The sequence below is a fragment of the Brassica napus genome, chromosome C1 (genome assembly GCF_020379485.1).
Source record: "Brassica napus cultivar Da-Ae chromosome C1, Da-Ae, whole genome shotgun sequence".
In the NCBI taxonomy this organism is placed as follows: domain Eukaryota; kingdom Viridiplantae; phylum Streptophyta; class Magnoliopsida; order Brassicales; family Brassicaceae; genus Brassica; species Brassica napus.
In genome coordinates this window covers 18,301,687-18,373,775 of record NC_063444.1, presented here as the reverse complement: position 1 = coordinate 18,373,775, position 72,089 = coordinate 18,301,687, and the positions used below count along the sequence as shown (strand labels likewise).

Genomic DNA, 72,089 nt, shown 5'->3' with positions numbered 1-72,089 from the left:
TCTTGTAGACGAGCAATTTCAGCATCGTCATTTCCAGTAATGATCATATCCTCCACATAGAGGAGAAATACTACATGAGCTCTTCCACTTCTCTTGAAGAATAGGCTTGGATCAGCACTTGATACAATATAACCGCAAAACTGAAGGAATTGAGCAAGCTTTCCATACCAAGCTCGTGGAGCGTGTTTTAACCCGTACAAGGCCTTCTTTAGCTTGCACACATGGTTAGGATACTCTTGTGATTCAAAACCAGGTGGTTGCTCCATAAATATTTCTTTATCAAGCTCACCATAGAGAAAAACATTCTTCACATCTAACTGCCATGATTTCCATCCAAAGCTTGCAGCTAAAGATAAGAGTGAGCGTACCGTAGTCATCTTTGCTACTGGATTGAAGGTCTCATCATAATCTTCTCCGTACTTCTGAGAGAACCCTCGTGCAACCAACCTTGCTTTGTATCTATCAATGCTCCCATCTGCTTTTCGCTTTAGTCGATACATCCATTTACAAGAAACAAGCTGAGCATCCTTGGGTTTCGGAACCAAATTCCAAGTTTCATTTTTCATGAGAGCATTAATCTCCTCCTTCATTGCGGTCATCTATTCCTCAACTCCTTTTGCTTCTTCATAAGATGATGGTTCATCTTCATCTAGAGGAGCTGCAAAGTAACAAGAGTAAGTGGTGACGAACCTTTCATCTCTGAACCGAGCGGGTTTGACAATGTTCCTTTCTGGTCGTTGATTGGCGATATAACCATGATCATGCTCCTCTTCTTCATCTTGGTCAACGCTCCCCCTTTCACTTTGAGCCTCCTTCTCAAAGCTTTCATTATCACTTGGAACTTGAATAATTTGTTCATCATTCTTAGAGGAACCTGAACCATCTTGCTCATCTAAGACTTGATGTGGTCCATAGTAGGATGAAACTTCGTCAAAGACAACATCATGAGACACTGTGTATTTATGTGTCTCTGGATCCATACACCTCCAGCCCTTTCGTTGTTCATCGTAACCGACAAAGATGCACTTCTTTGCCTTTGCTTCCAACTTTGTTCTTTGGGAGTCGAACACATGGACATAGCAGACTGATCCAAATATTCTGAGATGCTTCACCGTTGGCTTCTTCCCGTGAATCATCTCGTAAGGAGACTTCATGTTGTTTGGACTGAGTGGCATCCGGTTGATGACATAAGCTGCACATCTCATGCCTTCTGCCCATAAGGCCTTTGGCAAATTCTTATCATGTAGCCAGCTTCTGCACGTCTCGGTTAGATGTCTAATCTTTCTTTCTGCTACTCCATTTTGTTGAGGTGTATACGGGCATGTATATTCTCTCTTAATACCATTCTTTTGGCAAAAAGAGAGGAACTCCTTTGACATAAATTCTCCTCCATTATCCGTCCTTAAAATCTTTAGCTTCCGACCAAACTCTCCTTCCACGGTAACCTTGAATTCTTGAAATCTTTGAAATACTTCTGATTTTTCCTTCACAAAGTATACCCAAGTGTACCGTGAGAAATCATCTACGAACAGCAACATGTAGCGAAACCCGGAATATGAGGATGTTCTTGTTGGACCCATCAAATCACTATGGACCTTCTCCAATGGACTGCTGCACCTTGAGGTTGAATGATCAAATGGAAGTCTGTGTGACTTTCCATATTGACAACCTTCACAAATTTTTCCTCCATCTTGAATCTTCAATTTTGGAAGCCCATGAACCAAATCCTTATTCACCATGACCTTAAGCTTGGTCATATTTATATGGCCAAGTCTAGCATGCCAGATGGAAGCATTGTCATTCGTACTCATCTTCTCCACATAGGCGTGTGAGGCCGATAAAACATATAAATCTTTGACGCGTGCTCTAGTGTGAACAACATCCGCCTTTAATTCTTTAATATTTCTTAAGAACTTAACGTCTCTTGGGCCAAATTGAACATAGTTACCTGAGTCGACTGCATTCACCACCGAAAGAAGATTCTTCTTTACTCCAGGGACATGGTACACATTCTTGAGCGTAATCGGTTCTTCATCATCTCCTTTAATGACAACAGTCTCTTCCTTCTCAACTCGATGGATTGAATTATCAGCGGTAATAATGGCTTCTTTCCCGTCACGACGTTGAAGACTAGAAAATAACTTCTCATCTCCAGTAATATGATGGCTACAACCCGAGTCTACAATCCAATCATTTCTCAAGTTCATAGTTGTTGGTGTACCTGGATGTGTAGCCTCCACCGTGAAACATTTCCCCCATTCTTCGTCTTCCGTATGACTTTTTGACTCCACCATATTTGTTTCCTTCAACTTGACTCGACAATCCCTTTTGAAATGCCCAAGCTTTCCACACCGATAGCACTTGAACTTTTTCTTATCCATAGAAGATCTTTCACTTCCATCATTGTGTCTTGAACCTCCATCTTTGTTTTTCTCCTTGAAGCTTTGTTGTCTCCGAGCTACAAAGGCGCTTCCCGAGTCATCAGTGATTTTGAGTCCTGACATTTGCATGGATAATGACTCTTGTGAAGCTAGCAAATTTTCAAACTCTTCCAAGGAAGGCTGTGTAGCCCATCCTTGAACCGAAGTCACAAACGGTGTATACTCAGGTCGTAGACCTCGAATGATAGACCACTTCAACCGTGCTTCAGAAATTGACTCCTCCAGATTTAGAGTATTAATCTCGGAGCATAGGTTCTTGACCTTGATAAAAAACTCCGAGATTGAAGACTCCCTCTGCTTCGCATTCGCAAGCTCATTCTCCAATAATTGTAGCTTGGCTTCATTCTTCTTGTTGAACAATTGATCTAAAGCTTGCCAAATGGAACTAACGGAAGTTCACCTTGAGACATGCTCAAATATGCTTGAAGATATGGACCTCTTCAAAGCAAACTCCGCCTTGGCATTCTTCCGTGTCCACTCCTTTGTCGCTTCCGGGGTTGCAGCATTTCCCCTTGGTGGTGTTGTGTTGTTACCACCGACTACATCCCATAAGTCCTCACTCACCAGGTATGACTCCATGCATGACTTCCATAACCGGTAGTTAGATTGGTTTAGGATTTCCATTCCCAATCCAACAACACGACCCGTTGATTCCATACTTAGAATAGACCCGAGCTCTCTTTAAAACCCGATCTTGATGAGCACAAGATTAACTTGGCTCTGATACCATGTAAAGAGACCACCCTTGATAGTGCTTAGCACTAGCCGAAGACCGTAATACCCGAGAACCCGAAAGAAACAAGAAAATTTCCAAGTATGAAGAATAATATGGAAGAACTCTCAAAGAGATTTAGAGAACTTTGAGTAGAACATTCTTTCTTTAAGAAAACTTCCTTATACTTTACTTGTTCAAATTCTTGTGTTGTTACAAATGAAAGGATGAAGAGGTATTTATAGCCATCTAAACTACCTTACAAATATCTAGATTATTCTACTATAACCTCCTTACTTCTTAGATTTTTTTCATATTCTCTAAATTTTTCTACTACAATATCTAGATTTTTTTCTTCTTGAAGAGGTGATGATAATTCTAGAAAAATTCTAGAACTTAGAGTTTAATTTTGGATTTAGTCCAATAAGAGTTTATTGGCCCATAATTAAGCATATCCCAAAATGAAGTTTAACCTCAATAGCAGTGATCGTTCAACCTCATTATTAAAAATGAGTTCCAACCATTAAACAACAAACTATGTGAAGAATTGGATTCTACAATATAAGTAACTCCGCTGGATTGTTACTTATATATTCTATCTTCTAGGACAGTACGGGCAAGTGGCGGGATTAGATGCGATTTAGCATATAACGTACATATGCATATGTCGTTACGTGAATCACGTACATTGAAAATGATGATGTAACCTTGTATCGGTGATATCACAATACTAAAAGGGCAATATGCTGAGTTTCTAGGCTGCCACGTCACCAAAAATAATCAGCCAATCAGAACATTTCGTTTGAACACGTCAGCCAGGCCTCACAATTGTTTTTTTAATTGGTCCAACTGGACCCAAAACACACAAAGAAACACGGGATGAGGCTTTGCTTCACCTCTACCAGTTCGTCTTCTCCAATTGAAGAGCAAAGAAACCAAGTAGTAATCGAGCCATTTCTACACAATCAATACGTTCTTAATGATTTCGTTCCATCTTCCTCTCTTTTTCCTTCTTTGGATTTGTCCGATCGATTAGATCTGAAATTCGCGAGCTTTAGGTCAACTGGTTTCGTCTATGTGCAGTTCAAGGAGCTAGCTCAGGCTTATGAGGTTCTCAGCGATCCGGAGAAGCGTGAGATCTATGATCAGTACGGTGAGGATGCGCTCAAGGAAGGAATGGGTGGTGGAGGCGGTGGTCATGACCCCTTTGATATCTTCTCATCCTTCTTTGGTGATGGTGGTGGACACCCTTTCGAAGGTTAGTCTCTCATCTCCCAATCGGTTTTGAGTTTTTGACTTTTGAATAGATGATAAAGGTTTGATTTTTTTGGTTTTGATTAGGTAGCAGCAGCTGTGGAAGGAGGCAGAGGTGTGGTGAAGATGTTGTTCACCCTCTGAAGGTTTCCCTTGAGGATCTTTATCTCGGGATAACGAAGAAGCTCTCGCTTTCTAGGAAGGCTTTGTGCTCAAAGTGTAACGGGTTAATACTTTTTTAGGTTTATGAAAGAGTTGTTTGGTGACGTTAATTTGATTTTTATGATGGCAGAAAGGGTTTGAAGTCTGGAGCTTCGATGACTTGCGGTGGATGCCAGGGATCTGGAATGAAGGTTTCTGCAGAACGATGAAAACATTGCCAAGTCTAAGTCTGATGCTTTTGATCTGTGTGTGGTCATAAAAGCTGTTTCTTTCTTTCTTTCTCCGGACGGCTTATTTGCTTAAAGTTCTTTTTTTTGTGTAGGTAATGAGGGATCTTTCATGGTGTTATAGTGTACTGGGAGCTCAGTTGATCATATGAGTTGCGTTGGAGATCTTGCATGACGTCTTCAGGAAACCAGTAAGATTAATCTTATTAAGGTCTTGAAGCGATAGATTCCGTTTTCTCTTTATAAATAAACAATCAACTTGAAGCTTGCTCTGCTGCAATCAGCTTCTACTTTGTTAATCATGGACGCACAGTGAAAGCTGTATAAACTTTTTCTTTTTTTTTTTTTGCTGTAGAAGCAGTTCCAGAAGTTGGATTAGCATTAAAGAGGGTAAGAGTTTGTATGTGAGGAAATTGCAAGAAGTAGGATGATTTGTGTTGTTGGATGACTCAGAAGGCAATGACAAGCATGAAAAGATCTGATTGACTTGCAAATGCATGGGAAAGTATCAAGATGGTCCAAACGTTAGAGTCGTGAACGACACTGATAATGTGATGAGTGATGACTGATTCAGATAGAGAACACCTTCCAAAGACCGTTTGTGCAGTATGTGAAAACAACTGTTACAAGTTTCTTTTGCTAAAGAATATTGTAGAGAAGGTCTTGAGATCTTTGCTAAAGACTGTCATAGAGAGTCGTGAGTATGTCTCATATTGAAAGTCTTAAAAATGATCAAATTGAAATATGCATTATGTGGTCTCTCTCATTGTAAACATGTCTTCGTGTGCATTTTAGAGTGGAATATTAGTTAAAAAAGGCAACTTTATTAGTTAAGATATACATATTTTATGTACTTGGTCCTGATGAAAACAAATATATTGTGCTAAGGCTTGCAAATATCAACTTAAGCAAAAAGCCTTTTTGAAAGGTACGAATCCTACAATCCTATTATATTAAAGAATGAAACTACAGAAGACTATTTTTATTTTAAACTAGGGGTTTTTTAAATTTCTGTCCCAAATTTTGTTTACATTTTGTTTCCTTCTATCTAGAAGACGTTATGGCAAAACAAAAGATAGCTTTTTCTTTAATTTTGTTACTTCCGACTTAATTTAATACCAGTTTTATAATTAATCCAACTACATTTTTTCTCTAAAATTTTTAGTATATCTTTCCTTCAGTGTTTTCCAATCAATAGGAAGGAAACTGCATATCTTCCGATAAAAATTTTAAATAGAATCATGAAGTTTTGGCTGTCAACAACTAACAAACCATATATATATTTGGACTATGCAGAGATATCTAAACGAATATTCAAGATGCGAGAAATATGACTATGCAGAGATATCTAAACGAGTATTCAAGATGCGAGAAAGATGATGAGATCATCTCTGTTCAAAATACTTCATTTTCTCAGCAAACTGAGGTACCAAAACAACAAGCTCCCCTCAATGTAATCTGTATTTTTAGACCCGTCGGTCCGTGACACATATAATCATATGAAAAATCTCACTATGAATTTGTTTTCACTTTTTGTGTGTACATGTTAAGAGAGAAGGTGATGAATCATAGGATGATGAATTGATGATTCTCTAGAGCGGAACATGAGCATACTCGGTAAACATGTTTTCTAACCCATTAGAATTAATAATTTTCAGTTAAATAATAAATAGTCCAGCTATTACACTTTCAAATTGTCATGCATATATTTAAACTTAAATTTTTTTTATAATAACTATGCACAAACTACAATCAAATTAATATACTTCCATATGATCTATACATATTTTGTTTTCTAAAATGTTGTTGAAAATGTTCTTGATTATAAAATTATAGATAAACCATATCAATGTTAGCAAAACCGGCGCGTAGCGCCGGCAAACCCCTAGTAAGAATAACGACTCCTGAGATCAGTATTGGGCCACTATTAATATTTCTAAGAACAAAAAGCAAAATTGTGACCTTCAATTTTTATTTGGATTTTTTTTTTAATATACCACGTGATTGCTTCACTAGTCTTCTTGGCCACAAGCTCGACTTTCCAAGAATTTTGTTCGCCGAATTGGGAATAAAGCTCAATTTTGTTTGATTCGTGATATCGTAAGATTCGATTTCTTGCATGACGATAAGGCTAAAACTAAACCATATAGTTTGCTTTTTCTCTCAACCGGCCACGCAAAAACAAAAATACTAACATATAATAATAATATCACACGATCTCTGGCTTCCGCAAATATTTTATCCGGGCATTACACTTTATATATAGATATATTTCGTTGCACAAAAAAAATAAATAGATATATTTCTTTTTTTTTTTGAACAAAAAAAAAATATATATATATATATATATATGTTGTTATATATATACGTTCATATGACAACATAATTAAAAATGCACACGGACATTATATCAGTAAGCGCTTCATTTCCGCAAACATTAAATTAATTTTCATTTATGAAGTAAATATAAATGTAAATAAAGTTATATTCACGTGAAGATATCATAACCTCTTCCTTGTCATTTCATATATCGACTTATGTGACAGTTACAATATAATCTCATTTGCCACAAATATGTTCGGTTGATTGTTATCTAGGTAGTTAGAAGTGAACAATTTGCTGCAAGCTGGGTAAAATTATTATATGCATTTTGTAACACTATCATCATGTTTTACAGAAATATATTTTTCTTTTAATTTGGGTAAAACCATCATTTAATTCTTAATTATCCATCGACTAAATTTTGTGGAAGTGATTGTTCAACCTCGTGAAAGAAATGACGTTACAACTTGCACAATGTGTGTAAAGAACTGGATTCCGCCGTATGAACTTCTTTAGCTATTGTTACATAGAGGATATATATATTCCACATTTTATAGGATAGTAAGGGCCAATTGCGGAGAAATTAGATGTGATATGCATATTACATACATAAGTATGTGTCGGTATACATTGAAAATGATGATAACCTTGTATTCTTTTCTTTTCTTTTTTTTTCCTGATACAAGAATAACAACTCAACCAAGCGCTCGTAGCTTGGTGGTAAAGGAGATACAGCTGTACTGTCCGCCACCCGGGTTCGAGTCTTGGCCACAACAGATTTAACATCCCTTCCGTTGGGGCGCTAAACCCCTTTCGGGGGGATAGTTGGAAATATGGCTGCCCAGATACCAGAGTTATAAAAAAAAAAAAAAAAACGACTCTTGAGATCAAAATTGGGCCACCATTAATATCATTTGAAAGAGGAAAAAGAAAAACTATGACTTTATATTTTTTTGGGACCTTGACTTAACATAAATTTTATTCACTGGGGATAAAATCCAATTTGGTTTGATTATTGACATCGTAATATATTCGAATTCCATGCATAACGATAAGACTAAAACGGAACCACGTAGATTGCCTTTATTGCACAAGTGGTCATAAGAAAATATTCGAATTCTTGAGATGGTATCATGCGATCTCGAGTTTTCTCAAATACTGAAGAAGCGAAGGAGCTATAGCCCTTTTGTATGGCGTATGTAAAAGTTAAAACTATGTCAATGAGGTGAGAGCAAAAATCCAAAGTTACAATGATAGTAAATTGGATATTCAACATATTATATATCCAACTGATGATGAATACATATTGAACAGGTATCTTAGAATGTTTTGTATATGGCTTATTGGCCAAATAACCATATTTGAGTGATAAATTAGCTGAGTAGTATTGATTTTGACATAATTCAATATCAGACTCTTTGAACACATTTCATCCGGTTCTGTCCTTTTTATAACAGGTTTCCAGTTGCAAGTGAGAAAGTAGGCGACGTCATTCTTTTTGTACCGTGTTTATAATCACATATCAAACATCCACGTCACATGTTCATTAACCACATATATACACCGAATACCGAATGTTCTATTCCATATCGCTGAAATAGTATAAAATTATAACTCCACTCATAACCTTAAATACTAAACATTATCTCAACCCCTATATACTGAATCCTAAATCTCAATCACTATGCAACACCTAAGTACTAAACATTACCCGAACCCCAACAGCTAAAAATAATAATATACGGTAATATACATATGCACGTAGTGTTCTATTCCATGTCACTGAAATAGTATAAGAGGACGCAACAACATCCACAATCCTTAAATACTAAACACTACCCCAATTCATAAATACGAAACTCTAAACCCTAATAACTAAACTCTAATTATTAAACTCTAAACCCAAATATAAATTATAAACCCAAGTATAAATCCTAAACCCAAATAGAATGAAACAAAATACATAGCATAGTACATATTAGTGAAATTATGAAACATATATGATTTCATGGAATAAGTTAATGTTGACCCCAACCATACCCCTCACCTATTAAATACTAAATCCAAAATCCTAATCACTAAACCAAAAACCCAAATATAAACTCTAAAACCAAATAGAATGAAACAAAATACATAGCATAGTACATATATATTGGTGAAATTATGAAACATATATGATTGCATGAAATAAGTTAATGTTGACCCCAACCATACCCCTCACCTACTAAAAACTAAAACCAAAACCCTAATCACTAAACCCTAAACTCCAAATATAAACCAACTATAGTCACTAAACTCTTACCCAAATATATATCATAACCCAAATATAACCCTAAACCCAAATAGAATGGAACAAAAATAAATGACATAGTATATACTGGTGAAGTTATGATGTCTATAATTGCATGGAAGAAGTTAATGCTAACCCCAACAATACCTCTCCGCCTTCTAAATACTAAACCCTAAACTATAATCACTAAACCCTAGCCTAAATATAAAATCTAAACCCAAATATCAAAATATAAAAAGTATATTATATTATGTAATATTAAACTATATTATGTAATATTAAACTATACAATATAGATCATAGTGAGATTTTTACTTGGTCAAAAACATGTAACAAGAACTTAAAAAAATTAAAAACTATATTTTTAAACAAAATAAAGAATTTTAAGTAACAATCAAATGGAATAGAACATAATAAAATAGCATAGTAGTAGAATATATACATTTCATCTTCTCCGATCAACTTTTGTGCAGACATCACACGAGTCTTTGAAACTCTATTATCCACTATAACCCTTCACCATCAACATAGACAATACAATTTCATCAATAATCCCACAAATCTGAGAAGGAAAAGAGGCTCGAATTGCTCATTCTCCACTTCAACTGTAACACGTCGTCTCGCAAGCGTTTTCTAAGATGTGAAGACAATTAAGCCATGATTTACTTTTACACATAATAATTATTAATTTTAATTTTTTTTTTCTGCAGGTTACGACAGTTGCAAGAAGAGACAATACTGTATTATTATATATATATATGACAGTGTGTATAGAAAAGTTAGGGAAATTGGTTATTTGATGAATTATGCTTCTTTTCCTTGCTATACAGTCTAATTTTCCTTTTGTATACATATCTTGAGTGCAAATAACCGTTACAAAATAATTAAAATTACTATAAATCTAATATATTGCAGTTTTGTACAGCTCATAAATCTGAAAGAATTACATGATTCGTCCGTCTCATATTATTCTTCACAGCTAAGATTTTGCTATCTCCTTTTCTTAAAGAAGACTCAAACACTTCTTTGTCCCTATCCTAGTTGATAACATTTTTGATCCTTAACTCTAGCTTTTGTCAGTCTGTATAAGCCAAGAGTAACTCAACCGACCACAGCTCCCAATGTTTACTTATATTCCACTCACTACAAGAAAACAACATGGATACTGAGGGAAAAAATCGTCGGAATTTCGTCGGAATAACGTTATTCCGATGACATACCGACGAAACAAGTCGTCGGAAATAATTCCTCGGAATTTCTTCTTTCCTCGGAATTCCGTCGGAAATATCCGACGGAATTCCGAGGAAACACATTTCCGAGGAAATTCCGAGTAGCACCAGTTTGTCAGAAATCTCCTCGGAATATACCGAAGGAGTACTTCGTCGGGATATACATCGATCGATGTGTTTCTGGACATATACCCATCGATCGATCCATTTATAAAAACACGTTCGGAATATACCGAGGGACACCTTTCCTCGGAATATTCCGAGGAACATGTCCCTCGGTATATTCCGAGGAACATCTCCCTCGGTATATTCCGAGGAATATCTCCCTCGGTATATTCCGAGGAAGATGTCTCTCGGTATATTCCGAACGTTTTTATATAAATGGATCGATCGATGGGTATATGTCCAAAAACGCATCGATCGATCGAGTAAAAAATATAATTAATTTCCTCGGAATGTAAAAAATATTAATTTTTTATAAAAAATAAAATTTTTGAAATTTAAATTCAAAAATATAAAATTAAAATTAAAATTGAAATCATATTAATTAATATTCAAAGTTTCAGAAATAAAAATAAAACATTCTAAGTTTTTGGAAAAAAAAAAACTACGGGTCTGGCACGTCCGGGAACACCTCGTTCGGGTACATCCTTTGCATCATCTCCATCATTTGCTGGTTCAGCCTCCTCTGTGCCTCATAGCCCGCCTATTGAGCCGCCATCTGGGTCTCCAACAAAGATATGCGATCATCCTTGTCCTTCAACTGAGCCGTAAGTACTTCTGGATCAACAAAGGGCGGTGGTGCAGAAGAAGGAGGAACCGACCGGGTGCGATGACCCAAACTGACTGAATAGAAAATAGCCAAATTTACAAATTTAAACCAATAAATAAATGAATTGAACTTTAAAAAAAAAGAACTTACGGATTCAACGATTTCGTTGATTCGAAACCGGGACAAGTTGGTCGAAGCCGTCGAAGCGTCATCCTCGGTTTGAAGCTGAGACACTTCGTCTACCACCTGAGTTTGGACCAGGTCGACCACGTCCCTCACAAGACCGTCATCAATCTTGCCGGTCTTCTTGTTGGTATACGCCCTCCTCATTAGGGCGAGATCATCAACCGGCTCGCCATCATTTTCTTCCGCCTTGAAAAAAAACATAAATTAAAGAAACATTAGAAATTAGAAGAAATGCACAATAAATTAAAATTCTGAAACTCAAATAATTGAAGAAAAAACGTTTGAACTTACCATGCGATCTCCCAGAGTGGCAATAGATTGAGCACCCAAGTTATGCTTGTGGATGCCCTTCCCTTTACGGTCGCTCCTGCGGTTGGTGGAGTTGGTGGAAGAAGTTTCTTTCGTCTCTTCCTTATCCCAATGCGCACACAACTCCTTCCAGACGGTGTCGTTCATCGACTTTGGGACCTTTTAATAAAAAAAAAAATAGTTTATTAAATTTAAAAATAGTTTAATAAATTAAAAAATTGTTTAATAAATTAAATCGAACCTTATTGATTTCCCACTTCTTCTTCCACTCGTGGATCTGCTTCCCATAGTTGTCCATAACTTTATGGACGAAGTGGTGATAGATAAAGAGCGTCTCATCGGAATTCCAGTTGAACTCTTGCTGAAAAAAAAAACACAATTAGTAGAAAATTTATATTAAAGATTAAAAATATAAGTAAAAAATTAGAATACTTACCGCAAACTGACGAAACCACAGAACATGCTTGTCGGTAGGGAAGTGAGTGAAAGTCGGATGTCCCTTGTCGAGGGCCGAGTACATCATACGGTTGATCCATGCGCTGATCCCGTTCCCGGATCGGTTGAACCTAATAAAAAGAACAAACAGTTAATAATGAATCCAAATTTAAAGAAAAAAAATGTTTAATTACCATGTTTGACCCCGTCCATGTGGATACGGAGTGAGATACGGAAGATGGTCACGACCGGGCTGTTGAACCAACTCCGCAACACTCATCACTCCCGGAGGACCCGGAGGAGGAGGAGCGGATGCAGCAGCGGGAGCGAGAGGAGCAGGAGCGGGTGCAGCAGAGGGAGATGTATGGTTGGAGCTGTGGGGCGAAGGGGAATCCTGAAAAAGGCTGGAATCCCGAGACTGGCTCCCCGTACCACCACGAGCACGACGCTGTCAAGGCCGGATCTGATCATCATAAGACCTGTAAATTAAAAAAAAATATTTAATAAATACAGAAATATATAAATTATTATTTTTTTTAAAAAAGTCTTAAATAATTTAATCAAAAAAAATATTTATAGATATTAAAAATATTTAATAAATATATAAAAATAGTTCTAATAAAAAAATAGTTTTAATAAATAAAAAATAGTTTAATAATTACAAAAAATAGTTTTAATAATATATATATATATATATATTAAAAATATTTTTAAATCCCAAATAATAGTTTTTAATCACAAAAAAAGTTGTATAGATATTAAAAAATGTTTTGTAAAATCCAAAAAATCAAATTTATATACAAAAAAGATTTTGTAAAATCCAAAAAATCGAATTTATATAGAAAAATCGTTTTGTAAAATACAAAAATCGATTTTCTATACAAAAATCGATTTTATAAATACAAAAAAATAAAAAAATTATAAAAAAATTATAAATCAATTCAACAAAACAAATTATTCAACCAAATCACAATTCTAAACCTATTATACAACCAAAAATCACAGTCCTAACCAATCACCCTAACAAAAATCTATCAAAACTACACAAAAACCTAACAAATAGAACCTAAGAGAGTGGGATAGGGTCCTTACATGATTTGTGTAAGAAAAGGGGGAGATCGCCGGAGATATCGTCGGATTTCAGGGGGAAATCGCCGGAGAAAAAAGAGAGGAGTCGCGCAGAGGAAGAAGAAAGAAATGGGGAAGAAGAAGGGGCTCGTGGTTATAAAACCTAGGGTCCGACGGATATTATCCGTCGGAATTCCGTCGGAATTATAATTTCAATTTTCGCGAAATATTTGCCCGGTAAAATGAAAATATTCCGAGGACATTCCGACGGATAGTAAAATATCCGTCGGAATTTCCTCGGAATATTCCGAGGAAATACCGAAGAACTAGTGTTTGGGGTTTCAAAACATCAATTTTTTATGCCGTATTTCATTTCTTATACAATTGTAATGTATACCATTGAGGATTCTTTGTATAGATTAGCATAAACCATGAAATAACAAATTTCAAAACTAATTGAAAGTATTCCCTATACCGTTCATTAAAACGTATAAGTGTTTCTCTTATGTTGTGGGATTTCGTTCATACAATCGGAAAAGTGTTAATTAAGGGGTAAGGAACAAATTTTAGACCTCATAATTAACGTAAGACACTTAATAAGGGTTATATAGGTGTTATTCAAACCGCAAAACGTTGTTTTCGGTTTAAAACCCCTATTTCCTCGGAATTTCCTCGGACTATTCCGAGGGAATTCTGAGGAAACCCTATTCTTCCTCGTAATTCCGTCGGAATATTCCGAGGAAATTCCGAGAAACTAGTGTTTGGGGTTTCAATCTTGTACGTTTTTTTATAAACGGATCGATCGATTTGTTTTTGTACAAAAACGCATCGATCGTTCACCAGATGTACGAAAGCCGTAAGAATGTGATCGATCGATTAGATTATACCATCGATCGATCGAACAAAATCTCAAACGTTCCTCGGAATATCCTCGGAAAATCTTGTACGTTTTTTTATAAACGGATCGATCGATGCGTTTGTGTAAAAACAACGCATCGATCGATCACCAGATGGACGAAGGCCGTAAGAATGTGATCGATCGATTAGATTATACCATCGATCGATCGAACAAAATCTCAAACGTTCCTCAGAATATCCTCGGAAAATCTTGTACGTTTTGTTATAAACGGATCGATCGATGCGTTTGTGTAAAAAAACGCATCGATCGATCACCAGATGGACGAAAGCCGTAAGAATGTGATCGATCGATTATATTATACCATTACGAGTTCCTATATCTTTTACATGGTTTCTTCGTTTTATTTGGTTGTGTTTTGAGTAGTTTTTAATTCGTATTCAGCTTTACCTTGCTAGATAAACCAAATAACTAATATCCGAGGAAAGAGGTTATATCAAGTGTTCCTCGGAATTTCCTCGGTATTTCTTTAAAAAAAAAAAAAAATCAATGGTATTCTGTTTCCGAGTCATCATCACTAGATGAATCTGAATCTGGATCTTGGTGAAACTCTCCAATCACTGGTTCATCCTCTACGTGAACGACGGCTTCCTCTCCGAAGTCGGTTAAATCGACTACAAGGCGAACTCCAGCTAAATCTTCTGCTGCACTTAAGTTGCCGGATGTGCTTGGTTGTAGTGGGTCTTCTAGCTCAGAACTTCCCTGAACTCGGCCTCTCGGGTTGAGTCTTGTAACAGTAACCCATGGATCATCTCTGTTCCTTACCCGGGGGTACTTGATATAACAAACCTGTAACATTTAGAAAAATTATAAATTAATACACATGATGATGAATCATTCTGAATAATTAACATTTAATTACCTGATCGGCCTGAGAAGCAAGAATGAAAGGATCAAAATATTGCAGCTTTAGCCACGAATTTACTGATGTAACACCAAATGCATTTGTTCTCACACCTCGATCTGGAGTGTTGTCGTGCCAATCACAATAAAAAACAGTACAGCGCAATACAACCATGCCCAAATACTTGATTTCCAAAATCTCATGTATGTGTCCGTAGTATACATCATCTCCTGATGCAGAACAAATTCCAGCATCATAAGTCGTACTCGAACGTTTCCTCTTCTGAGTTGTGAATGCATATCCTCGAGTACAAAATCTCGGATATGACCTCACAACAAAGTTTGGTCCAACGACCATCTCGCGTATCCAATCGTCAAATGTTTCACCTCTGGCCAAACCAGCAGACACCTATTAATAGCACATATATATGTTATATCAATAAATGTGAATTAGTATAAATATGTGATAAATGATATTTTAATTTGTTTAAAGCACTCACATAAATAAACATCCATCTAGCAAATTCTCTCTGCTTCATTTCTTCTAGTTCGTCCTCTGTGGCGTATCTATATTCGAACCGCTTTTCTGCCATGAAAATCCTGTACATATGATGACAATAATGTAATTAATTAAGATTTAAATTTCAACTTGTTAAAATAAAAATTTGTAAGCTAATTTATTTACCTCTCATATTGAAGAACATCTTCGCAGTTGGTGAGCAAATATGTTTGCAAATGACTGCGCTCCTGCTCAGTAAGTCGACGGTCCTTTGGTTTTCCGCTAAGTCGCCCAACGTCTGTGAAAATGTCTGGAACCGTAACAGGATATGTTGCCCGTTCGCCTCTATCATCATGCCGAGCAGGTCTTCTGTTTTTGGTCTGAACTTCTGCTGGAAAGTAGTACTCGGCAAAGTTTGAAGTTTCTTCATTGATCAACTGTGCGACTATAGAACCTTCCACCCTACTTAAATTTTTCACCATCTTCTTCAAATGGAACATATACCGCTCATACATATACATCCATCTATACTGCACAGGACCACCAAGTTCCAATTCTCTGGCCAGGTGAATAACAAGATGCTCCATAACATCAAAAAATGAAGGAGGAAATATCTTCTCAAGGTTGCACTGAATCACGGCTATGTTAGTCTTCAAATTTTCAATACCTTCAAGAGTCACTGATCTCGTGCATAAATCCCAGAAGAAACCACTTATCCCTGCAATTGCTTCATGAACATTTCGTGGTAATAGTTCCTTGAAGGCAAACAGAAGGAGGAGCTGCATCATTACATGGCAATCGTGGCTTTTCAAGCCAGTAAACTTTCCTTCCTTTCTGTAGATACAGTTACGAAAATTTGATGCGTAACCGTCTGGAAATTCCACATCGTTTGAAATCCAATCAAAGAACGCATCTTTTCCCTCTGCATCAAGTCGGTATATGGGAAAAGGAGCCCTACCATTCTCATCAACATGAAGTTCTGAACGAGCGCATATATCGACTAAATCCAGTCTTGACTTCAAATTATCCTTTGTTTTACCTTGAACATTAAGGATCGTGTTCATGAGATTGTCAAAAAAGTTCTTCTCAATATGCATGACATCTAAATTATGCCTTAGCAGATGATCCTCCCAGTATGGCAGATCCCAGAAAATACATTTTTTGTGCCAGTTATGTAGTTCTCCAACAGCATCTACCGGAAAACGCTCATGTCCACCGACGTCTGGCGTCCTTTCTGCACCAAAATCTCTTAGTTGTATCTTCAAATCTTTCCCACAAATTTCCGGAGGTGGACTGTCAAACACCCTCTTGTTCTTCGTAAACAAATTCCTACTCCTACGATATGGATGATCAGGTGGTAGGAATCTCCTGTGAAAGTCAAACCAACACGTTTTCCTTCCGTGTTTTAGTTGGAAAGCATCAGTGTTATCTTGACAATATGGACATGATAGCCTTCCATGCGTTGTCCATCCAGACAACATACCATATGCTGGAAAATCACTTATTGTCCACATTAGTACTGCCCGCATTTGAAAGTTTTCTTTACACAAAACATCGTATGTTTCAGCACCTTGAGCCCATAGTTGTTGCAACTCATATATTAGTGGCTGAAGAAACACATCAAGTGATCTCTTAGGATGCTCTGGTCCGAGAACGAGAATCGAGAGAAACAAAAACTCTCGTCGCAAGCACAAGTTTGGGGGTAGGTTGTATGGTGTAAGAATGATGGGCCATAGAGAATACTGTCTTCCACTCTTGCCAAACGGACTGAAACCATCAGTACATAATCCAAGGTAGACATTTCTTCTCTCATACGCAAAGTCGGGATACTTTGATTGGAAATACTTCCACGCTTTTGCATCTGAAGGATGTATGATCTCACCATCTGTTGAGTGCTCCGCATGCCATCTCATTGGTTGCGCTGTGCGTTCAGACATATACAACCTCTGCAACATTTCCGTCAAAGGCAAATACCACATCCTTTTATATGGCACTGGAACTCTTCCACTCGTATCTTTATAACAAGGTTTCCCACAAAATTTGCATGTAACCCGCTGTTCATTCGCCCTCCAATAAATCATGCAGTTGTCGCTGCATACATCTATTACCTGATACGATAAACCAAGACCAGCTACGAGTTTCTGAACCTCGTAGTATGAACCAGGAGCTACATTATCCTCGGGTAGAATACCTTTTACAAAATCAGCAATCGCATCCACACAGTCTTCAGCCAAATTATAATCTGTTTTAATGCCCATCAATCTTGTAGCAGATGATAAAGCTGAATGACCATCTCTGCAACCTTCGTACAATGGTTGTTTTCCAGCATCCAACATATCATAAAATCTCCTAGCTTTTGCATTGGGTAAATCTTCCCCTCTAAAATGATCATTTACCATCTGCTCAGTACCTACACCATAATCTATATCCGTTCTAATTGGTTCTTCTAATTTAACCGCTGGCTGAGGTTCGCTAGTACTACCATGTTCATAATCAGTTTCCCCATGATGATACCAAATTTTGTAACTTCGTGTAAACTCACTCAAATATAGATGAGTCCAAACATCCCACTTTTTAATAACCTTTCTATTTTTACAATTAGAGCAAGGACATCTTAACTTACGTGTTTTTGCTTCTGTTTGTCGGTGAACTAACCCCATGAATTCGGTTATACCTCGTTGGTATTCTTCCGTAAGCAATCTCGTGTTCGGATCCAAATGAGGTCGATCGATCCAAGAACGAAAATAATTTGAAGAAGACATATTTTTTATGAATCAAATTCGTGTGTAAATAGAGTAAGAGAGAGGATGAAGATATGGAGTGAATGAAGAGGAAGAGGAGTGATTGTATTTATAGGTTAAATCCTGCCGACAGACCGAGGAAATTCCGACGGAATTCCGACGCCAACGGTTAGTTCGTCGGAATTTCCTCGGAATTTTCTAAAATCCCCAAACGGCTCTCCAACGGCTATAATATTTCCTCGGAATTCATCGGTTTTTTCCGAGGAAAATGTATTTCCTCGGAATTTCCTCGGAATATTCCGACGGATTGATATTTCCTCGGAATTCCGTCGGTATATTCCGAGGAAATTTCGAGGAAACTAAATTTTGTGTTTCCTCGGAATTTCCTCGGAAATTCCTCGGGATATTCCGAGGATTTCATTTTCCGTCGGAATGTCCGTCAGAATATCGCTGTTTTCTTGTAGTGACTATCTTATCTTAAGTTAATTCTTAACATTCTTTCAATTTTTTTTAAAAAGAGAGGAAATGTTCCCCTTGAATCAGTTAGATTTGATATATTTAAGCTTCAAAAAACTCATTCATCAATAGTTGTAGTCAGGTAATTGGGTTTACCGTATGAGATGAAAAAGGATTTTCACTAGGTACAGATATACACATATGATATGACTTCGGTTAATGAAAAAAAGAGTATGACTGACTCCAAACTTAGATAGTAACATGAAAATACTAATTAAATTTATAAGCCCATTCAAAAAAAAAATTCTTTTATACAGTTACTTGTATATAAATTTATGTGGGATAATTTAGTTTTCTAGATTTGACAATTTTCTCTTTCATCGCATTTGTTATAATATTTAGTGTAACTATTTTAATTAAAACTTCTTATGCTTTTTGGACTATGCATGCCTTTTTCTCTTATTACTTCTCTTTTTTCTGTTCTTACAAAAATTGATTACGTTAGATGGTTGTTACTTCTAAAAATCAGACACGTAACATTATGTTCACAATATCAGAGAACCAAGATTCGAACAATAGCATCTAGAATTTTCATTCCATTGTCTGCACACTACAAGAAAACATCGGTATTCTGACGGACATTCCGACGGAAAATGAAATACTCGGAATATACCGAGGAATTTCCGAGGAAATTCCGAGGAAACACAAAATTGGGGTTCCTCGGAAAAAACCGATGAATTCCGAGGAAATATTATAGCCGTTGGAGAGCCGTTGGGGGATTTTACAAAATTCCGAGGAAATTCCGATGAACTAGCCTTTTCCGTCGGAATTTCCTCGGTATGTCGGCAGTATTTAATCTATATATACAAGCACTCCTCTTCCTCTTCATTCACTCCATATCTTCATCCTCCCTCTTACTCTATTTACACACGAATTTGATTCATAAAAAATATGTCTTCTTCAAATTATTTTCGTTCTTGGATCGATCGACCTCATTTGGATCCGAACACGAGATTGCTTACGGAAGAATACCAACGAGGTATAACCGAATTCATGGGGTTAGTTCACCGACAACCGGAAGCAAAAACAGGTATGTTAAGATGTCCTTGCTCTAATTGTAAAAATAGAAAGGTTATTAAAGAGTGGGATGTTTGGACTCATCTATATTTGAGTGGGTTTACACGAAGTTACAAAATTTGGTATCATCATGGGGAAACTGATTATGAACATGGTAGTACTAGCGAACCTCAGCCAGCGGTTAGATTAGAAGAACCAATTAGAACGGATGTAGATTATGGTGTAGGTACTGAGCAGATGGTAAATGATCATTTTAGAGGGGAAGATTTACCCAATGCAGAAGCTAGGAGATTTTATGATATGTTGGATGCTGGAAAGCAACCATTGTACGAAGGTTGCAGAGATGGTCATTCAGCTTTATCATCTGCTACAAGATTGATGGGCATTAAAACAGATTATAATTTGGCTGAAGACTGTGTGGATGCGATTGCTGATTTTGTAAAAGGTATTCTACCCGAGGATAATGTAGCTCCTGGTTCATAATATGAGGTTCAGAAACTCGTAGCTGGTCTTGGTTTATCGTATCAGGTAATAGATGTATGCAGCGACAACTGCATGATTTATTGGAGGGGGATGAACAGCGGGTTACATGCAAATTTTGTGGAAAGCCTCGTTATAAAGATACGAGTGGAAGAGTTCCAGTGCCATATAAAAGGATGTGGTATTTACCTTTGACGGAAAGGTTGCAGAGGTTGTATCTGTCTGAACGCACAGCGCAACCAATGAGATGGCATGCGGAGCACTCAACAGATGGTGAGATCAGACATCCTTCAGATGCAAAAGCGTGGAAGCATTTCCAATCAAAGTATCCCGACTTTGCGTATGAGAGAAGAAATGTCTACCTTGGATTATGTACTGATGGTTTCAGTCCGTTTGGCAAGAGTGGAAGACAGTATTCTCTATGGCCCGTCATTCTTACACCATACAACCTCCCCCCAAACTTGTGCTTGCGACGAGAGTTTTTGTTTCTCTCGATTCTCGTTCCCGGACCAGAGCATCCTAAGAGATCACTTGATGTGTTTCTTCAGCCACTAATATATGAGTTGCAACAACTATGGGCTCAAGGTGCTGAAACATACGATGTTTCGTGTAAAGAAAACTTTCAAATGCGGGCAGTACTAATGTGGACAATAAGTGATTTTCCAGCATATGGTATGTTGTCTGGATGGACAACGCATGGAAGGCTATCATGTCCATATTGTCAAGATAACACTGATGCTTTCCAACTAAAACACGGAAGGAAAACGTGTTGGTTTGACTGTCACAGGAGATTCCTACCACCTGATCATCCATATCGTAGGAGTAGGAATTTGTTTACGAAGAACAAGAGGGTGTTTGACAGTCCACCTCCGGAAATTTGTGGGAAAGATTTGAAGATACAACTAAGAGATTTTGGTGCAGAAAGGACGCCAGAAGTCGGTGGACATGAGCGTTTTCCGGTAGATGCTGTTGGAGAACTACATAACTGGCACAAAAAAAGTATTTTCTGGGATCTGCCATACTGGGAGGATCATCTGCTAAGGCATAATTTAGATGTCATGCATATTGAGAAGAACTTTTTTGACAATCTCATGAACACGATCCTTAATGTTCAAGGTAAAACAAAGGATAATTTGAAGTCAAGACTGGATTTAGTCGATATATGTGCTCGTTCAGAACTTCATGTTGATGAGAATGGTAGGGCTCCTTTTCCCATATACCGACTTGATGCAGCGGGAAAAGATGCGTTCTTTGATTGGATTTCAAACGATGTGGAATTTCCAGACGGTTACGCATCAAATTTGCGTAACTGTATCGACAGAAAGGAAGGAAAGTTTACTGGCTTGAAAAGCCACGATTGCCATGTAATGATGCAGCGCCTCCTTCCGTTCGCCTTCAAGGAACTATTACCACGAAATGTTCATGAAGCAATTGCAGGGATAAGTGGTTTCTTCCGCGATTTATGCACGAGATCAGTGACTCTTGAAGGTATTGAAAATTTGAAGACTAACATAGCCGTGATTCAGTGCAACCTTGAGAAGATATTTCCTCCCTCATTTTTTGATGTTATGGAGCATCTTGTTATTCACCTGGCAAGAGAATTGGAACTTGGTGGTCCTGTGCAGTATAGATGGATGTATCTGTATGAGCGGTATATGTTCCATTTGAAGAAGATGGTGAAAAATTTAAGTAGGGTGGAAGGTTCTATAGTCGCACAGATGATCAATGAAGAAACTTCAAACTTTGCCGAGTACTACTTTCCAGCAGAAGTTCAGACCAAAAACAGAAGACCTGCTCGGCATGATGATAGAGGCGAACGGGCAACATATCATGTTACGGTTCCAGACATTTTCACAGATGTTGGACGACTTAGCGGAAAACCAAAGGACCGTCGACTTACTGAGCAGGAGCGCAGTCATTTGCAAACATATTTGCTCACCAACTGCGAAGACGTTCTTCAATATGAGAGGTAAATAAATGAGCTTACAAATTTTATTTTAACAAGTTGAAATTTAAATCTTAATTAATTACATTATTGTCATCATATACAGGATTTTCATGGCAGAAAAGCGGTTCGAGTATAGATACGCCACAGAGGACGAACTAGAAGAAATGAAGCAGAGAGAATTTAGTGGATGGATGTTTACTTATGTGAGTGCTTTAAACAAATTAAAATATATTTTATCACATATTTATACTAATTCACATTTATTGATATAATATATATATATGTGCTATTAATAGGTGTCTGCTGGTTTGGCCAGAGGTGAAACATTTGACGATTGGATACGTGAGATGGTCGTTGGACCAAACTTTGTTGTGAAGTCATATCCGAGATTTTGTACTCGAGGATATGCATTCACAACTCAGAAGAGGAGACGTTCGAGTACGACTTATGATGCTGGCGTTTGTTCTGCATCAGGAGATGATGTATACTACGGACACATACATGAGATTTTGGAAATTAAGTATTTGGGCATGGTTGGATTGCGCTGTACTGTTTTCTATTGTGATTGGCACGACAACACCCCAGATCGAGGTGTGAGAACAGATGCATTTGGTGTTACATCAGTAAATTCGAGGCGAAAGCTGCAATATTATGATCCTTTCATTCTTGCTTCTCAGGCCGATCAGGTAATTAAATGTTAATTATTCAGAATGATTCATCATCATGTGTATTAATTTATAATTTTTCTAAATGTTACAGGTTTGTTATATCAAGTACCCCGGGTAAGGAACAGAGATGATCCATGGGTTACTGTTACAAGACTCAACCCGAGAGGCCGAGTTCAGGGAAGTTCTGAGCTGGAAGACCCACTACAACCAAGCACATCCGGCAACTTAAGTGCAGCAGAAGATTTAGCTGGAGTTGGCCTTGTAGTCGATTTAACCGACTTTGGAGAGGAAGCCGTCGTTCACGTAGAGGATGAACCAGTGATTGGAGAGTTTCACCAAGATCCAGATTCAGATTCATCTGGTGATGATGACTCGGAAACAGACTACCATTGAACTTATTTATTTTTTTTTTTAAAGAAATACCGAGGAAATTCCGAGGAACACTTGATATAACCTCTTTACTCGGATAATAGTTATTTGGTTTATCTAGCAAGGCAAAGCTGAATACGAATTAAAAACTACTCAGAACACAACCAAATAAAACAAAGAAACCATGTAAAAGAAATACGAACTCATAATTAAGAAACCCAAAAAAAAACTCAGTTCAAAATTAACAGAAAATAAGACCATAAAACGTTAGAATAGAAAAGAAAATAAAATAGCCGGTGATAGCTCCTACTCCTCGTCTCCTGCTCCAGATGTTCCTGCATCGTTGGGTCTCTTGGACCTCTTTCTTACCCTGTGTGTACCACTCGAACCCGAACCAGAGCTGGATGGAGAGTTGTCCCGATGAACTACATCATCCTTTTGGCAACGACACGGCCTGATACGTGAAATGGCAGCCCAGATCTTGTGTAGCATGTCGTTGTTTGTCTTTATGCTCTGATCTCTCCAATGTTGTTGCTGGCGCGAAGTGGCGTTCGGTGGAAGCTCTTGCAGCTTGTACTGGCTGGAGTCTGATGGGAGTAGCTGATGGGGTTGTGAATCATCTGGAATGGCTTGTGCAGCCTCATCTTCTCCTTCTTCATCAACCACGCCCTTGCCTTTGGTCTGATATTTTGGCGTGAAGAAGGATGGCTTGTCTACTAGTGCGGTAGCAGGGGGTAGGAACTCAACTGCAGCCTCTGAAAGTAGAGAAGTCAGACCGATCTGAGGCAGGTGGCAGTAGAGTGTTTTCTTCGCTCGGTCCTGGAATACGTAGACGTAAGGACCATCCCGATGGATCCTCGAGTGGGGACCAGCTATGAACTCCTTACTTACTAGAGAAATGACATCCAGGTAGTTCCAAGCAATGTTGTTCGATCTGTCCAGTGCTACCTGCTGGTTCTTGCAGTCTACACCCACATGTCTAAGGATCCGAGTAATCACTGCACCAAATCCACATGCATTGCTCTTGGATTTGGTTACTTTCCCCTTGTATCCTGCTAAGTTTGCGGCCAGCACCGCTCCCATGTTGAAGGCAGTAGCAGGTGGGAATGTAGAGTTTCCAAATGCCGGTAGCAAATGCCTCACACCTTGGTACAGGAGGCACAACTCCCATTGCGTGACTGATGCGGCTGTGGTTGTCCCGTATAGCAATGAGCCAATGAGGCGTGTGGCATATCTCAGTACTGGGCTCCGGATAAGTGACTCCTTTGCCTGAGAAGATCTATAAACCCCTGTGCCAATCGTTTCCCAGAAGTTCAACAGCTCTGAAGTCCAATAAAGACCAGATGTCCTCTCCCCTGCACTCAATCCAAATAGTCCGCAGAGGTCTGTGAAAGATACCTCATAGTATACTTTCTGCACTACGAATGCCAGAAAACCTTCCTGATGGCTATCATCGGGACGGGTGACGTATGCGGATGCTATGAACTGGCGTACCAACTCCGGATAAGTGGGTTCGTTGAGGTTGCATAGTTGGCCTAGACCCATGTTCTGGAACAGTCCTTCAATGTCTGCTTGGATTCCCAATATTGTCATCGTCTCAGGACATGCTAGTTGTGTAGCCGGAACGGCTACCTTCTTCATGTTGTTGTAGTGGGTGGTATCAGACTTATCCCACTTCTTTGGCCTTTGCTTCTCTCGCTGAGACGAACCCTCTTCTTGTGTGTTCTTCTTTGCTGACATTTTCGTGCGCTTCATTCTCTACAAAATAGAATCATTGCTCTCAACATGGTTATAATCAATTAAGAACTCAAAGCAACATGAAAATGAAAAGCGAAATCGAGTTGTGATAAAAAAAAACCAAATTGAAAAAAATTCTCAATCCCTAAATCATCTCAAATCCTGTTCCAAACTCGTTGATCACAGACAATTGTGTTCTATTCCATGTTTAAACATCTGTTTCATGCATATTTGATCAAGGAATCAACACGGAAATAAGAAATTCACAAAACCCAAAAAATTGCTCAAGAACACGATTTCAGAATGTGGAGATTCGCGGAGTATACCTGTCTTAGGGTGAAGACGAGTGTAGGAATCAGGTAGAGCTCGAAAAATCAAGTGGAATGGAGCCCAAAATTGTTCAAATCGGATGATTATAGAGAGAGAAAGGGGGGGGCGAATTATAGGGGAAATCGGAGGGGATGAGAGTTCTAAGGTTTAGATCCAGAAAAGGTCGGGTTTTGCCTTATAATTCTGTTTTCCGAACACACATCGATCGATGCGTTTTTGTTCTATAACGCATCGATCGATCACAATCTTACGGCCCGGTCCATCTTTGTAATCGATCGATTTGTTTTTGTTCAGAAACGCATCGATCGATGCGTTTTTAAAAAAACATACAAGATTTTCCGAGGACATTCCGAGGAAAATTGAGATTCTCGATCGATCGATGGGATACTCTCATCGATCGATCACAATCTTACGGCCCGGTCCATCTTTGTAATCGATCGATGCGTTTTTGTTCTATAACGCATCGATCGATGCGTTTTTAAAAAAACATACAAGATTTTCCGAGGACATTCCGAGGAACAATTGAGATTCTCGATCGATCGATGGGATACTCTCATCGATCGATCACAATCTTACGGCCCGGTCCATCTTTGTAATCGATCGATTTGTTTTTGTTCAAAAACGCATCGATCGATGCGTTTTTAAAAAAACATACAAGATTTTCCGAGGACATTCCGAGGAACAATTGAGATTCTCGATCGATCGATGGGATTTTCTCATCGATCGATCACAATCTTACGGCCCGGTCCATCTTTGTAATCGATCGATTTGTTTTTGTTCAAAAACGCATCGATCGATGCGTTTATTTAAAAAAAATTACGTTTTGAAACCCCAAACACTAGTTCCTCGGAATTTCCTCGGAATATTCCGAGGAAATTCCGAGGAAGCCTCGGAGTTCCCTCGGAATAATCCGAGGAAATTTCGAGGAAATAGGGTTTTTAGACTGAAAACAACGTTTTGCCGTTTGAATAACACCTATATAACCCTTATTAAGTGTCTTACGTTCATTATGAAGTCAAAAATTTGTTCCTTACCGTATAATTAACACTTTTCCGATTGTATGAACGAAATCTCGCAACATAAGACAAACACTTATACCTTTTAATGAACGGTAAAGGGAATACTTTCAATTAGTTTTGAAATTTTTTATTTCATGGTTTATGCTCATCTATACAAAGAATCCTCAATGGTATGCATTACAATTGTATAAGAAATGAAATACGGCAAAAAAAATTGATGTTTTGAAACCCCAAACACTAGTTCCTCGGTATTTCCTCGGAATATTCCGAGGAAATTCCGACGGATATTTTACTATCCGTCGGAATTTCCTCGGAATATTTTCATTTTACCGGGCAAATATTTCGCGAAAATTGAAATTAGAATTCCGACGGAATTCCGACGGATAATATCCGTCGGACCCTAGGTTTTATAACCACGAGCCCCTTCTTCTTCCCCATTTCTTTCTTCTTCCTCTGCGCGACTCCTCTCTTTTTCTCCGGCGATTTCCCCCTGAAATCCGACGATATCTCCGGCGATCTCCCCCTTTTCTTACACAAATCATGTAAGGACCCTATCCCACTCTCTTAGGTTCTATTTGTTAGGTTTTTGTGTAGTTTTGATAGATTTTTGTTAGGGTGATTGGTTAGGATTGTGATTTGGTTGTATAATAGGTTTAGAATTGTGATTTGGTTGAATAATTTGTTTTGTTGAATTGATTTAGAATTTTTTTATAATTTTTTTTTTTTTTGTATTTATAAAATCGATTTTTGTATATAAAATCGATTTTTGTATTTTACAAAACGATTTTTCTATATAAATTCGATTTTTTGGATTTTACAAAAAAATTTTTGTATATAAATTCGATTTTTTGGATTTTACAAAACATTTTTAATATCTATAAAACTTTTTTTGTGATTAAAAACTATTATTTGGGATTTAAAAATATTTTTAATATATATATATTATTAAAACTATTTTTTTGTAATTATTAAACTATTTTTATTTATTACAACTATTTTTTGTTTATTAGAACTATTTTTATATATTTATTAAAAATTTTAAATATATATAAATTTTTTTTGTGATTAAATTATTTGGGATTTTTTTTAAAAAAAAAAATTAATTTATATATTTCTGTATTTATTAAATATATTTTTTTAATTTACAGGTCTCATGATGATCAGACCCGGCCTCGACAGCGTCGTGGTCGTGGTGGTACGGGGAGCCAGTCTCGGGATTCCAGCCATTTTCAGGATTCCCCTTCGCCCCACAGCTCCAACCATACATCTCCCTCTGCTGCACCCGCTCCTGCTCCTCTCGCTCCCGCTGCTGCATCCGCTCCTGTCCTCCGGGTCCTCCGGGAGTGATGCGTAATGCGGAGTTGGTTCAACAGCCCGGTCGTGACCATCTTCCGTATCTCACTCCGTATCCACATGGACGGGGTCAAACATGGTAATTAAACATTTTTTTTTCTTTAAATTTGGATTCATTATTAACCGTTTGTTCTTTTAATAAGGTTCAACCGATCCGGGAACGGGATCAGCGCATGGATCAACCGTATGATGTACTCGGCCCTCGACAGTGGACATCCGACTTTCACTCACTTCCCAACCGACAAGCAGGTTCTGTGGTTTCGTCAGTTTGCGGTAAGTATTCTAATTTTTTACTTATATTTTTAATCTTTAATATAAATTTTCTACTAATTGTGTTTTTTTTTCAGCAAGAGTTCAACTGGAATTCCGATGAGACGCTCTTTATCTATCACCACTTCGTCCATAAAGTAATGGACAACAATGGGAAGCAGATACCCGGGTGGAAGAAGAAGTGGGAAATCAATAAGGTTCGATTTAATTTATTAAACTATTTTTTAATTTATTAAATTTTTCTTTTTTTTTATTAAAAGGTCCCAAAGTCGATGAACGACACGGTCTGGAAGGAGTTGTGTGCGCATTGGGATAAGGAAGAGACGAAAGAAACTTCTTCCACCAACTCCACCAACCGCAAGAGCGACCGTAAAGGAAAGGGCATCTACAAGCATAACTTGGGTGCTCAATCTATTGCCACTATCGGAGATCGCATGGTAAGTTCAACCGCTTTTTCTTCAATTATTTGAGTTTCAGAATTTAAATTTATTGTGCATTTCTTCTAATTTCTAATGTTTCTTTAATTTATGTTTTTTTTCAAGGCGGAAGAAAATGATGGCGAGCCGGTTGATGATCTCGCCCTAATGAGGAGGGCGTATACCAACAAGAAGACCGGCCAGATTGATGACGGTCTTGTGAGGGACGTGGTCGACCTGGTCCAAACTCAGGTGGTAGACGAAGTGTCTCAGCTTCAAACCGAGGATGACGCTTCGACGGCTTCGACCAACTTGTCCCGGTTTCGAATCAACGAAATCGTTGAATCCGTAAGTTCTTTTTTTTTAAAAGTTCAATTCATTTATTTCTTGGTTTAAATTTCTAAATTTGGCTTTTTTCTATTCAGTCGGTTCCAAAGAAGAAGGGACGTTTGGTCGGTTTGGGTCGTCGCACCCGGTCGGTTCCCCCTTCTTCTGCATCACCGCCCTTTGTTGATCCAGAAGTACTTACGGCCCAGTTGAAGGACAAAGATGATCGTATATCTTTGTTAGAGACCCAGATGGCGGCTCAACAGGCGGGCTATGAGGCACAGAGGAGGCTGAACCAGCAAATGATGGAGATGATGCAGAGGATGTACCCGAACGAGGTGTTCCCGGACGTGCCAGACCCGTAGTTTTTTTTTTTTCCACAAACTCGGAATGTTTTATTTTTATTTGTGAAACTTTGAATATTAATTAATATGATTTCAATTTTACTTTTAATTTCATATTTTCGAATTTAAATTTCAGAAATTTTATTTTTTTCAAAAAATTAATATTTTTTACATTCCGAGGAAATTAATTATATTTTTCACTTGATCGAACAAAAACGCATCGATCGATGCGTTTTTTAAAAAACGTTCGGGCTATACCGAGGGACAGGTTCCTCTGTTTATTCTGAGGAACTTTTCCCTCGGTGTCCGTCGGTATACTCCTATCGATCGATGTATATATGTCCAAACACGCATCGATCGATGAACTTCCGAGGAATTATACCGACGAAGTTCTCCCTCGGTATATTCCGAGGACATTTCCGACAAACTAGTGATCCTCGGAATTTCCTCGGAAATTTATTTCCTCGGAATTCCGACGGAAAATTCCGAGGGATTTCCGAGGAAAAAATAAATTCCGAGGAATTATTTCCGACAACGTGTTTCGTCGGTATGTCGTCGGAATAACGATATTCCGACGAAATTCCGACGATTTTTTCCCTCAGAATCCTTGATGTTTTCTTGTAGTGGCATGCATTCGTGAAGTTGCTACATTCCTGAAATTTTCATATATAAGAGCATATATATGGTCGATCTTTACCACATCAAACACAAGAACTCAAAGTCACTTCTCTCATATTGTTTCCAAAATTCCTAAAGCTTTCCATTTTACACTCCTGATATCTCATTCCGATAAAGAAATTATCACATTTCCCCTGAGTTGAAGATTAATTTTACATATCCTAAAAGTTAATTTCTTTCGAAATCCATACCATTACCACCGATGGAGAAGCTACAAAAGATGGTCTCCGAGAAACCTGTGGTGATCTTCAGTAAGAACTCGTGCTGCATGTCTCACTCAATCAAGACTCTCTTCGTCAACTTTGGCGTGAACCCAACGATCTATGAGTTAGACGAAATCACCAGAGGAAAGGAGATAGAACATGCACTCGCTCAGCTAGGCTGCAGCCCGACTGTGCCGGTGGTGTTCATAGGAGGGCAGCTCGTTGGTGGAGCCAATCAAGTTATGAGTCTTCATCTTAATCGCTCTCTTATCCCAATGCTTAAAAGCGTTGGAGCGTTATGGGTTTAGTAATAATTAAACACACACACATACAAATCCCATCAAGTCTGCACGTACGTAGCGTAAGTACGTACTACGTACCTTGCTCATTATTCTAATGTTTTGTAAGAATAATAAAAAAAATAAAAAATATATATATATATTGTAGATTTTCAGGCATAGAATATGAGAGGTTGCCAATTTTTATATCGTGAGTATCGCAATTAATAAAATAAGTTTGAGTTCAGTTTATCATTTTTGAAGGCATCTCGTTTCTGTATGAAACATTGTTTTACAAAATTGTATGACTGTGTTCAGTCGTAATTAGCATAGAACCAAATCCTAATTAATATGGTTTACATAAATTAGCTGATTTCATACCCCAAAATAAAACTATCCAGTTACAACTTTACCATTGAACCACCAATTAACCAATAATACCATACTCCAACCCTTAACTTAAGCATGTCATCTTAACATTTTTATCAAAAAACTTAAGCATGTCATCGAACCGCATCCTAATATGGTGTACACATTCAAAAAAGACTAATAGTTAATAACACGATGAACCTTTAGACAGTATTTAAATACAATAAAATTCATTGGAATCCGAGATCGGAGATGTGACAACCCATCCCGCTCACTCGGAATCCGGCTCACAGCCCTGCAGGACACCGATCCCAATCCCTCCACTATGAGTTCTCTCTGACTCCATAATTAGGTTGTTGGTGAGTCTTGAACCTAGGACCTCACCCTTTAACAACACTCCTCCAGGATGAGTTGTCACCAGTTGATCTGTTGTCACAGCCCAAACCCAACAAATTTTAAAACCTTAAACGTAAAAACCACATTTTAAACCAAAACCCTAAAAAAGGGTATTTTAGTAATTTTGAATGATCTGAATCCTAAACTCTTCTACATATATATTGAGGGAACGACCTAGAGAAGAGGGAGAGACAATTTTTACGGCGAAGCTCTGCCAAAATAACCGACAACGCAGCCTGCAGTTACTCTGAGATATCAGTGCCAAGTTGGGATTTTGGAGAGAAGTTTGCGACCAGATAAGAAAGTGTTAGGCAAAGAACTAAAGTTGGATTGATAGATCTTGTTTCAAGAAAAACACAGCAACTTTCGGATCTCAATTACGAGGTAATCTCAGTTAGTTACTCAATCTACAAGTTGAGAGAAAGCAATTACGTTTCTGAAATCGGTTCAGATGGTTTTTCTGTTTCACAGAGCCATATTGGGAAGATATTTCTGGTTGATACAAAAGGATTTAGGTGACGTTCGTGATATTGTTAGAAAGCTGACGTTACCATCTTTCTATATCCACTAAGAACGCTTCATTACGAGGTAAACTCTGGAAGTTATTTGATCTTCAATTTGGAGAAAAATCACTGTTTTCTGAATCCAGAAATTCTAAGTCCGAAACCTGTTTTTCCAGTTTCACATAGGAGTTTTGTGAGAAGTTTTCCCTGTGAACCAGAGAGAGTTAGGACGCGAGTAAGGTGTCTCTGGAAAGCTCTAGCTGCAAGGAAACTATATCTGTTGACATTATATTGTTTAGAGGTAAGAACAAATACTTATTCACGCTTCTTCCTGGACAAGAATCATCTTGTTCTGTCAAAACCGGAAACCCTAATTTGCTTCGAACGTAAATGCAGTTTCAGATCACTAGAACAGAGTGTCAACCGCTAGTTTCAGAACCCACTTTCAACCTTAAGGCAAGGGTGAGGGTGCGATTTGTGGACTTTTATTATTATTAGTCAAGTTGTATTCTTAAATACTAGGTCTAGGAATTTGGTATGTTTGATTGTTTGATGATTATTTGTGATGATAATGTTGATGACGATCTGTTAGTTGATAATTGTTAAAGTGATAAGTGATGAAGTTGTTAGGTAAATATTAAATGTGTAAAGTCGGACTGAGGACGAGGACATGGCGATCCCGTCAAAGCTCGTAAACCGGCTGACGAGCCCAAGGTGGCATACGACCTTTCGAGGTGACGGTCAGCCTAAGTTGTCATGTTATTATTAATATTGGAAATGGTTATGAGATGACAAATGTTAATGCGATTAATGAATGTATATTGAAATAAATGATGTGTTATGTTTGTTAATTGCTTAATATGTTGGAGATTTGATTATAGAGTCTTTTTCCTCGGAATTTCCTCGGAATATTCCGACGGCATTCCGAGGAAGATAAGAGTTTCCTTGGAATTCCCTCGGAATATTCCGAGGAAATTCCGAGGAACTAGGGATTTTTAACCGAAAACAACGTTTTGCGGATTGAATAACACGTATATAACCTTCATTAAGTGTATTAACCAGATTATGAAGTCAAACTTTGGTGTTTTACCCAATAACAAACACTTTTACGATTGCATGAACGAAAACCACACAACATAAGAGAAACACTTATACACTTTAATAAACGGTAAAAGGAATACTTACAATTATTTTTGAAATTTGTTATTTCATGGTTTATGATCATCTATACAAAGAATCCTCAATGGTATGCATTACAATTGTATAAGAAATGAAATACGGCAAAAAAAAATCGATGTTTTGAAACCCCAAACCCTGTTTCCTCGAAATTTCCTCGGTAATTACCGAGGGTATTCCGAGGAAATATGGTTCCTCGGAATGTTTTCATTTAACCGGGTAAACCAAGCCGCCAAATATTTCGCAAAAATTGAATTAATGATTTACGAGGAAATTCCGACGGAAATATTTAATCATTCCGAGGAAATTCCGACGGACATTTTTCGTCGGACGCCTCATTTTATTAGGTCGAACCAGATCTTCTTCCTCATTTATCTCTTCCTCTCCGCCGAAGTCTCTCTTCCCCTCCGCCGTTTCCTCCCTTCTCTCTCGACGATTTCCGGCGAATCCGCCCTAATGTTCCTCAATTTCAGTCACTGCATCATGTATGAACCCTATCCCACTCTCTTAGGTTCGATTTGTTAGGTTTTTAAGTAGATTTGATGATTTTGGAATGATATTTATAGATTTTTGTTAGGGTGAATGGTAGGATTGTGTAAAATCGAGTTTGATTATGGTATTCACTTGATTTGGAATTTTTTTTTTAGTTTTTATTAATTTTGTGGTTATAAAAATCTAATTGATAATTATGTATATATAATATGAAAACATTTTTTGTATATAAATTTATAAAATCATTTATATATTTATTAAACAATTTTAATATCTATAAAACTTTTTTTGTGATTTAAAACTATTATTTGAGATTTAAAAACAATAATATATATATATATAATATAAATTTCTATATTTATTAAAAATTTTTAATATTACTAAAACTATTTTTTGTAATTATTAAACTATTTTTATTTTTTAAAACTATTTTTTGTAATTATTAAACTATTTTTTATTTATTAAAACTATTTTTTGTAATTATTAAACTATTTATATTTTTGTGATTAAAAACTATTTTTTAAATATGTTTTTTTATTTATTAAAATTATTAGAACTAATTTTTAATTATATTTTTTTTAATTTACTGGTCTAATGATGATCAGACCCGGCCTCGACAGCGTCGTGGTCGTGGTGGTACGGGGAGCCAGTCTCGTGATTCCAGTCAGATTCAGGATTCGGCTTCGCCCCACAACTCCTACCATACACCTCCCTCTCCATTTCCCGCTCCTGCTCCTCCCGCTCCCGCTGCTGCACCCGCTCCTGCTCCTCCGGGTCCTCCGGGAGTGATGAGTGTTACGGAGTTGGTTCGACAGCCCGGTCGTGACCATCTTCCCTATCTCACTTCGTATCCACATGGACGGGGTCAAACATGGTAATTAAACGTAATTTTTTTTTTCATTAAAATTTGATTCATTATTAACAATTTGTTCTTTTTATTAGGTTCAACCGATTCGGGAACGGGATCAGCGCATGGATCAACCGTATGATGTACTCGGCCCTCGACAAGGGACATCCGACTTTCACTGACTTTCCTACCGACAAGCAGCATCTGTGGTTTCGTCAGTTTGCGGTAAGTATTCTTATTTTTTACTTATATTTTTAATCTTTAATATAAATTTTCTACTAATTGTGTTTTTTTTTCAGCAAGAATTCAACTGGAATTCCGATGATACGCTCTTTATCTATCACCACTTCGTCCATAAAGTTATGGACAACTATGGGAAGCAGATGCACGAGTGGAAGAAGAAGTGGGAAGTTGTTTTTAATTTATTAAACAATTTTTTAATTTATTAAACAATTTTTTTATTTATTTAACTATTTTCTTTTCTTTTTTATTAAAAGGTCCCAAAGTCGATGAACAACACGGTCTGGAAGGAGTTGTGTGCGCATTGGGATAAGGAAGAGACGAAAGAAACTTCTTCCACCAACTCCACCAACCGCAGGAGCGAGCGTAAATGGAAGGGCGTCTTCAAGCATAACTTGGGTGCTCAATCTATTGCCACTCTGGGGGATCGCATGGTAAGTTCAGCCGCTTTTTCTTCAATTATTTAAGTTTTGAAATTTTATTTTTGTGCATTTCTTCTAATTTCTAATATTTATTTAATTTATGTTTTTTTCAAGGCGGAAGAAAATGATGGCGAGCCGGTTGATGATCTCGCCCTAATGAAGAGGGCGTATACCAACAAGAAGACCGACCAGATTGATGATGGTCTTGTGAGGGAAGTGGTGATATTAGGAGTTTTCAATGCTCATAAGACAAATGTTGTAGTATAGTGAATGTCGAACCAGTTCTGAGGGATATCAAAGCACCGAGAATGCAAGTACTCACTTAATCTAAGTGCAACCGATAATTTAAGAGGTTTTTAAACTAATGATTAATGATAAATGAAATGACTTTCTTTACTAAGGGAAAAGAGAACTCATGAGTATAGGGATTAGACCTTGGGTGATCAAGTTTCGAACTAAGGATGGCAAACGATCAATCAAACTATCAACCTTAAGCCTAGACACAATTCTAAGCAAGCTCTATGTCTAGATAAATGCTCATTTACTAACATATCTCAAACATCAAATGTCTTTGGTTGAATAATATGAAAGCAATCATTACTAACAACTCTATTGGCTGTCTTAACACCTTTAACAACAAATGTCTTTGGTAAAGTATGTTAAAAGCTTAGGAGAGTTATCTCAGGCATTTCATCAAACACCTTGTTGGTGGGAAATGTCTAAAGATCAACTTTTGAGTGGTCAACTCAGAAGATGCATTATGAATACTCTACTAGCGAGGAACAAGAATGATCTACACTAAAACATCCTAGAACTAAACTAATCACCCTTAATCTCCCTAACCCAAGAATTTAAAAGGTGATTACTCACTAATCTCCATGATTCCTCTTAAACCCATGGTAGATTTCAGATTAATCATGTAGATAAATAGATAAGAAATCAACAAGAACACAAGATGAAAGCAATCAAATCTGAATCAAAAGAAGTTTTACTAGTTGTTCTCCAGAAAAGAGATTGTTTTCTGGTGGCTTACAAAAAGTACTTAAAACATAGGTTTTCAGAAGTAAAAACGTGCATAATAAAATGACCAAAAGGCCCTTGAGTAGAAATGAATTTGAGCAAACAGAAGGCGCGCAGTGACCTCCAGTAGTCGCTCCGGGAGGTCGCTCCAGGCTTTGGGAGCGACCTGGAGGGGTCGCTGCGAGACGTCGCTCTGGGTCACTCTTCGCGAGCGACCTCGCTGTGTCGCTCCGGTCACGTTGCTCTGAGATGTGTGTCACAGCGACTTCATGTAGTCGCTCCGGGAAGTCGCTCCAGGCAGTGCTCGTCCAAAGATCACTCTAATCACCTCCCTTCAGCTCCAAATGTCTCCAGGAACTCCATGTGGTACTCCAATACCTAATAGAGACATATGTATGCAAAATGCAACCTAGACATGGCTAAATCCTAATCTATATGATGAAAATGCACATGAATAAATGGATAAAACAATGTGAATATGCAAGATATCAAGTGGTCACCCTGGTCCAAACTCAGGTGTAAGACGAAGTGTCTCAGCTTCAAACCGAGGATGACGATTCGACGGCTTCGACCAACTTGTCCCGGGTTCGAATCAACGAAATCGCTGAATCGGTAAGTTCTTTTTTTTTAAAGTTCAATTCATTTATTTCTTGATTTTTATTTTATCATCTTTGTATATTATTTAAATTTGGCTATTTTCTATTTCAGTCGGTTCCAAAGAAGAATGGACGTTTGGTCGGTTTGGGTCATCGCTCCCTGTCGGTTCCTCCTTTTTATGCACCACCGCCCTTTGTTGATCCAGAACACTACAAGAAAACACATGCTTAACGACGAAATTTAACGAGGAAAAACAATCCTCGTAAATTTACGTCGAGTTTACGAGGAATTTACGTGAAAAACTAAAGTCATCGTTATTTCCTCGTAACGTAACGACAAAAGTGTTTCGTTGTAAAGTGGATGTAATTTTACGAGTATTTTACGAGGAAAAACTATTTCCTCGTAAATACGACGTAAATTTTGCATGGTATTTACGAGGAAATAGTTTACGTGTATTTAGCGAGGAAATTTTTGAATCCACCAACTTTACAGGTGTTACACGTTTTTTTGCCCACCTAATTAATTTTCGTCGTAAATTCATAGGAAAATTACAACTACCAGATTCGAATTTTTCTATAAATATGGATGTTTGAACATCATTTTAAACACACCAACAACAAAAAACGTGAAAGAAAAAAAATGGCTGGCTCCGGGACTATTTACGAGTTGCGGAAGTGGATGTATATGCATAGAGATGCTAACGGGAGAGTGACGAAAGAATACCTTGCGGGTCTGGAGACATTTATGCATCAAGCAGATTCAACACCGCTCGCCCAAGAAAGTGGTAAGATGTTCTGTCCTTGCCGGAAATGCAACAATTAGAAACTGGCAAACCGTGAAAATGTTTGGAAGCATTTAATAAATAGAGGTTTCACGCCAAATTACTATATCTGGTTTCAACATGGAGAAGGTTTTAATTATGATCAGAACGAAGCTAGTAGTAGTAATAGCAATTTTCAGGAAAAAGAACCGGTTGATCATCATTTGCATAATGAACATAGTTACCATCAGGAGGAGATGGTAGATTATGATAGGGTTCATGATATGGTAGCTGATGCATTCGTAGCTCATGATGAAGATGAAGAACCTAATATAGATGCAAAAAAGTTTTACGAAATGTTAAACGCGGCGAATCAACCACTTTACAGTGGTTGTAGAGAAGGTCTCTCTAAATTGTCGTTAGCTGCTAGAATGATGAATATTAAAACTGATCACAATCTACCTGAAAGTTGCATGAACGAATGGGCGGACTTGTTTAAAGAGTATTTGCCGGAAGACAATGTGTCTGCTGATTCTTATTATGAGATTCAGAAACTGGTTTATAGTCTTGGGTTGCCTTCGGAGATGATAGATGTTTGCATCGACAACTGCATGATCTATTGGGGAGATGATGAGAAGCTAGAAGAATGTCGATTCTGCAAGAAGCCACGATTCAAGCCGCAAGGACGGGGACGTAATAGGGTACCGTACCAAAGGATGTGGTACCTACCAATTACAGACAGATTGAAAAGATTGTATCAATCAGAGCAGACTGCTGGAAAGATGAGATGGCATGCCGAGCATACTCAGACGGATGGTGAGATGACTCATCCATCAGATGCAAGAGCCTGGAAACATTTCAACAAAGTACATCCAGATTTCGCTAGCAATATCCGGAATGTGTATCTCGGATTATGCACAGATGGATTTAGTCCGTTCGGAATGTCAGGGAGACAATATTCATTGTGGCCAGTCTTTCTTACTCCATACAACCTGCCACCGGAGATGTGCATGCAACGGGAGTTACTATTCTTGACCATATTAATACCTGGTCCGAACCATCCAAAAAGGTCCCTGGATGTTTTCCTACAACCACTGATAAAAGAGTTGAAGGATTTGTGGTCAACAGGGGTGAGGACGTATGACTGTTCAACGAAGACGAATTTTACGATGCGAGCGATGCTTTTGTGGACCATAAGTGATTTTCCTGCCTATGGGATGTTGTCTGGATGGACTACACATGGGAGATTAGCTTGTCCATATTGTAATGGAACGACAGATGCGTTTCAACTGAAGAATGGTAGGAAGACAAGTTGGTTTGATTGTCACCGTCGATTTCTTCCCATTGGCCATCCTTACCGAAGAAACAAGAATTTGTTTAGGCACAAAAGGGTTGTGAGAGACACTCCTCCTCCATATCTAACTGGAGAACAAATTGAAGCGCAAATCGACTACTACGGAGCTAACGAAACAGTTCGTTGGGGTGGTAATTGGCATGTCCCTCGTAATATGCCAGATTCTTACGGTGTTCATCACAACTGGCACAAGAAGAGTATATTTTGGGAGTTGCCATATTGGAAGGATCTTCTTCTGCGCCACAACCTCGATGTGATGCATATAGAGAAGAATTTCTTTGAGAACATCATGAATACAATATTGAATGTCCCAGGGAAGACAAAAGACAACATAAAATCGAGGTTGGACTTGCCGGATATTTGCTCAAGAAGCGAGTTACATATTAAAAGCAATGGACAAGTTCCCGTTCCGATATTCAGATTATCTTCAGAAAAAAAGTCGGTGTTGTTCAACTGGGTGGCATCAGAAGTGAAGTTCCCCGATGGGTATGTTTCGAATCTCTCTAGATGTGTTGAAAAGGGTCAAAAGTTCTCCGGGATGAAGAGTCATGATTGTCATGTATTTATGCAACGACTACTGCCCTTTGCATTTGCGGAGCTACTTCCAACAAACGTACATGAAGCACTTGCAGGTACGTAGTGTATTATATCACAATAATTTACAAAATAATATATGACTAACAATGTGTTTAATTTTTTTTTGAATATAAAAGGCATTGGAGCATTTTTCAGGGATCTGAGCACACGCACTCTTAAAGAAGAAGTTGTGGAACAGCTTCAGGAGAACATTCCCATCTTATTGTGCAACTTGGAGAAGATATTTCCTCCCGGATTTTTTGACGTCATGGAGCATCTAGCTGTCCACCTCCCATATGAGGCATTGCTTCGTGGACCTGTACATTACGGATGGATGTATCAGTATGAGCGAGCCATGAAATATTTGAAGGGAAAAGCAAAGAACCTCGCCAAAGTTGAAGGTTCTATAATTGCTGGAAGTTTGACGGAAGAAGTTTCTCACTTCACATCGTACTACTTTGCGTCAAAAGTACGTACCCGGAGAAGAGCTCCAAGAAGATATGATGATGGTGGTGTTGCGCCAACATATGCAGTTGCTGGTGTTCCAGACATCTTTAGCCAGATTGGGCGACTCGGTGGGAAGTCTAAAGAGGTTTGGTGGTCGAGTGAACAAGACGCTCATAGTGCACACACCTATATTCTACTCAATTGCGAAGATCCATTGATGCGTTATTTTGAAAGGTAACATATATTGACACTTCGAAACACATATAAGTATAATTAATTGTATAATTGCGAGAGATTCATTCCTATAAAATGTGATTTTACAGCCTATTTGTTTCTCAAGTCGAAGAAACATTTCCTGGTATATCCACAAGTGACGTAGACAAAAGGAAAGATCAACACTTCATTAAGTGGTTGCGGAATCAGGTATTAACTAAAACTTTTTTTTCATACATGATCTGTATTTCATTAACATTCTCTTTATTTTTGCAGGTTGATTATGACGACGACGATGCAGATTATCCTAAGTGGTTACACGAAGTAATTCAATCTCCACTTGTAAAGGTCACCACATCACAGATGTATTTCACACGAGGCTATACTTTTCATACATATGACTATGGTAGACAGCGGGCGACCAGTAACTATGGAATATGTGTGAAAGGGGAAACAGATTTCTACGGGATCTTGACGGAGATTATTGAAGTCGAATTTCCAGGGATACTGAAGCTGAAATGCGTCCTCTTCAAATGTGAATGGTTCGACCCCGTCGTCAACAGAGGTGTTCGGTCTAACAAATTCGGTGTAGTTGATGTCAACGGTGGACGAAGGTACAACAAATTCGAGCCTTTCATCTTAGCTTCACAAGCAGACCAAGTTAGCTTCCTTCCATACCCTCGGATGAGAGATTCAGGTATAAATTGGTTAGCAGTGATCAAAGTTACACCTCGAGGACGAATCATCAGTGGAGAAGAACCACCATTGCAAGAAGAACAGATAAATGAAGTCGAGGAACCTGAACAAGAAATTGATGACATCCTTCTCATTGATCCGCATAATCACGAGTACGAAGATCTTACCGATGATGCCACAGACGAAGCTGTTGAAGACGAGTTTAATGAAAATGATGATGTTTCTAGTGATGACGAGAATGTCGATGTATCCGATTGATGTATTTGTTTTATGAATAAGATGAGGGAGTTTGTTTTATGAATAAGATAATGTGGGGTTTGTTTTATGAATAAGGTAATGTCGGGAGTTTGTTTTATGAATAAGCAAATGTGGGAATTGTGGTTTGGAATGGAAATAAAGATGGGGTTTGGAATATATGAAGTAGAAAATAAGGAATATGGGGTTTCGGGTTTCGGGTTTTGGATTCTAGGAATTTAAACATAACACTCGTTAATTCCACGTAAGCACAAATCGTCGTAAAGTCCTCGTAGTTCAACGAGGAAATAACGACGAAATATAAAAATAAAGAACGCGGGACTCGTTAATTCCACGTAGGACTAAATCGTCGTAAATACCACGTAGGATGAAATCGTCGTAAAAACCACGTAGGATGAAATCGTCGTAAATAAAACGTAAGAAAACGAGGAAATAACGACGAAACCTAAAAATAAAGATGGGGTTTGGAATATATGAAGTAGAAAATAAGGAATATGGGGTTTGGGGTTTGGGGTTTCGGGTTTCGGGTTTCGGGTTTCGGGTTTCAGGTTTCGGGTTTGGGGTTTCGGGTTTGGGGTTTCGGGTTTTGGGTTTCTGGTTTGGGGTTTCGGGTTTGGGGTTTCGGGTTTGGGGTTTCGGGTTTGGGGTTTCGGGTTTGGGGGTTGGGGTTTGGGGTTTCGGGTTTTAGATTTCGGGTTTCGGGTTTCGGGTTTGGGGTTCTAGAGATTTAACCATAACACTCATTAAAAATAACGACGAAACTTAAAATTAAAGATGGGGTTTGAAATATATGAAGTAGAAAATTAAAGATGGGGGTTTGGGTTTCGGGTTTCGGGTTTCGGGTTTCGGGTTTGGGGTTCTAGGGATTTAACCATAACACTCGTTAAAAATAACGACGAAACTTAAAATTAAAGATGGGGTTTGGAATATATGAAGTAGAAAATTAAAGATGGGGGTTTGGGTTTCGGGTTACGGGTTTGGGGGTTGGGGTTTGGAGTTTTGGGTTTGGGGTTTCGGGTTTTGGGTTTTGGGTTTCGGGTTTCCAGGTTGGGGTTTCGGGTTTCGGGTTTCGGATTCTAGGGATTTAAACATAACACTCGTTAATTCCACGTAAGCACAAATCGTCGTAAAGTCCTCGTAGGATGAAATCATCGTAAATACCACGTAGGATGAAATCGTCGTAAATACCACGTAAAAGAATTTAAACAAAACACTCGTTAATTCCACGTAAGCAGAAATCGTCGTAAAGACCACATAAAAGGATTTAAACATAAAACCCGTTAATTCCACGTAAGTACAAATCGTCGTAAATATCTCGTAGCGTAAAAACTAGAAAAAATGGAAAAGGAGAGAAATGCCAGATTAACATGTGGCAAGACTTCCAGCAATTATAATACGTAAGTCTCGCCCACATGAATTCTAATATCTTCTCCTTTTCCTATTTTTTTCAAATATTTATAATTTGAATAGGATTTTGCTGAGGAATGTGATTTGAGATAAGGTGTGATTTGGGAGTTTGTGTGTGGTTTGCGAATGAGAGTTGTGGGTATATTTATAGGAAAGCAAGCCTCGTTAATTCCTCGTAAGCTAAATCGTCGTTAATACCTCGTATAAAAAAACACGGGCCTTTGTGATTCCTCGCAATTTCCTCGTAAAAAAAACACGGGCCTTTGTAACTCCTCGCTATTTCGTCGTAAACTTACGAGGAATTTGCGACGATATGTAATCTTATATATACACCCGAGCGCTCACTATTTCTTTCCTCTCTACTTCCTCTCCATTTCGTAGCAATGGTAAGCCTCTCTGATTCCTCTCTAATTTGGTTAGTTTAGGATAGATTAGGTGGTTAGTATAGGGAATTTAGATAGGTTTGCGGATTTTATGTTATTTAGTGTTGATTAGGTGGATAATGTTGGGAAATATATTGTTGATGTTAATTTTAAAAATTTCATTTTTTTCCCAGGTTCGAAAAGGAAGACTTACTGCCCATTACAGAGAGATCTTCGGTGAGCCGGGTAGTCGTTTAGACCCGGCCTCTTCTTCCGCTCCCGGTTCTTCGGGTCAGGAGACTGTCCCCGAGACTCAGTACACTCAGAGAGTCTCTGGGTCTACTTCTTCTAGTGCACCATCGGCTCCTCATGTGCCTCCTCCGATGCCTCCTCCTGTGCCTCCTCCGATGGCACCTCCGATGGCCGCCGATATTCATCCTGATTTGATGGTGCCTCCGAGTGCTCCTTACTCGCAGTACACTGTAGAGGACATTCTCAGTCTGCCAGGCAGAGAAGGTTTACCAGTCATCGACCCAGACCGACCGGACGGAACTTTGTGGTATGTTGCATTAATTTTTTTTTAATTCGTTTAAATTTCTTTTATAACATTAAAAATAATTTATATTTTAAATTTGTATTTTCCAGGTGGGGGGTTGACGGATGTCTTGCATCGGACGTAACCGACACGATCAAGGGTTACTTCTCCATGCCACATCCAAACTGGAGTAAGACGCCTCACTACGTCAGAAAGACGTGGTTCAAAATTTACGCTGTAAGTTTCTATTAATTAATTATATATACTTTAATTTTTTCATGATTTATATATATACTTTCTAAAAAACTAATTGTTAATTTATTTTTTCCAACAGCAAAAATATAATTGGGCCTTGGGGATCACTGAGAAGGTGAGGAAGAAGTTTAACGCGAAGGCGAAAGTTCGCTTGTTGGACACGGTCTCCAACTGGAAGGGTGACTGGATCGTGAAGGGGTATGAGCGTGGCAAACCCGCTGAGCTCACCACGGATGTGTGGGATGGCCTCATCCGTTATTGGCGCCTTCCTGATTCCATTAGAATCGCCCAGGCTTGCTCTAACTCCCGTAACACGGTCGATGAGCACGGAAACGGGCCGATGCTTCACACTACGGGCCAAAAACCCCACGCCGGTGTCCGTTTGGAAATGGTAATTAAATATTTTATTAAATAATTTTTTTAATATATATATTAATTTATTCTAACTTTCTTAAATGTTTTTTAGGCCAAAGAGACGGGACATCTCCCGTCTCTTATGGAACTTTACGAGAGGACCCACAAGAACAAGGCGGGCGTATTTGTAGATGGCAAGTCCGAGCAAATCTACAACGACGTAGTTGCTCGGGTTGAAGACCGCCAGACTCAGCTGACCCAGCAGTCTACCGACGGATTACCCGTCACCTTATCCACACTTGAAGTGGATAAGATTTACGAGGAGGTAAATTTTCAAAAAAATTAATTTTTTATTATTCATTTAATTTAACTTTAAATTTTTACTTACAATATTTATTTTTTGTTTTTAAGGTTGTCCCTAAAAAAAGGGACGGACGTTGGGTATTGGTTCCGTCAACGATGTTCCGAGAGCGACATCGTCTTATGGTCAGCGACGGGATGATGAAGTCACTGAGCTGCGTAGAGAGTCCGCTCAGCTGCGTAACGAGTTGACCGCGACAAAATCTCGTATGGGTGGAGTCGAGGGCTTCTTGGACGTTATTGCGGCCACAAATCCGGAATGGGAGTCCATGTTGAGGAACATGCGACAACAACATCCCATTCAAGGCGAGTCATCCGACGTACATAACGAGGCGGATGTTACGAGGAGGAGTGATGAATTCTACCGGGCGATGAACGACCCTTAGTTTTTTTTTTCGGTTGTTGTATTATATAAATTCAAAACTTATTTATATATAAAAAATTTTCATATTGATTTATTTTTATTTTAAATTTTAATTTATTATTAAATTAAATAATTTTAATTATATTTTTAAATTCTGTAAAATAATAAAAACGAAGTAAATTCGTAGCTAATGTATGACCTTTTTACGTGGAAACCTTACGAGGAAATGACGAGAAATACTAAACGAGTATTTTACGAGGAACCATTTACGAGGAAATAACGAGGAAAGATTTACGAATATTTTACGAGGAAATCCTTTTGTGGTTGTTACGTGTATTTTGCGCGGAAACTCTTTCAAGGTATTTACGTGTAGATTACGAGGAACTCGTTTCGAGGTATTTACGAGGAAATATAGCGACGTCCTTACGTGGAATATTGACGTGGTCTTTACGACGAATAGCTCTACTTCGTCTTTACGACGAAATATATTCCTCGCTAAGTTACGACGAATTAGCGAGGAAATATGTGTTACGACAGACGAGTAACGAGCAAACGCGCTTCCTCGCTAATTCGTCGTAAAGCCTCTTTTACGACGAAATAACGAGGAAAACCGCCCTCGTTAAGATTATGTTTTCTTGTAGTGGAAGTACTTACGGCTCAGTTGAATGACAAGGATGATCGCATATCTTTGTTGGAGACCCAGATGGCGGCTCAACAGGCGAGCTATGAGGCACAGAAGAGGCTGAACCAGCAAATGATGGAGATGATGAAGAGGATGTACCCGAACGAGGTGTTCCCGAACGTGCAAGACCCATAGTTTTTTTTTTTTTCAAAAACTCGGAATGTTTTATTTTTATTTGTACAACTTTGAATATTATCTAATATGTTTTCAATTTTAATTTTAATTTTATATTTTCGAATTTAAATTTCAAAAATTTTATTTTTTAAAATATAATTAATTTTTTTTGAAATTCCGAGGAAATGAACCCTCGGAAATTTCCGACGAACATTTCCTCGGAATAAGTCGTCCGAATATACCGAGGGACTCCTTCCTCGGAATTTTCCGAGGGCTCCGTTCCTCGGAAATTCCCGATGAAAATTCCGAGGAACATTTCGTCGGGAACTTACGAGGATTGGACCACCGGAAAGTCCATCGAAATATCCCGAGGAAGTTTTCCCTCGGTATATTCTGAGGACCTTTCTGACAAACTGGTGGTCCTCGGAGTTTCCTCGGAAATTTCCGAGGGATTTCCGAGGAAAAATGAATTTCCGAGGAGTTATTTCCGAGGACTTGTTTCGTCGGTATGTCGTCGGAATAACGTTATTCCGACAACGTTATTCCGACGACATACCGACGATTTTTTCTTTCGGTATGCCGTTGTTTTCTTGTAATGCATGTACAAGTGTACAACTGATGCAACTTCAACATTAGTATACGTGAGAGGAGAACATATTGATATGGCTGTAGAGAGCATCTACAATCATAACCAATCATCCTCTAAGTAAGTACATCTCTATATTTAATCAAAGCCATAACGCCCCAACCCGCTTAAGCATTGGAAGTAGAGAGCGATTGAGATGAAGACTCATGACTTGATTGGCTCCACCAACGAGCTGACCTCCTATGAAAACCGCCGGCACAGTGGGGCTGCAGCCGATCTGAGCCAATGCTTGCTCTATCTCATTTCCTCTGTTGATCTCGTCTAACTCATAGATCGTCGGGTTTACACCAAAATCTAAGAAGAGAGTCTTGATTGTGTGAGACATGCAGCACGAGTTCTTGCTAAAGATCACTACTGACTTCTCGGAGATCATCTTCTGTAGCTTTTCCATTAGTCTAGTAATGTAAAACTGTGTCCCGAAAGCAAATTGGAAATAATGATAAGCGGATGCTAGAACAGCGATGAAAACTGAAAAACTAGCTAGTTGGGAAAGTGTGATATCTATGGGAGAAGATGAGAAGTGATTTTGTGTTGGTGTGTTTGATGCAGTGGATGTTCTATAAGGGTCGTATATATATAACTTTTTAAAGTACGTAAGCTTTCATATTACGGATTAACTATAATGAAGCCTTTTTCTGAGAGAATCAACTTTAACCCATGTGCATTTGTGCCTCTTGCAGCTAAAGAATAAAAGTGTAACTATCAATAAATTGGGTAAAACGTACAGATAACAAAATCTCTTTAGATTAGGTGTGAGGAATATTTGATACGGACGATCCATGTCATATCTTGATAGTACGTTTTTTTCTCAAAACACATATTAATAATCACATAAATATATATGTTCTCCTCTCTTTTTTTTTCTTTTTTTTAATTGAAATATTTATATTAATAAAGGCCCTAAACCGGCCAAATGGTTTATTGATTACATATCAATATGTTCTCCTCTCACGTAGACTAATGTAAACAAACTCAACGTATCTCAATCAATACGAAACTTGATTACAACTTCGAATATGCACTCAAGAGATATCAGATTCACTCTCGCGAGCTTCTCTGAGCACTCTCATACGAGTCTTAGCCCTGGGCTAAAGCCCGTAAAGCAAGGGTTTTTGGCGCCAGAGTTTAGATATTTTTTGGGGCGCCAGATTGTCTTGGGATACATAGGTCTAGTGGTTTGTATACTTGCACATTAACCTCGGGATTCAAGTTCGAATACCAGTGCTTCTTTTTTATTATTTTTTAGCTTTTGATATTGATAATCATTAAAAATATCGCAAAAGGTATGCTCAACTATCTAACAACTTTTAGTTCCTTTCTGTGTGTTTATAAAACAAATAAGTTAACCCAAACCTAATTATTCCCTTTGTTCTCTGATATTACATTTTTTAAAATCTTTTTTTTCTCCCTGTTTAATGCCCTTTCGCTACCATCTTGAAGTCTATATAACATTCACCTTGCGTTGGTCAAATCAAATACACAAGAAGACTTATCCTTTTAAAATGTATTTTCTCTGCTGTTCCTGTAAGTTTTTTTCCGTAAGTTATATTATTTTTGAAAAAAAAAATTCTGAAATATAAGCAAACATAAAACTAAAAACTCTGTAAAAATAGTTAACGTGAAAGCAACTTTTTGATCAGATTATAGTTTTTACTTATCTTGTATTGTATTATATGTATTGCTATTTATTTTGCAATAGATGCTCACTTTTGCTTTTTTAAATTTGCAGAAAATGTTACCGGGAAATAGAATCAGGAATCAGTCAAGTGGATGTGCAAATAGAAAGAGAAAGGAGAGAAAAGACGAGCTGATAAAATCTCAAGCCAATTAGGGGGCAACATGTTTTAAGTATGCTTTAGGCGCTATTTAAGTCCGGACCGGCACTGGTCTCAACTGATGACATTTGTGAATTAGAGAGATTTGTGTCTTAAAAGAACTTATTGAGACATAAAAGAAAGTGATACAGACATACTCAAAGAGCTTTATTATGCAAGAAACAGAAATAAAGGAGAAAGCTTTAGATTGCCTTCAAAATCAAAATGATTCTAAATTGATATTCATAAATGAAGGGGAAGCTGCCTTTATAGCAGCAAAGTTAATACACATCTCAACATTACACAAATTTATAGTATCAATCATGATAGGAACCCTAGATATTATGGGCTGATGGGCTTCGCTTGATTACTTGGGCCTTGGCTCTAATATCAACAAGAGAGCTCGTCTCACTCACAAATTCGAAATATGAAATCTGAAACAAACTAAAGCAACAACACTGAAATTTATTCTGAAAATAAATTGTAACAGCAAACATCCAGCTAAACAGAGTCTTTCTTCCCTCCACAACTCGTTGACTAACTGACTTCTTTGTCCATGTCATCAGTATTTTGATCTTCTGCTGCTTCCATCAACTGTTTCCCGCGCTTCTTTTTCCTATAATAAGTCTTTAGAGGCGTATGAATACCCCCATCCGCGAGACTGAGCAAGCAAGTCTGATTTCAAGTCCTTCGCCAACACCCGTGAATTGTCATGATCTAGCAAGTCTGTCCAATGTATCAACAATTCCAAACCTCATGTTTCGTTATAGCGAGTTGCTAAGACATAGTGAGTTTGTACCAAAATCTCTACGACATCCTTACTTACTGGAGGTAATGCTGAAACTTGATGATGAGTGCCCAAAACTTTCCATCACTAGTACTTCGGGAGTTAAAAAAAAAATTTCAATTTATCAAGTTAATTTTACTTCAGTGATGGATATAGAAAAACAGATGAATGTAGATCCTCCGGTTCATGAGGTTTGGCAATAAGATATGGATTCAAAGGAGCTAAATAGAATACTAGCTATGCGTGTACTACAGTACTGGTGAGGCTGACTTCAGGGACAAAATATTCCACATAGGGAATCACTTACATATTAATTGAGAATACAACATTTTTTGTAGCCACGTATCATCACAAAAATGGTTATTAAATTCTTTAAAAAAATAGATTGGTCCATCTAAATATATAATAATCTTTTTATTAAACTAACCATAAATTTTTCATTAATGTTCTTCATTATTTCTTTAAATAAAATTTACGAAATTACCTAATATGCTAAAATATATATAATAATTAATGATTTTAAATAATAAAGATTTGATAAAAATTAGAATATCTTCTATTATATTTGTTTTATTTTAAACTATTAATACACAAGTTGATATTGAGCAATTCATAAATTGTCATGGTATGAGAGCATTGATCCAATTCTTTCAGAGTTCATATTGTTCTTGAGCTGTCTCTGTTTTCATTCACGTAGAATAGAGCCGCTTGTTCTTCATTCTCAAACTCTTATTGTTTCTCTCTCTCTCGTCTTTGAGTTCGATTGTGCAAGATGACAAACACAACCGGTGAACCAAAGAGGCGTACTATCTCGCCCCGCCCTACGACCTAACAACAAACCGATGCGGTGATTTCATCCATGTTGTTTTACGATGCGAATTATGATGCGTATGGCGCTAAGTTCACGCAGAAGTTTGGATTTATTTGTCAATAAATTTGTAGATTAATTAGAATATAATAAGTTTATGTAATATTTTGTGTATATTTTGCACTTGGATAGTAGACTAAATGTATATGTAAAATTTCTCCTTATGAATAATGAATGACTCTCCGTATCATAATTCGGCCACCTTACGTACATCAAGAAACAGATAAAACATTTATTAAAATAAGAATCTGGCTTTTTTTCCGTTGATGAGTTTTATCCTGGAGAAGTGATATAGAATCTCTGCGATGTCAAGAATCATAATTCACGTCTCGTCGTGAATGAGAAGGTAACGCTATTTAAATTTAGATATCCACACTAAATTCACTTCCACACCGGCAGATGTCGTTGTATAAATCATTTTTTTTTACAGGGATTGGACCTCAACGACGCTGCTTCCACAACACGCCTGGTACGTGATTCCGTCTTGAACCGCAAGTCCGATACTTCCAACTTATGTTTTGGATGGATGTTATAAACGTCTAATAAATAACCAAAAGCTCGTGCAATATCTAAGTATTTATCAGAATTGCTCTAATTTTCAATCAGAATTCACACAATACGCCCTGTTTATCAGGTATGGAGTTGAGTTTGCTATTGACAATGGACATGACAATGCTACGTTTGTTGTGAACAACGAAATTACGTAACTCACCATAAAAGATGCAGCCACACTCGCTCTAGAGAAGGTGAGCATTCGGGAAAAAAACTCAAATCATGTTGTCACCCTTAAGGTTAACTTTTATTAACAAACGAATCTGTCTACTAGATAATGACGATGAAGGATACAAATATCTAAATTGTCTTGGGGATCTTGCTGGCAAACAGTATCTTTTCCAGATTTGGGTCATCACTTTCAGGTAAGCTTATAAGACCACTCATTTTGGATTTGCAAATAATAATTTCATCTTCATGATGGGATTGTATATTTCTTTGCTTTTGTATTTACCGAAACTTGTGCTTACTCACCATTAGTAATGGAGTCTCTTTGGTTTTGTGTGGATTAAGATTCTTTCTGATGAGCATTAATAGGATTTTGAAGTAATGGAGTATGTTTATAGTGATTGTTTAGTCTCATTACAAGTCTCTTCTGCAGTTTTGTAATTGTGTAGAGTTACAAGATGACTTTAGTTTTGTTCGATATGAATTTACGGGTTTACTGTATTTTTTTTAGAAATGAGACTTCTTCGACTTCTCTGGTAGTAAGAAGACAGTAACAGAATAATAATTCTTTAGTGATTCTGTACCAAAACAATGATGCCTATTCTGAGTCCTTGACTTCTTTGAATATCATCATTTTATTTCATGACCGATCTTTGGAGAAAGCATATATCTTATCTTCACATTTTTTGTGTATTTGCAGGATGGATTTGGAGTCTCGAGACAATAGGAGTCCTTGATGCTCAAAGGGATTATATGGACATAAATGTACTCTTTCTATGGGATTTCACTTTCTGAGTTTCATATGTATTTTATGTAAATTTCAGATTTTAAATATGTGCTAGATACACAAATCAGTTTCATTACATGTTATTAAACATGTGAAATAATTAAAACTGTTTTTAATAACACGGTATTTTAAAACAAAAAATTAAAAGAAGAGTAAAAGCCGTCAAACCAAAATAGAAGAAGAAAAAACGGGTCTAGACGGGCCTAAATGAATCTAAACGGGCCGTATTAAAATAAACTCGCTTAAAGTTAAACGGGCATGTAAATAAACGGTTTAACATCCCAATGAACATTCAAGGTCAAATAAACGGGCATGTATAGTCCGTTTTAACATCCCAAATGTCATTCAAGGTTTCACACTTGGAAACTACTTTTGGACCCTCTTCCATTATTTAAATGGCTGAAATCATACGGTATCTAATGATTTTATAACTACCGGCAATGAAAACTCACATCTATTTGAAACCAACTGCACAACCCTTTCCGGTTTAATCACTATGATGTCTGGGTGCATATCCCCCGCAAAAAGCGCGGGGTCGTTGACTTTGTTTTAGCTTTATATAAATATAATTAAGTGATGGCATGCTTTTGTTTGGTCTTTGATTCCCTAGGTTTTGAGTATTGTAATGTGATTAAGGTTGTGTGAGTGAGTGTTTTTTTAATTGTGTTTTGTTGCGGTGATTCGTTTTCATAGTTATAGCAGAGCACCATATTTGGTGGTGTTTATTTGGGTTCCTCGATAAATTAATAATGTTGAGACTTTGAAATTTTATTAATTTATAGAGATATTAACATAAATGTCAAAAACAGCCAAAATATATTAGATTACAATAGAAGTTACAACTTAATATGTGAAATTCTCAAGAGGCAAAACTAACATAAATGGACGACTTCTTAGAAGTCTACAGACGAGCTCTGTGGATGTCGTCTGCGTTAATGTTTAATAAAATTTCATTCTCTCTAAGACTATAAAGACGTTTTAACATTTTCTAATTAATTCATGTATATTAGTCGACATTTGAGCTCTTGAATGAAATTCATAACTAAATTGGTTCTACGTTAGTTTTTATAAATTTTTAAAGTAATTTTAAGATATGTTTATATAATTTTCAAAAGTGTTAAGTAAGTTCAAGAATATCAAGTAACATTGTTTAATGTGTCTTCTTAGATCATAAGATACACTTTTTACCTTTCATGAAATTTGAAATTTCAATTTTCACTTAAAATTTTGAGTTTCCACCTTAAATTTTAATTTTTCGCTTAAATTTGCCGCTTATATTTCAATTTTCCGCTTTAAATTTAAGTCTTACGAGAAGACTTCTCATAAGACTTCTATTGAAATTGTTATATCTTTGAACTTATGTAATGGTTTATCTTTTCTGAATTTGACTAAGCATTCTTGAGAATTCTTCTCCCTTAGTTGTAATAAATTTGATTATTTTTTTTGTGTTATTGTGTTTTGCTATTGAAATTGTATCAATAATTTCAATTATGTCAAGTAAGTAATTTTGGCAAGATAATATTGTGGAAAATGAACATATTTACCAATTCTTTTCTTTAACTTTTCTTCAAATTTACAAAAAAAAAAAATCACAACAAAAGGATTACACATGCAAATCACAAACCAGACCACAAACAAAACTATTATAGATCATTTTCCTCTACAAAGACAAGCTTGGACTCCACTTGATATGGAAGAAGACTCCGTCAGAAGACTTCCAGATCTAAAAAACATGCATATAAAAAAACCGTTAAAATGGCTTAAAAACAAAGAAAATGAGTGAAATATTAGATATATATATATACTTTTATAGAACACACAACGTACATATCCAAGTGGAAGATGAGAACCATCTAATTAAAACCCTGCAGCAAAAAGATAGATTAGTGAGAAAGACATAAGACAAAAATGAAAAATTCATATAAAGTTTGGTGATTTCAAATAAGATTAGAGTGAGTTTGGAAAGTTTTTGTTTGGGAAAAAGATAAGAACTTTATGCAACAGGAGGTTACCCAATGAAGAAAAATCTGACATAAAAACTTACTAAAACGCTCAGATCTGTTATGAAAGGGAGACATGGGAGAAGACTCCGTGAGAAGAAAACTTCTAGCCCAATATATTTTAGAAGACTTCCGAGAAAACTTCCCCGAAGTCTTCTAGATCTGAAAAACATGCATATCCAAATCCAGTTGAAAAACCTGAATATCCAAAAACTTTCAATCGGATTAAAAGCAGAGAAAATGAGTGGAAGATTAGATTGATCTACCTTTATAGAACACACAAAAATACACTAAAATTAATAAGTGATATCATTTTCTACCTCTATAAAATTGTGTTTTCGTTCTCATTTCTATTTCATTGATATGAGTTTTGTTTCTTTGTTTAACTTCTTCTATGAATTTGTTGAATTACATAAGTGTCAATTTAAAAAGATCGACATCTGTAAAAATTAGTTCAACTCCATATACATATCTAAGAGTCAAATGTTTGAAGAAAATCAGCAAACTCTACTCAGATGTTAGTGTTCAAATCTAATATATCAAGTTGTTATAGAATATAAGTGCATACTCGAAATATAAATGTTTGTCTAGTATATATTCACCAGTTTGGTCTAAAAATCATCTAATTCTAACAAATTACTTATTTTTATTAGGGCTTTTTGCAGAATTGACCTACAACTTAAAGTCAAACACAAAACTAATCTCCATTTTTTTTGGAAATTGGTTTTGCCCTATTCACCCCACAAGTTCATATAATTCACGAAAATGCCATCAATTTTTTCTTTTTTCCGAAAATGACATTTTTACTCTCTCACCCTCATCATCTTCAAGTAATTACAAGATTGCCATTGCCATCAATACCCCAACCACCATGAACAACCAATTTGAAGCTCTTAATGCTCCCAAAATCGAGTTACCCTTCTTTTTTTCCATTCTTGTGAACTAAACAAATCATATCTCTCACTTTCTCTCCACAATGAGCTAAAAAAACTCAAGATTTTGATTCTACATTTTTTTGGGTTAAAAAATCGTAGAAGCTAACGATTCTGGGTGGGTCACTTTCGTTTGAGATTCTGTGTGCTTGGAGAAGCCTTATGTGTGCTAAGGAAGTTATCTCACCAATTTAAGGTATGAAATCGAGTTAATTTTCCAGATCTGTTCGTCAGACGACTTACATGGGAAGTCGTCTGGCTGTAGACGACTTACCTGGAAGTCGTCTGGTCAACGCAGAGGTTATTTTTGCAATTGACTTTGAAATCAGTTTTCTGAGACGACTGAAAGTTAAGTCGTCTGATTTTGTTTGGTTACAAAAAAATCTCCAAAGAACCTAGACTACTTACATTTCAGTCGTCATAGGTTAGTTTTGCATTTGACTGGATTATTTCAGAAGTTTGACTTTCCCGGACTACTTACATTTCAGTCGTCTGGTGAAAATTGAAATATCAATATTTTATTAACACTAGACGACTTACAACTAAGTCGTGATAGGTTAGTTTTGCAATTGAAAAAAAAAACTTCAATATTTAATCATACCCAGACGGCTTACAATTCAGTCATCCGCCCGACGACTTACATGTAAGTCGTCCAGGATTTTATTCCGAGATTCTGGTCAAACCTCGTAAATCGTGGACGACTTACATGTAAGTCGTCAGACGGACGACTGAATTGTAAGTCGTCTATATATAATTAAATATTGATGTTTTTTTTCAATTGCAAAACTAACCTATGACGACTTAATTATAAGTTGTCTAGTTTTAAAAAAATATTATTATTTTAATTTTCACGAGACAACTGAAATGTAAGTCATCCAGGAAAGTCAAACTTCTGAAATAATCCAGTCAAATGCAAAACAAACCTATGACGACTGAAATGTAAGTCGTCTAGCTTTTTCGGAGTTTTTTTTTAACCAAACAAAAGTTGAGACTTATTTTTTAGTCGTCTGAAATAACAGATTTCAAAGTCAATTACAAAAATAACATATGCGTTGACTAGACGACGTATAGTTTAGTCGTCAGGAGTACTTAGATTGAAGTCGTCCGCTTCGATCTTTAATAAACTTTCGTTTTCTTTGTTCTAAGTTTGCTAATGTGTTTTATTTTGACTTTTTCAGATGATGCGTCAGTTACATGCAGTGTATGGAGAATGGTTGTTGAAAGATGGATGTTGGAATTTTGTGGTTGATAATTTCAAAGGAGCGAGAATGTTATTTTTGAGTGAAGGTTCGACACATGGTGATCTTGTTGCAATGGCTCAAGAAGATTATAACCTGGACATGAACACATAGTCTGTGGAGTTAACCTACTCATTACAACAGATGGCTCCAGACCTTCCTTCTATTCATGTTACAAGTGATAGACATGTTTGGCATGACACTTGATTACACCACTTCATACATAGCATTGTTATATGCGCAAGAAATGGTGAGAGGATCAGCGGAAGACGGGATTCTGAAGTTTATTATTTCATTGATTTGTTTATTATTGATAAAAAAGGCTACTGAAGTTTATTATTTCATTGATTTGTAAATGTGTAAACACATTGTTAGCACATGTATTACATTTTGGGAAACATTATTACTGATTTTACAAAAAATTCACAGCTAAAAGAGTAGACATGCAATTCACAAAACAGACCACAAACAAAACTATTATAGATCATTCCTCTACAAAGACAAGCTTGGACTCCACTTGATATGGAAGAAGAATTTGTCAGAAGACTTCCAGGAAGTCCAGACGACTTTCAGGAAGTCTAGACGACTGAAATGGAACCCCTCTTCGCAAAAGAAGTTTGATCTCTTGTACATAACTCTTTTTAAACGAACTCTGTTCGGCTTGTTCCTAGAAAAGGGTACGTAGGCAGCCTTTTATAAGGCTCAATTCAAAATATATGAAACTCTTTTACGTGTTTTTCACCTTTTTGGTCTGTATGTTTTGTCGTGATTAAAATTCTCAAGAGGCAAAACTAACATAAATGGACGACTTCCTAGAATCTCTGGAGAAGTGACGCCTTCTTCGATTCCCAGACCTCCAACTAACCCCAGACGAACTGCAGCATTACACACTTATTGAAATAGAGACCCTGCTTCAGAACTACGAGAAGTCATTGACTGAGTTTGCAGGCATGCCACTTCCAAACAAAGCTATCATGGACGAAATGAAGAATAGAGCAATGGCGAGGCACAACCAGTTTGATTTAGCTGAAGAACAAAAGGTTCACCAGGAACTTTTCTGCAAGCTCAACAATCAACAGCGGGCAGTATATGATGCAGTGATCAAGTCCGTTTGTGAGCACCAAGGCAAGCTATTCTTTCTCTATGGAGCAGGAGGAACGGGGAAAACATTCCTATAGATTTTTTTCATATTCTCTAAATTTTTCTACTACAATATCTAGATTTTTTCTTCTTGAGCAGGTGATGATAATTCTAGAAAAATTTTAGAACTTAGAGTTTAATTTTGGATTTAGTCCAATAACAGTTTATTGGTCCATAATTAAGCATATCCCAAAATCAAGTTTAACTTCAATAGCAGTGATCGTTCAACCTCATTATTAAAATTGAGTTCCAACCATTAAACAACAAACTATGTGAAGAATTGGATTCTACAATATAAGGAACTCCGCTGGATTGTTACTTATATATTCTATCTTCTAGGACAGTACGGGCAAGTGGCGGGATTAGATGCGATTTAGCATATAACGTACATATGCATATGTCGTTACGTGAATCACGTACATTGAAAATGATGATGTAACCTTGTATCGGTGATATAAGAATAACGACTCCTGAGATCAGTATTGGCCCACTATTAATATTTCTAAGAACAAAAAGCAAAATTGTGACCTTCAATTTTTATTTGGATTTTTTTTTTTAATATACCACGTGATTGCTTCACTAGTCTTCTTGGCCACAAGCTCGACTTTCCAAGAATTTTGTTCGCCGAATTGGGAATAAAGCTCAATTTTGTTTGATTCGTGATATCGTAAGATTCGATTTCTTGCATGACGATAAGGCTAAAACTAAACCATATAGTTTGCTTTTTCTCTCAACCGGCCACGCAAAAACAAAAATACTAACATATAGTAATAATATCACACGATCTCTGGTTTCCGCAAATATTTTATCCGGGCATTACACTTTATATATAGATATATTTCGTTGCACAAAAAAAAAAATATAGATATATTTCTTTTTTTTTTGAACAACATATATATATATATATATATATATATATATATATGTTGTTATATATATACGTTCATATGACAACATAATTAAAAATGCACACGGACATTATATCAGTAAGCGCTTCATTTCCGCAAACATTAAATTAATTTTCATTTATGAAGTAAATATAAATGTAAATAAAGTTATATTCACGTGAAGATATCATAACCTCTTCCTTGTCATTTCATATATCGACCTATGTGACAGTTACAATATAATCTCATTTGCCACAAATATGTTAGACATGGTTGATTGTTATCTAGGTAGTTAGAAGTGAACAATTTGCTGCAAGCTGGGTAAAATTATTATATGCATTTTGTAACACTATCATCATGTTTTACAGAAATATATTTTTCTTTTAATTTGGGTAAAACCATCATTTAATTCTTAATTATCCATCGACTAAATTTTGTGGAAGTAATTGTTCAACCTCGTGACAGAAATGACGTTACAACTTGCACAATGTGTGTAAAGAACTGGATTCCGCCGTATGAACTTCTTTAGCTATTGTTACATAGAGGATATATATATTCCACATTTTATAGGATAGTACGGGCCAATTGCGGAGAAATTAGATGTGATATGCATATTACATACATAAGTATGTGTCGGTATACAATGAAAATGATGATAACCTTGTATTCTTTTTTTTTTTTTTTTTTTGATAAACCCTATCGGCTGATCCGGTCGGCCCCGGGAGGAACGCACTTAGTGCTACAGAATGGACTAGCCCGAAAGCGTACCACACTGCCTGACCCGAGTTTGGAATACCTTCCGACTAATGTCAGGGGGTGGACCAATCATCTGTTATGACCCACCATGTAAACCACTTGGGCCGAAGCCCAAGCCCAGACTGACCAAGTAGTGATAATTTAGTTCCCAGAGAGAATCAAACCCAGGACTGATGCGGGTACACACCAAGCCCCAAGAGATTGCCACTAGGCTACCACCACTTGGTTTTGTATTCTTTTCTTTTCTTTTTTTTTTCCTGATACAAGAATAACGACTCTTGAGATCAAAATTGGGTCACCATTAATATCATTTGAAAGAGGAAAAAGAAAAACTATGACTTTATATTTTTTTGGGACCTTGACTTAACATAAATTTTATTCACTGGGGATAAAATCCAATTTGGTTTGATTATTGACATCGTAATATATTCGAATTCCATGCATAACGATAAGGCTAAAACGGAACCACGTAGATTGCCTTTATTGCACAAGTGGTCATAAGAAAATATTCGAATTCTTGAGATGGTATCATGCGATCTCGAGTTTTCTCAAATACTGAAGAAGCGAAGGAGCTATAGCCCTTTTGTATGGCGTATGTAAAAGTTAAAACTATGTCAAAGAGGTGAGAGCAAAAGTCCAAAGTTACAATGATAGTAAATTGGATAGTCAACATATTATATATCCAACTGATGATGAATATACATATTGAACGGGTATCTTAGAATGTTTTGTATATGGCTTATTGGCCAAATAACCATATTTGAGTGATAAATTAGATGAGTAGCATTGATTTTGACATAATTCAATATCAGACTCTTTGAACACATTTCATCCGGTTCTATTCTTTTTATAACAGGTTTCCAGTTGCAAGTGAGAAAGTAGGCGACGTCATTATTTTTGTACCGTGTTTATAATCACATATCAAACATCCACGTCACATGTTCATTAACCACATATATACACCGAATGTTCTATTCCATATCGCTGAAATAGTATAAAATTATAACTCCACTCATAACCTTAAATACTAAACATTATCTCAACCCCTATATACTGAATCCTAAATCTCAATCACTATGCAACACCTAAGTACTAAACATTACCCGAACCCCAACATCTAAAAATAATAATATACGGTAATATACATATGCACGTAGTGTTCTATTCCATGTCACCGAAATAGTATAGGAGGACGCAACAACATCCACAATCCTTAAATACTAAACACTACCCCAATTCATAAATACGAAACTCTAAACCCTAATAACTAAACTCTAATTATTAAACTCTAAACCCAAATATAAATTATAAACCCAAGTATAAATCCTAAACCCAAATAGAACGGAACAAAATTCATAGCATAGTACATATTAGTGAAATTATGAAACATATATGATTTCATGGAATAAGTTAATGTTGACCCCAACCATACCCCTCACCTACTAAATACTACTAAATCCAAAATCCTAATCACTAAAACATAAACCCAAATATAAACTCTAAAACCAAATGGAATGGAACAAAATACATAGCATAGTACATATATATTGGTGAAATTATGAAACATATATGATTGCATGAAATAAGTTAATGTTGACCCCAACCATACCCCTCACCTACTAAAAACTAAAATCAAAACCCTAATCACTAGACTCTAAACTCCAAATATAAACAAACTCTTGTCACTAAACTCTTACCCAAATATATATCATAACCCAAATATAACCCTAAACCCAAATAGAATGGAACAAAAATAAATGACATAGTATATACTGGTGAAGTTATGATGTCTATAATTGCATGGAAGAAGTTAATGTTAACCCCAACAATACTCATCCGCCTTCTAAATACTAAACCCTAAACTATAATCACTAAACCCTAGCCTAAATATAAAATCTAAACCCAAATATCAAAATATAAAAAGTACATTATATTATGTAATATTAAACTATATTATGTAATATTAAGCTATACAATATAGATCATAGTGAGATTTTTACATTACAAGAACTTCAAAAAATTAAAAACTATATTTCTAAACAAAATAAAGCATTTTTAGTAACAATCAAATGGAATAGAACATAATAAAATAGCATAGTAGTAGAATATATACAGTTCATCTTCTCCGATCAACTTTTGTGCAGACATCACACGAGTCTTTGAAACTCTATTATCCACTATAACCCTTCACCATCAACATAGACATTACAATTTCATCAATAATCCCACAAATCTGAGAAGGAAAAGAGGCTCGAATTGCTCATTCTCCACTTCAACTGTAATACGTCGTCTCGCAAGCGTTTTCTAAGATGTGAAGACAATTAAGCCATGATTTACTTTTACACATAATAATTATTAATTTTAAATTTTTTTTTCTGCAGGTTACGACAGTTGCAAGAAGGGACAATACTGTATTATTATATATATATGACGGTGTGTATAGAAAAGTTTGGGAAATTGGTTATTTGATGAATTATGCTTCTTTTCCTTGCTATACAGTCTAATTTTCCTTTTGTATACATATCTTGAGTACAAATAACCGTTACAAAATAATTAAAATTACTATAAATCTAATATATTGCAGTTTTGTACAGCTCATAAATCTGAAAGAATTACATGATTCGTCCGTATCATATTATTCTTCACAGCTAAGATTTTGCTATCTCCTTTTCTTAAAGAAGACTCAAACACTTCTTTGTCCCTATCCTAGTTGATAACATTTTTGATCCTTAACTCTAGCTTTTGTCAGTCTGTATAAGCCAAGAGTAACTCAACCGACCATAGCTCCAAATGTTTACTTATATTCCACTATCTTATCTTAAGTTAAGATTCTTAACATTCTTTCAATTTTTTTAAAAAAGAGAGGAAATGTTCCCCTTGAATCAGTTAGATTTGATATATTTAAGCTTCAAAAAACTCATTCATCAATAGTTATAGTCAGGTAATTGGGTTTACCGTATGAGATGAAAAAGGATTTTCACTAGGTACAGATATACACATATGATATGACTTCGGTTAATGAAAAAAAGAGTATGACTGACTCCAAACTTAGATAGTAACATGAAAATACTAATTAAATTTATAAGCCCATTCAAAAAAAAAAAATTCTCTTATACAGTTACTTGTATATAAATTTATGTGGGATAATTTAGTTTTCTAGATTTGACAATTTTCTCTTTCATCGCATTTGTTATAATATTTAGTGTAACTATTTTAATTAAAACTTCGTATGCTTTTTGGACTATGCATGCCTTTTTTCTCTTATTACTTCTCTTTTTTCTGTTCTTACAAAAATTGATTACGTTAGATGGTTGTTACTTCTAAAAATCAGACACGTAACATTATGTTCACAATATCAGAGAACCAAGATTCGAACAATAGCATCTAGAATTTTCATTCCATTGTCTGCATGCATTCGTGAAGTTGCTACATTCCTGAAATTTTCATATATAAGAGCATATATATGGTCGATCTTTACCACATCAAACACAAGAACTCAAAGTCACTTCTCTCATATTGATTCCAAAATTCCTAAAGCTTTCCATTTTACACTCCTGATATCTCATTCCGATAAAGAAATTATCACATTTCCCCTGAGTTGAAGATTAATTTTACATATCCTAAAAGTTAATTTCTTTCGAAATCCATACCATTACCACCGATGGAGAAGCTACAAAAGATGGTCTCCGAGAAACCTGTGGTGATCTTCAGTAAGAACTCGTGCTGCATGTCTCACTCAATCAAGACTCTCTTCGTCGACTTTGGCGTGAACCCAACGATCTATGAGTTAGACGAAATCACCAGAGGAAAGGAGATAGAACATGCACTCGCTCAGCTAGGCTGCAGCCCGACTGTGCCGGTGGTGTTCATAGGAGGGCAGCTCGTTGGTGGAGCCAATCAAGTTATGAGTCTTCATCTTAATCGCTCTCTTATCCCAATGCTTAAAAGCGTTGGAGCGTTATGGGTTTAGTAATAATTAAACACACACACATACAAATCCCATCAAGTCTGCACGTACGTAGCGTAAGTACGTACTACGTACCTTGCTAATTATTCTAATGTTTTGTAAGAATAATAAAAAAAAATAAAATATATATATATATATATAGTAGATTTTCAGGCATAGAATATGAGAGGTTGCCTATTTTTATATCGTGAGTATCGCAATTAATAAAATAAGTTTGAGTTCAGTTTATCATTTTTGAAGGCATCTCGTTTCTGTATGAAACATTGTTTTACAAAATTGTATGACTGTGTTCAGTCGTAATTAGCATAGAACCAAATCCTAATTAATATGGTTTACATAAATTAGGCCGATTTCATACCCCAAAATAAAACTATCCAGTTACAACTTTACCATTGAACCACCAATTAACCAATAACACCATACTCCAACCCTTAACTTAAGCATGTCATCTAACATTTTTACCAAAAAACTTAAGCATGTCATCGAACCACATCCTCATATGGTTTACATATTCAAAAAAGACTAATAGTTAATAACACGATGAACCTTTAGACAGTATTTAAATACAATAAAATTCATTGGAATCCGAGATCGGAGATGTGACAACCCATCCCGCTCACTCGGAATCCGGCTCACAGCCCTGCAGGGCACCGACCCCAACCCCTCCACTATGAGTTCTCTCTGACTCCATAATTAGGTTATTGGTGAGTCTTGAACCTAGGACCTCACCCTTTAACAACACTCCTCCAGGATGACTTGTCACCAATTGATCTGTTGTCACAGCCCAAACCCAGCAAATTTTAAAACCTTAAACGTAAAAATCACATTTTAAGCCAAAACCCTAAAAAGAGTATTTTAGTAATTTTGAATGATCTGAATCCTAACCTCTTCTACATATATATTGAGGGAACGACCTAGAGAAGAGGGAGAAACAATTTTTACGGCGAAGCTCTGCCAAAATAACCGACAACGCAGCCTGCAGTTACTCTGAGACATCAGTGCCAAGTTGGGATTTTGGAGAGAAGTTTGCGACCAGATACGAAAGTGTTAGGCAAAGAACTAAAGTTGGATTGATAGATCTCGTTTCAAGAAAGACACAGCAACTTTCGGATCTCAATTACGAGGTAATCTCAGTTAGTTACTCAATCTACAAGTTGAGAGAAAGCCATTACGTTTCTGAAATCGGTTCAGATGGTTTTTCTGTTTCACAGAGCCATATTGGGAAGAGATTTCTGGTTGATACAAAAGGATTTAGGTGACGTTCGGGATATTGTTAGAAAGCTGACGTTACCATCTTTCTATATCCACTAAGAACGCTTCATTACGAGGTAAACTCTGGAAGTTATTTGATCTTCAATTTGGAGAAAAATCACTGTTTTCTGAATCCAGAAATTCTAAGTCCGAAACCTGTTTTTCCAGTTTCACATAGGAGTTTTCTGAGAAGTTTTTCCGGTGAACCAGAGAGAGTCAGGACGCGAGTAAGGTGTCTATGGAAAGCTCTAGCTGCAAGGAAACTATATCTGTTGACATTATATTGTTTACAGGTAAGAACAAATACTTATTCGCGTTTCTTCCTGGACAAGAATCATCTTGTTCTGTCAAAACCAGAAACCCTAATTCGCTTCGAACGCAAATGCAGTTTCAGATCACTAGAACAGAGTGACAACCGCTAGTTTCAGAACCCACTTTCAACCTTAAGGCAAAGGTGAGGGTGCGAGCTGTGGACTTTTATTATTATTAGTCAAGTTGTATTCTTAAATACTAGGTCTAGGAATTTGGTATGTTTGATTGTTTGATGATTATTTGTGATGATAATGTTGATGACGATCTGCTAGTTGATAAATGTTAAAGTGATAAGTGATGAAGTTGTTAGGTAAATATTAAATGTGTAAAGTCGGACTGAGGACGAGGACATGGCGATCCCGTCAAAGCCCGTAAACCGGCTGACGAGCCCAAGGTGGCGTACGACCTTTCGAGGTGACGGTCAGCCTAAGTTGTCATGTTATTATTAATATTGGAAATGGTTATGAGATGACAAATGTTAATGCGATTAATGAATGTATATTGAAATAAATGATGTGTTATGTTTGTTAATTGCTTAATATGTTGGGTGATGAATGTTCTAGGACTAGTATTTTCGCATGCAAGTTGGTTAATAATGTTAGGAGTCATGTGGGCAGAAATGATCATCCTCACTGAATAACTGTGTGTTATTCACTCCTTTCCCTTTTTCCTTTTCAGTGTATGCAGGTGTTTCTTGTTGTTCAAGTTAGGGCACAAGAGTATGATTTGGGGGACTGGCATTACAATTTGATATCAGAGCCTAGGTTAAAGGCCACTCCGGTTCTGACCCGGAGGGTCATAATAGAAAGGGAAAGGGGTAGAGTATTCTTGAAATGTTCTAAATAAGTTAAAAAAAAAAAAAAATCTTTTTCGGAGATTTCATCAAATTTAATTAGTAATAAGTGTCTAATTTTTAAGACACTTATGCATGCAAGAAAAAAAAAATTTGGGTTACCAATAGATTAAATGTCATAGTAGATTCATTATGATCTCGATGATTCAAGAAGAAGAGCTGTTAGCAAAGAGAAATGAAGCTTACCTAGCCATAGCGCCATGAAATGTGGTGAAGTAGATGCACATTATTCCAATTGCACTAGAATACCAGAACGTTTCCGAACTATTCAAAGACCACCACAATCAAGGAGAGATGCTTTCACCATTGAGATAGAGTCAATGGTTACTCCAGTGTCTAGAGCGGCCAATCGCTTAGCTCGCGTAAAACTGACAAAGTTGAAAAAGAAGTTAGAGGATTTAATAGACAAAGGGTTCATCTGACAAAGTAGTTCGCCATGGTAGCACCAGTTCTACTTGTGAAGAAAAATGCTGGAAATTTTAAAACTTTGATTCTCAGAGACTGAATAAGGTCATATTTAAAAGCAAGTACCCATACCATATGTTGAAGAACTGTTGGACCAACTACAAGGATAATTTTTTTTTTCAAAGATTGATTTAGTTTCTGGCTATCATAAATATCTGTAGCTGAGGAGGATGTGAGGAAGACAGCTTTTCGAACACGTTATGGACATTATGAGTTCGTAGTGATGTCTTTCGGGCTAACTAATGGGCCAGCAGCCTTTATGAAATTGATGAACAACGTGTTTCGGGAGTATTTGGATAAGTGTGTAATTGTGTTCATTGATGATATCCTGGTTTACTCGAGGAGTAAAGAAGAGCACGAGTGGCATCTGCGCGTGGTGATGAATAAGTTGCGAGAACAACAGTTATTTGCTAAGTTGAGCAAGTGTAGTTTTTGGCAAAGGAAGATAGGATTTTTGGGGCATGTAGTTTCAGAAGGAGTGGTTGTGGATCCTGTAAAGGTAACATCAGCCAGTAATTGACATACGCCTAAAAGTGCCATAGAGGAAAGGAAATAAAATTTGAATGGTCTGGGCAGTGTGTGGAGAGCTTAAAGAAGCTCATGAGCGCCAAAAACGTTATGCAGACAAAAGAAGAAAAGATTTGGAGTTTGAAGTTGGAGATGCAGTACACTTGAAAATGAGAACGTTTAGAGGGACTAATGATCTGAGGAAGTTGAAGAAAATCAGACCGCGGTACTTGGGACCAGAAGTCATAACTGAAAGGATCGGGGCTGTAGCATATCGGTTGGACTTACCCCAGGAGTTGGCAGATTTTCACAATGTCTTTCACATTTCAGTATTGTGCAAGGTGGTAAAGAACCTGAACTAAATATTCCAGCAGTACCTAGAGAAATCTTGCACTGTAAAGGAACTAAAGGAAAAGGAAAGAGTATTTCGAAAATTCATCTTGTTGGCAAAGAGATGAAGTTCAAAAGATGACTTAGTATTTGAGTAACCGGTTAAAGGTCGATTAACCGAATCTCTTTACGAACAAGAGCGAATACCTGGCCCAGCAGTGAAATTCAAGGACGGATTATTTTTAAGTGTGGGAGAATTGTCACAGCCCAAACCCAGCAAATTTTAAAACCTTAAATGTAAAGCCCACGTTTTAAGCCAAAACCCTAAAAAGGGTATTTTAGTAATTTTGAATGATCTGAACCCTAAACTCTTCTACATATATATTGGGGGCACGACCTAGAGGAGAGGGAGAGACAATTTTTACGGCGAAGCTCTGCCAAGAATATATAGGACGCGAGTAAGGTGTCGCTGGAAAGATCTAGCTGCAAAGAATATATATCTGTTGACGTTATCTTGTTTAGAGGTAAGAACAAATACTTATTTGCGTTTCTTACTGGACAAGAATCATCTTGTTCTGTCAAAACCAGAAACCCTAATTCGCTTCGAACGCAAATGCAATTTCAGATCACTAGAACAGAGTGTCAACCCGCTAGTTTCAGAACTCACTTTCAACCTTAAGGCAAAGGTGAGGGTGTGATCTGTGGACTTTTATTATTATTAGTCAAGTTGTATTCTTAAATGCTAGGTCTAGGAATTTGATATGTTTGATTGTTTGATGATTATTTGTGATGATAATGTTGATAAGTTGATAAATGTTAAAGTGATAAGTGATGAAGTTGTTAGGTAAATATTAAATGTGTAAAGTCGGACTGAGGACGAGGACATGGCAATCCCGTCAAAGCCCGTAAACCGGCTGACGAGCCCAAGGTGGCATACGACCTTTCGAGGTGACGGCCAGCCTAAGTTGTCATGTTATTATTAATATTGGAAATGGTTATGAGATGAGAAATGTTAATGCGATTAATGAATGTGTATTGAAATAAATGATGTGTTATGTTTGTTAATTGCTTAATATGTTGGGTGATGAATGTTTTAGGACTAGTATTTTCGCATGCAAGTTGGTTAATAATGTTAGGAGTCATGTGGGCAGAAATGACCATTCTCACTGAATGACTGTGTGTTATTCACTCCTTTCCCTTCTTCCTTTTCAGTGTATGCAGGTGTTTCTTGTTGTTCAAGTTAGGGCACAAGAGTATGATTTGGGGGACGGGCATTACAGGAGAAATATGTGACACTGTGAAGAAATATGTTAATTTCTATTCCAGATTTGAGAAACCGTTTTGTAAATTTCTGACAGATTTTGGCAACAGACCACCTCCTCCTTCCCCATGAACTTTCTCTTTCTGAAATTATAATAGATGAAAACATGTGTTATTTTTAATGTTGATGATACAATGTTTGTAGAAATGGTTAGAAGGCATCTTGTGATAGGAATTTTGCCAAAATTAGAAAGATTATATGTGAACTACAAGTAATGTAATTAATCTTATGAACACCAACATATATTATAAATTTATAATATTGAATCTATTAATATTTTCATAATAGAATTTTGCTAATTTTCTATTAACCAAACATTGATTTCTTTTTTACCAAAAAAAATGATTTCTTTTTTTTACCAAAAAAAATGATTTCTTTTGTAGTGATATGTTGGACGACAACATTATTCGAGCAATGGAAACACTTGTCAACATTGGTTAAAGGGTAGTAGAACACCAAATGTCATTTTTGATTTATAAACAATGTATACGTCGAAATATTTTTGAGCTGAAAGATAGTCAAGATATTAAGAGTCAACTAATGAAAGATAGTAAAGATATCTTGACATATCGCAATTTTTCTGAAGAAATATTTGAGCTGAAAGATAGTCAACTAATGTCATATTAGAGAAAATTAAAATTTATTATACATGAAACACAATGTGTTTTAAAAGCACATAACAAAAATTATATTTTAAAAGATGTCTTCGGAAGCGAACTGCTGGCTCTCCTCCGATGGTCTTGCCTCCGTCCTGAATCCGTTCTCGTCTACTCCTGGTGGACTTCCTCCAAAGCCCCCTGACCCCCCTGACCCCTCCTTCACTGAGTTCCCCCCATTATCTCCTTCCCTCCCTTTAACTACTACTAGATCTACTGCAAGATCTACTATTCCAACTACAGTAAAACCTAATTTTACTTTTGGTTCTACTGCTTCTCTTTTCAATCTACCTCCTAAATCTATTACTCTTACCTCTCTTGATAGTCCTGATGCGGTCATGACTGACTCTGCTACAGCCAATCACGGGTCTGTTGTGGTAACTGTGGGAAATTCAAAAGAGCCCAGCCTTATTATCCTTCCCCCCAAACACTCCCCTCCCATCCATACTAATCGTGCTTCTTCCCCTCACACTGTTGTTCCCCCCCCCCCTCCCTCATCTGCTCACCCCTCCTCTGTCTCCCCTCCTGTCGGCTCCAACCTCTCTCCCACCTCTGTCCCTGTTCCTGAACCCGTTTCTAAACCCGTTTCTGCCCCCATAACTCACCCTGCCTTTAATCACAATCCTGCTAATTCCCATAAACAGCAAAAGCACTCTACTTCTAAACCTCAACCTCTTCAGTCTCAAACCTATGCCTCTAAAGCAAAAATTCTCTCGGACCGCTCTCTCAAGTGCCTTGCGCCAACCACTTCATCTCCTGAAGGAAAGCCTCGTGTACTTGTTCCTGATGCGGTGTTTGCGAGAGGTGCGGCCCTGCACAAAGAATATATTGTGGGATCATTTTTGGGTAAAATGCCAGATTATGGTCCTATTCAGAGTGTACTCAACTTCATGTGGGGTAAGGGATCTAAGTTAGAGATTCACCTGCAGCCACTCAAGCATTCAATGCTTGTAAGAGTTCCTAATGACTATATCAGATCCAAGATACTAGAAAAGCGATTGTGGTATGTCGACACTGCTATGTTCTATGTCTCGCAGTGGGGTGAAAATCCAACAGTGTCATATCCAGAAATTACCTCTATTCCTCTTTGGGCCCACCTCCGTGGTGTTCCCTTTGATCTACGAACTAAGGAAGGTTTGACCTTGGCTGCTGGACTTGTAGGTGAACCGATTGAAACCGATGATTATACTAAGAATGTCTCTAGCCTCAACTTTGCGCATGTAAAGGTTGAGGCAAATCTCTGTAAGCCTCTCCCTACTGCAGGTGAACTAATGAGGGAGAATAGTGAAATCATTGACGTCGATATTGACTACCCCTGGACACCTCCTCTCTGCTCCCATTGCTGTCGCATTGGGCATATAGTCAAAAATTGTATCTATCCAGCTGTACAAGTCTCCCACCAAGACAATGCTGCTACTGCTACTGCATCAGTATCCCTGCAAGGGTACTCACCGCATGTCCAAATGGATAAAGGAATGCAAAACAACTCAACCACTACTCCTCCTCCTCTCTTGCCTGACCCTATATCTCAAGCTGAAACCGTTGTGGTTGACAAGATGCAGGTAGACTCGATTGTGGCAAACCCTTCTACTACTTCAACACTGCTTGAAAGTGATTCCCAACTTGCAGTTGATCTTATTCCTGATGCAACTCCACTCCCTTTAGTTCCTGAAACTGTTACTGAGTCTGAAACTGTTACTGGCTCCCTCCAACCGTTTCTCTCCCCCTCACCTTCACCTATACTTAACCTTGCCTCACCTTTAAAACCTATCTCCTTGCCCAAATCTTCTCCCCCTTCTCCCAAATCATCCCGAGCCTCCTCTCAGGAAGCTCTTCCTCTCTCAAAATCTACCCCCTCCTCTCCCACCTCCCCCCTACCTTAACCTTTACTTCTTCTGTGCCTAGCGCTCAGATTTTTGTTGGCCTTCCTGCCTCTTTTGCCCCTATCTCAACCTCTTATATTGCCAGAAAGCAGGCTGCGGCTTTTAAATCTCCTATTATCACTCTCCCTACATCATTTTATGATAAAACCTCTGCTTCATGGTAGGCCACCTCTGTTCCTTTTTGCCTCCCCAAATCTTCGCCATCCTTAAATAGCCTTAACCAAACTAACCCTGGAGGCTCCGATCAAATTGGAGCTTCTACAACACCATCTCTATGAATACAAAACTTACTTTTTGGAATGTCCGTGGACTAAACGTACCCACTAAACATCACCCATTTAGCCAGTGGTTGTACTTTCAGCGGACAGTTTTTTGTGCCCTTTAGGAAACACACATCAAGGAACAAAACCTCAGCTCTCTGATGCAGAAGCTTTGTCCGGGCTGGTGTTACACCTCCAATCATGCCTCAGATGAGGATGGTCGTATAATAATTATCTGGCAGCACCCGGTCTCTATTCAAGTACTCGAGCAATCAAGGCAGACACTCACTTGTACTGTCTCGCTACCTTCCTCTATCACTTTCACCTTTACCGTTGTCTATGCTGCTAATACTGAAGCAGAAAGAATTGAACTTTGGGTGCATCTTCTAAACATCCAGCAAACCTTCTCTCTACTCACTAGCCCTTGGGTTGTTGGTGGAGACTTCAATCAGATTTTGCACCCCTCAGAGCACTCTTCAATTCGAGTAAACTCACTCTCTGCTTCCATGATTGACTTCTCTGACTGTCTCTTGCAAGCTGATCTTTTTGACTTGCGTTACCAAGGAGTTTTCCACACCTGGTTCAATAAACAGCCTGCTTCTCCTATCACCAAAAAACTGGATAGACTCCTTGTAAACCAAGCCTGGATCTCTTACCTCCCCCATAGCCTTGCTACCGTCCTCCCACCAAATATCTCTGATCACTCCCCCTGTTCCCTCGACCTTGCTTTGCCCCTCCCTATAGCCGGAACTAAGCCATTCAAATTCTTCAACTTCCTCACCCTTCACCCGGATTTTGTTCAGACGGTTGCGGACTTCTGGATTCAGGCCGGAGGACATGCAACTTTCCTTGGAGATCTTTGCTGGAAGTTCAAACAATTAAAACCAATTCTCAGAAAACTCCACAAAAATAACTTCTCAAAAATTCAAAAAAGAGTTACCATTGCTAATAGTGTGTTACAACTTGTGCAGGCTGAGCTTCTCCAATCTCCTACACCAGAGTTGTTTCAAAAAGAAAAAAAACTTCACGAGAAATGGGAATTTTTGAGGAGGATAGAGGAAGCGTACTTTCGCCAAAAATCGAGAATTAATTGGCTAAAAGAAGGGGATCTCAATACCTCATACTTCCATCGGATTTGGAAAGTTCGCACTTCTGTCAACTCTATCAGATCATTCTTGTTGCCTAATGGGATTCTTCTAATTGATCCTATCGCTATGGGGGAGCTGGCAGTAGCTCATTTCAAATCCATTCTAGCTCCAGAAAATACTCCATCAACCATATCAACTCCAAACTGGTTCCACTCTCTCTTAGACTTCCGTTGCACTCAACAACAATGTGAGTCCCTCTCTGCTCTTCCTACTCGTGAAACTCTTGAGAAGACTCTGCTGAGGCTGAATCCCAACAAGGCTCCGGGGCCTGATGGCCTTACCTCCGGCTTCTATAAAGTGGCTTGGTCGATTATTGGAGTTGAGGTGACGGACTCCATCTCTGCGTTCTTCACTTCTGCTTTCCTGCCGGCTGCTTTAAACTCCACCATTCTTTCATTGGTGCCGAAACACCCTGGAGCCTCAGCAATCACTGAGTACCGTCCTATATCATGATGTACGACCATCTACAAGTCGATCTCCAAAATCCTAGTTGCAAAGCTCAAGCCACTCCTGCATGACCTTGTCCTTCCAAATCAAACAGCGTTTGTCCAGGGAAAGCTTCTCATTGAAAATACTATATTGGCTACTAACCTTGTAGATCGGTACCATAAATAGAAGGGCCCTCCGTGCATCACTCTCAAGATCGATATTGCAAAGGCTTTTGATACACTCAACTGGGACTTCCTCTTCATTGGTCTTTCCTCCTTGGGTCTCCCTGCTCTCTATCTCAGCTGGCTTAAAGCTTGTGTCTGTACTCCATCATTCGCTGTGGGATATAATGGGACGATTCAAGGGTTTTTCAAAGGAAAAAGAGGATTAAGACAGGGTGATCCCCTCTCCCCGTACCTTTTTGTCATAGTGATTAACTGCCTGTCCCATATGCTTAATCAGGGAGCTGCTTCAGGAAGATTTGGATATCATGCAAAGTGTGCTTCCTCAAATCTCACTCATCTCTGCTTCGCAGATGACCTACTCATCTTCACTGATGGTAAGCTCACCTCGGTGCAAGCAATCCTAGACATCCTTCATGAATTCGCCTGTCACTCTGGTCTCGCTATCAGCCTCCAGAAAACGTCGTTTGTCACTTGTGCGGTTCCTCAAGACCAGATTGATCTTATAGCGACGTCCACGGGTCTTACAGTTGCAACACTGCCTGTCCGCTACCTTGGCATCCCGCTTTCCGCTCAGAAACTATCCCTTCAACACTGCGCCCCCCTGTTACAACATATAAAAGGAAAAGTTAATTCTTGGAGTTTGCGAGCTCTATCATATGCTGGGAGGCTTCTACTTATCAATACAGTCATAGATGGGATCACCAACTTCTGGACCTCAACATTTATTATTCCTAAAGCTTGTATTGATAAAATAAACTCTCTTTGTAGCAGCTTCTTATGGCATGGCAGCTC

The 72,089-nt window shown here is 37.4% G+C and overlaps 4 protein-coding genes and 1 long non-coding RNA gene across 6 annotated transcripts; 4 read left to right on the top strand and 1 right to left on the bottom strand.

Annotated features, from left to right (window-relative positions):
• Positions 1-3,935: 3,935 nt before the first annotated feature.
• LOC125580982 (chaperone protein dnaJ 2-like) lies at positions 3,936-5,557 on the top strand. 2 transcript variants are annotated; one of them, XR_007318694.1, is made up of 5 exons: positions 3,936-4,411; positions 4,495-4,633; positions 4,700-4,814; positions 4,892-4,987; positions 5,152-5,557. XR_007318694.1 is itself a non-coding variant. In XM_048746322.1 (3 exons), the coding sequence occupies exons 1-3, from the start codon at positions 4,033-4,035 to the stop codon at positions 4,776-4,778; spliced, it is 597 nt and encodes a 198-aa protein (XP_048602279.1). In that variant the 5' UTR covers positions 3,936-4,032; the 3' UTR covers positions 4,779-5,557. The 2 variants fall into 2 exon arrangements, 1 of the variants encoding a protein (XP_048602279.1); XM_048746322.1 differs by having other exon boundaries at positions 4,700-5,557.
• A 24,365-nt stretch (positions 5,558-29,922) lies between these two features.
• Positions 29,923-31,070, top strand: LOC106394608 (monothiol glutaredoxin-S4). The gene has a single exon (XM_013835175.3). It carries the CDS (start codon positions 30,081-30,083, stop codon positions 30,387-30,389), a length of 309 nt encoding a protein of 102 aa, XP_013690629.1. The 5' UTR covers positions 29,923-30,080; the 3' UTR covers positions 30,390-31,070.
• A 14,693-nt stretch (positions 31,071-45,763) lies between these two features.
• Positions 45,764-46,625, bottom strand: LOC106390552 (monothiol glutaredoxin-S4-like). The gene has a single exon (XM_013831047.3). It carries the CDS (start codon positions 46,190-46,192, stop codon positions 45,884-45,886), a length of 309 nt encoding a protein of 102 aa, XP_013686501.1. The 5' UTR covers positions 46,193-46,625; the 3' UTR covers positions 45,764-45,883.
• A 682-nt stretch (positions 46,626-47,307) lies between these two features.
• Positions 47,308-51,844, top strand: LOC106390554. The gene is made up of 4 exons (XR_001278283.3): positions 47,308-49,739; positions 49,905-50,016; positions 50,097-50,187; positions 50,691-51,844. It is a non-coding gene; the product is annotated as an uncharacterized LOC106390554 (long non-coding RNA).
• Positions 51,845-61,195: 9,351 nt separating this feature from the next.
• LOC106390551 (monothiol glutaredoxin-S4) lies at positions 61,196-61,925 on the top strand. Its single transcript, XM_013831046.3, has one exon. It carries the CDS (start codon positions 61,392-61,394, stop codon positions 61,698-61,700), a length of 309 nt encoding a protein of 102 aa, XP_013686500.2. The 5' UTR covers positions 61,196-61,391; the 3' UTR covers positions 61,701-61,925.
• The last annotated feature ends 10,164 nt before the right edge of the window (positions 61,926-72,089 follow it).

Excerpts from the sequence above, each read along its gene's own strand:
- LOC125580982 (XM_048746322.1), top strand. The coding sequence starts at position 4,033 with ATGAGGCTTTGCTTCACCTCTACCAGTTCGTCTTCTCCAATTGAAGAG. Across the intron at positions 4,412-4,494 it reads TGGTGGACACCCTTTCGAAG|GTAGCAGCAGCTGTGGAAGG; the intron begins GTTAGTCTCTCA and ends GGTTTTGATTAG. Across the intron at positions 4,634-4,699 it reads TTGTGCTCAAAGTGTAACGG|AAAGGGTTTGAAGTCTGGAG; the intron begins GTTAATACTTTT and ends TTATGATGGCAG.
- LOC106394608 (XM_013835175.3), top strand. The coding sequence starts at position 30,081 with ATGGAGAAGCTACAAAAGATGGTCTCCGAGAAACCTGTGGTGATCTTC.
- LOC106390552 (XM_013831047.3), bottom strand. The coding sequence starts at position 46,192 with ATGGAAAAGCTACAGAAGATGATCTCCGAGAAGTCAGTAGTGATCTTT.
- LOC106390551 (XM_013831046.3), top strand. The coding sequence starts at position 61,392 with ATGGAGAAGCTACAAAAGATGGTCTCCGAGAAACCTGTGGTGATCTTC.